The sequence below is a fragment of the Coregonus lavaretus genome, assembly GCF_964263955.1.
Source record: "Coregonus lavaretus genome assembly, chromosome: 30".
Classification (NCBI taxonomy): domain Eukaryota; kingdom Metazoa; phylum Chordata; class Actinopteri; order Salmoniformes; family Salmonidae; genus Coregonus; species Coregonus lavaretus.
In genome coordinates this window covers 8,933,339-8,992,652 of record NC_140017.1, presented here as the reverse complement: position 1 = coordinate 8,992,652, position 59,314 = coordinate 8,933,339, and the positions used below count along the sequence as shown (strand labels likewise).

At 44.7% G+C, this 59,314-nt stretch overlaps 2 protein-coding genes across 2 annotated transcripts; both read right to left on the bottom strand.

Moving 5' to 3' along the window:
- Positions 1-19,431: 19,431 nt before the first annotated feature.
- Positions 19,432-20,445, bottom strand: LOC311105737 (G-protein coupled receptor 4-like; the record flags this gene model as incomplete). The annotated part of the gene is made up of 1 exon (XM_084147948.1): positions 19,432-20,445. The coding sequence occupies one exon, from the start codon at positions 20,443-20,445 to the stop codon at positions 19,432-19,434; it is 1,014 nt and encodes a 337-aa protein (XP_084004074.1).
- Positions 20,446-28,318: 7,873 nt separating this feature from the next.
- LOC311106029 (serine/threonine-protein kinase D2-like) lies at positions 28,319-57,486 on the bottom strand. Its single transcript, XM_084148301.1, has 16 exons — positions 57,360-57,486; positions 56,738-57,039; positions 56,272-56,455; positions 56,015-56,086; positions 55,137-55,299; positions 54,928-55,039; positions 53,361-53,438; positions 52,469-52,790; positions 51,929-51,981; positions 51,707-51,779; positions 51,502-51,608; positions 49,125-49,286; positions 32,851-32,949; positions 30,416-30,683; positions 30,184-30,269; positions 28,319-29,974 (listed from the first exon to the last, which is right to left on the bottom strand). The coding sequence occupies exons 1-16, from the start codon at positions 57,397-57,399 to the stop codon at positions 29,753-29,755; spliced, it is 2,343 nt and encodes a 780-aa protein (XP_084004427.1). The 5' UTR covers positions 57,400-57,486; the 3' UTR covers positions 28,319-29,752.
- Between the last annotated feature and the right edge of the window lie 1,828 nt (positions 57,487-59,314).

Sequence of the window (59,314 nt, the reverse complement as noted above, 5' to 3'; positions counted from 1 at the left end):
TCACATTTACATAAGTTCTCAAGTCTTCTTGGGGATGACGCCATAAGCATGGCACACCTGTATTTGGGGAGTTTCTCCCATTCTTCTCTCCAGATCCTCTCAAGCTCTGTCAGGTTGGATGGGAGCGTCGGTGTACATCTATTTTCAGGTCTCTCCAGAGATGTTCGATCGGGTTCAAGTCCGGGCTCTGGCTGGGCCAATCAAGGACATTCAGAGACTTGTCCTGAAGCCACTCCTGCGTTGTCTTGGCTGTGTGTTTAGGGTCGTTGTCCTGTTGGAAGGTGAACCTTCGCCCCAGTCTGAGGTCCTGAGCGCGCTGGAGCAGGTTTTCGTCAAGGATCTCTCTGTACTTTGCTCCGTTCATCTTTCCCTCGATCCTGACTAGTCTCCCAGTCCCTGAAGCTGAAAAACATCCCCACAGCATGATGCTGCCACCACAATGCTTCACTGTAGGGATGGTGCCAGGTTTCCTCCAGACATGACTCTTGGCATTCAAGCCAAAGAGTTCAATCTTGATTTCATCAGAAAGAGAATCTTGTTTCTCATGGTCTGAGAGTCCATTAGGTGCCTTTTGGCAAACTCCAAAAGGGCTGTCATGCCTTTTACTGAGGAGTGGCTTCCATCTGGCCACTCTTCAATTTATTGTCCCCAGCACAAGGTGCACCTATGTAAAGATCATGCTGTTTAATCAGCTTCTTGATATTCCACACCTGTCAGGTGGATGGATTATCTTGGCAAAGGATAAATGCTCACTAACAAGGATGTAAACAAATTTGTGCACAACATTTTATTTAAAAAAAAGCATTTTGTGCATTTGAACATTTCTGGGATATTTTACCTCAGCTCATGAAACGTGGGACCAACACTTTACATGTTGTGTTTATGTTTTTGCTCAGTATATACACAATATTTACATAAGTATGTGGACACCCCTTCAAATTAGTAGATTCGGCTATTTCAGCCACACCCGTTGCTGACAGGTGTATAAAATTGTGCACACAGCCATGCAATCTCCATAGACAAACATTGGCATTAGTATGGCCTTACTGAAGAGCTCAGTGACTTTCAACGTGGCACTGTCAAAGGATGCCACCTTTCCAACAAGTCAGTTCATCAAATATCTGCCCTGCTAGAGCTGCCCTGGTCAACTGTAAGTGCTGTTATTGAAATCGTCTGTCCTGGGTTGCAACACTCACTTCGAAGTTCCAACTTCAGCACAAGAACTGCTAGTCGGGAGCTTCATGAAATGGGTTTCCATGGCCGAGCAGCCGCACACAAGCCTAAGATCACCATGTGCAATGTCAAGCGTAGGCTGGAGTGGTGTAAAGCTCGCAGCCATTGGACTCTGGAGCAGTGGAAACGTGCTCTCTGGAGGGATGAATCACGCTTCACCATCTGGCAGTCCGACAGACAAATCTTGGTTTGGCGGATGCCAGGATAACGCTACCTGCCCCAATGTATAGTGCCAACCATGGTTCGAGCTAGGCCCCTTAGTTGCAGTGAAGGGAAATCTTAACGTTACAGCATACAATGACATTCTACTCGATTCTGTGCTTCCAACTTTGTGGCAACAGTTTGGGGAAGGTCCTTTCCTGTTTCAGTATGACAATGCCCCTGTGCTCAACGCGAGGTCCATACAGAAATGGTTTGTCAAGATCGGTGTGGAAGAACTTGACTGGCCTGCACAAAGCCCTGAACTCAACCTCATCTAACACCTTTGGGATGAATTGGAACGCCTACTGCGAGCCAGGCCTAATCGGCCAACATCAGTGCCCGACCTCACTAATGCTCTTGTGGCTGAATGGAAGCAAGTCCCAGCAGCAATGTTCCAACATCTAGTGGTAAGCCTTCCCAGAAGAGTGGAGGTTGTTACAGCAGCAAAGGGGAGACCAACTCCCTATTAACGTCCATGATTTTAGAATGAGATGTTCAAAAGTCCACTTACTTTTGGCCATGTAGTGTATGTTCAGGCTCTTGGAATAACATATGGGGCCTCCCTAGATTTTACTCAAAATCCATTATGGGGTCCAAAATCCAATATGGCTGCCACAATAACATTAAATGCTGGTTTAATCACCTGTATATCACCTGTTTTAAACGAGAGACATCTTTCAGATTTCTGTACTGTACTTACGACCTGCACTCAATACTATTTTTGTGTAATTCAACTGTTTTGGGAATCCAGTAGGCCTGCCATAATTACACTCAAACAAAATTGTCTGGATTTAGAAAAGGCAGCAGACTGCTTGGCATGGCAACACCAAGTATTCCAAGTCACAAGCCACTTTGAGGATCAATGAGGCAACTCAGAGGCTCCAATGAAAGGAAAGAGAACCCTGGACGCTCTCTCCCTAGCTCTACAACTTGCGCAATACCAACTGTGTTATAACTTGTACCTCCAGGATTGGGCTTTTAAATCACCTCATTATTTAGAAGTAAGCTTTGATTAATTGCTAGTCCAATATGACTGCCTGAATACAACATGATCTTCCGCTGGCTCACGGCATTTGTGTTACGCATTGGGATGTTCCGGTGCACTTTTATGCTGTTTGAGTTGAGCTGGCTCATTTCTTTTAGCTAAAATGTCCACCAGCCTGTCTGTCTGCCCTGGAGTTGCTGTATATGATGACTTGATTCCCATTTATACCTGGTGCTAACATGCGCCCTTTGTCCTAATGTTGTCTACATTCTGATTTTGCCCACATTTTTAGACAGGTGTAGACCAGTCATCCGGAACAGCTGTTGCTCTCATGCACGGTTCAGTGTTGCTTGCCTCGACGAGACCATAGAAGGCATTTAGCTTGTCTGGTATGCTCGCGTCAATGGGCAGCTCACGGCTGGGTTTCCCGCGGCTCGTGGCCCGTGGCCCGTTAGAGTTACTAGTTACACTGCTTTCGGAAAGTATTCAGACCCCTTCACATGTTATAGCCTTATTCTAAAATGTATTACATAATTGTTTTAACCTTTGCTATGAGACTCGAAATTGAGCTCAGGTGCATCCTGTTCCCATTGCTCATCCTTGAGCTGTTTCTAAAATTTGATTGGAGTCCACCTGTGGTCAATTTAAATGATTGGACATGATTTGGAAAGACACATACCTCTCTATATAAGGTCCAAGACATGAGGTTGAAGGAATTGTCCGTAGAGCTCCGAGACAGGATTGTGTTGAGGCACAGATCTAGGGATGGAACCAAAAACTTTTGGCAGCATTGAACGTCCCCAAGAACGATGTGGCCTCCATCGTTCTTAAATGGAAGAAGTTTGGAACCACCGAGACTCTTCCTACAGCTGGCCGCCCGGCCAAACTGAGCAATCGGGGGATAAGAGCCTTGGTTACTCTGACATAACCTTCCAGAAGGACAACCATCTCTGCAGCACTCCACCAATCAGGCCTTTATGGTAGACGGAAGCCACTACTCAAGACCTCAGACTGGGGTGAAGGTTCACCTTCCAACAGGACAACGACCCTAAGAACGCAGGAGTGGCTTCGGGACAGGTCTCTGAATGTCCTTGAGTGGCCCAGCCAGAGCCCGGACTTGAACCTGATCAAACATCTCTGGAGAGACCTGAAAATAGCTGTGCAGCGACGCTCCCCATCCAACCTAACAGAGCTTGAGAGGATCTGCAGAGAAGAATGGGAGAAACTCCCCAAATACTGGTGTACCAAGCTTGTAGCGTCATACCCAAGAATACTTGAGGCTGTAATCGCTGCCAAAGGTGCTTCAGCAAAGTACTGAGTAAAGGGTCTGAATACTTATGTAAATGTGATATTTCATTTTTTTATTTATAATACATTTGCAAAAATGTCTAAAAACCTGTTTTTGCTTTGTCATTATGGGGTATTATGTGTAGATCGATGAGGGGGGGAAGCAATTTAATGCATTTTAGAATTAGGCTGTAACGTAACAAAAAGTGAAAAAAGTGAAGGGGTCTGTATACTTTCCGAATGCACTGTACCTGTTCAAAATTGGAATCATTAACATAATTTTGGGATTACCGAAACTCAGTAACATAATCTGATTACTTTTAGATTACTTTCCCCTTAAGCGCCATTAGAGGAAGAGACAATTAATTTTACCAATTGAAGACATATATTGCAGGATAAGTCAATGTTAGAGTTTACATAGGTGGCCATAAATGGATGTTGCGTTTTAATTTATGGGTAGGTTATGTAGGCTTCTTCTAACCCATTGCTTTCTACTACGGAGAATAATATGATTCGGTTATATCTTTACATTAAAAACCAAAGTCTGTCAGATTTCCAGTCATTACAATTAATTTAATACCCCTTGATCTTCAAAAACAGGAGTTGGAAATATGATACCCCAGTACCGAGTTTGGGAAACCCTGGGGTTCACCATTGCTGTCATCGTTACCGCCAAGCGTTTATTCAAGTTGGATGATCTTTGGATGCCGCCAACAGTCGCACCATTGGAAGACATACAGTGGCTTGCGAAAGTTTTCACCCCCCTTGGCATTTTTCCTATTTTGTTGCCTTACAACCTGGAATTAAAATGGATTTTTGGGGGGTTTGTCTCATTTGACAACATGCCTACCACTTTGAAAATGCAAAATATGTTTTATTGTGAAACAAACAAGAAATAACTGAAAACTTGAGCGTGCATAACTATTCACCCCACCAAAGTCAATACTTTGTAGAGACACCTTTTGCAGCAATTACAGCTGCAAGTCTCTTGGGGTATGTCTCTATAAGCTTGACACATCTAGCCACTGGGATTTTTGCCCATTCTTCAAGGCAAAACTACTCCAGCTCCTTCAAGTTGGATGGGTTCCACTGGTGTACAGCAATATTTAAGAAATACCACCGATTCTCAATTGAATTGAGGTCTGGGCTTTGACTAGGCCATTCCAAGACATTTAAATGTTAACCCCTTAAACCACTCATGTGTTGCTTTAGCAGTATGCTTAGGGTCATTGTCCTGCTGGAAGGTGAACCTCCGTCCCAGTCTCAAATCTCTGGAAGACTGAAACAGGTTTCCCTCAAGAATTTCCCTGTATTTAGCGCCATCCATCATTCCTTCAATTCTGACCAGTTTCGCAGTCCCTGCTGATGAAAAACATCCCCACAGCATGATGCTGCCACCATGCTTCACTGTGGGGATGGTGTTCTCGGGGTGATGAGAGGTGTTGGGTTTGCGCCAGACATAGCGTTTTCCTTGATGGCCAAAAAGCTCAATTTTAGTCTCATCTGACCAGATTACCTTCTTCCATATGTTTGGGGAGTCTCCCACATGCCATTTGGCAAACAGCAAACGTATTTGCTTATTTTTTTGGCCACTCTTCCGTAAAGCCCAGCTCTGTGGAGTGCACGGCTTAAAGTGGTCCTATGGACAGATACTCCAATCTCCGCTGTGGAGCTTTGTAGCTCATTAAGGGTTGTCTTTGGTCTCTTTGTTGCCTCTCTGATTAATGCCCTCCTTGCCTGGTCTGTGAGTTTTGGTGGATAGCCCTCTCTTGGCAGGTTTGTTGTGGTGCCATATTCTTTCAATTATTTCAATAATGGATTTAATGGTGCTCTGTGGGATGTTCAAAATTTCAGATTTTTTTTAGAACCCAACCCTGATCTGTACTTCTCCACAACTTTGTCCCTGACCAGTTTTGAGAGCTCCTTGTCTTCATGGTGCTGCTTGCTTAGTGGTGTTGCAGACTCTGGGGCCTTTCAGAACAGGTGTATATATACTTGAGATCATTTGACAGATCATGTGATACTTAGATTGCACACAGGTGGACTTTATTTAACTAATTATGTGACTTCTGAACGTAATTGGTTGCACCAGATCTTATTTAGGGGCTTCATAGCAAAGGGGGTAAATACATATGCGTGAACCACTTTTCCGTTATTTATTTTTTTGAATTTTTTGAAACAAGTAATTTTTTTCATTCCACTTCACAAATGTGGACTATTTTGTGTATGTCCATTACATGAAATCCAAATAAAAATCAATTTAAATTGCAGGTTGTAATGCAACAAAATAGGAAAAACGCCAAGGGGGATGAATACTTTTGCAAGTTCAAGTAGCTTGGCCTTTAGCCTATAAAAGCCTATTCCTGCTCTTTTCCCGCAATACATCAAATGCATTTGGTGTGTCATCGTAGTGGTCTCTGACTTGTGGTCAGACTCACTCAGGCGGAACAAACTTAGATTTGCGCCTTTTTTCAATGCTGATTTGAATGTCATTGAGAAAACATCAGTGTCAAAGATTTTCTTCGTAAACATCCATTCTGAAACTCAAAGTAATCATCACATTTTTCAAAAGTATCTGTAATCTGATTACGATATTTTTCCTGGTAACGGATTACAGTTACATTTTTTAAAAATCCATTACTCTCCATCCTGCTCACGCCTGAGTTTCCCTTTGCAATCCGTGATAGTTTGCAAGTCCTGCCACATCCGACGAGCATCAGAGCCGGTGTCGTACGATTAGATCTTAGACCTGTACTGACGCTTTGCCTGTTTAATGGCTCATCGGAGGTTGTAGCGGGATTTCTTATAAGCGTCCTTGAAAACGGCAGCTCTAGCCTTTAGCCTGTAATCCATGGTTTCTGGTTGGGATATATACGTCCGGTCACTGTGGGGACGACGTCGTCGATGCACTTATGAAGCCGGTGACTGATGTGGTAAACTCCTCAATGCCATCAGATGAATCTGACATATTCCAGTCTGTGCTAGCGAAACAGTCCTGTAGCTTGGCATCCGCTTCATCTGACCACTTCCCTATTGGGCGAGTCACTGGTACTTCCTATTTTAGTTTTTGCTTGTAGAGAGCGCTTTGTGTGCATTTCTTTAGGGCTGTATTCAATCCGTATTGCCGAAGTATCGCGGAACATCCGTGTTAAAATGTAAAGGTAATTTCCGATTGAGCCAACATATGCAGCGTTTACCGTGAATGCAGTCTCTGCGACCACGATAACAATGCTTTTAATTGTCAATCCTGTTATAAAGCAGATCTTCAGCGGCACGGATTGAATAGAGACCTTAAAGATGAAATCTGTAGAAGGGGAAAGAGCGCCAATGTTAATCTCAGCACCTTTGTTATTCTTTTTGGTTTTGTTGATGAAATGAAAAGGGGGCATCCAGCATTGCGGTAAAAAAAGTTGCAGTACATATTCTGCTGTTTTATCGTGCTTTGATGTCCAAGGGACAAAAGAGTGTTCGATGTTTGAAGTAAACTTCTTTGTTGTTGCAATATCGAAAACGGACAGTTTCACCAACTACGGATTTTAGTTTCTACTTTATTCTCCTTTTCTTCACACCTATGCTCCAACTTTTCAATTTCCTCCAGTGTTAAAAACACGACTAATTTTCACTATAACATACATTGATTGGAACTCCAACTGTGAGAGTGGTGGCAGGGAATTAGTCAGTTGTTACTGGTATGTTCATCGTAGCTGCTCCATACCACATTTGGCAGTAATGGAAGATGTGGCATTGAGAGACAATAGATTAGCTTTTCACTTGGATCTGAAGTACTTATCTTTTGTGATTTCTGTTTTCTATTTTCAACTCCTGTGAGACAGGATTGGTGTGGGGTACAAAATACCAATGTTTAAGGGAGCTTGTCATTGACAGTACCAACACACACTCTAAGACCATGAAATGAGCGAAAGGGAGGGGTTTGGCCTACAGACTTCACTTCCTTCATTTGCACAAAGGTAATCACAATTGTTAATGGCATTCCCCCCAGAAGTAAAACAGTAAATGACAAACTTTCGCAAGGGAATTTTACTTCTGGATAACCGAGATAAGGTCTGCATCAAAGGGGTAAAGTCACATATGCATTTATTTGCATAATTTTACATCTATCACAGGTTCAAAACTCCATTCATCTAGGCCATTTGTGCTTGAGTGCTAGAGAGCTGCATTCATTGATTATAAAATAACATTATATTGCTACAGTTTATGCATAATTCACAAATGGTACACATAGAAATAAGGGTTTAGGTAATCTAATATTATTCCATAATTTGATGAGAACTATCAAGGACACTTGATTTTCAATGAGGCGCTGCATTTATAAAGATCCTAGAATTACATTTTGTGTTTGCAAACAAACTCACTAATGCATCATACATGATTTATGAGTAGTTTCTTGGATGCAGCTTAACAAACAGAGCAAGCAGAAACCAGACCACACCCGTGGCCTTTTGAGAAATAGGACCTAGTTTACTATCTTGAATTAGTTGTATTTCTGCAGAATTTTCACGGTCTCCAAAACTAACACAGTCTGCATATCTTTCCTTGGCATCATGTCCAACAAGGCTGTGGCACTGAGGCAGCCCAATAGTCATTCAGTGAGGGAAAGAGAGGAAATTACACTGGAAATTACATTTTTGCTATGTGCAAGTACCTTATCGCTATCTCTAAGAGCGACGGGTTTACTTCTTTAAACAGGCTGTCCCCAGCCCTCATGAAACCAATTCAATATGACAGATAAATCTGTGCTTTTCTGTGCATCTCATTTCAAGAGTTTGGTCCCCGTGAGCAGCTCAGAATCAGAGCAAGCATTCCTGTCGTAGCCTACTGTTCCCACCAGTAAAATGCCAACCACTCAGCCTGCTACCGTATCGATGGGCACCGTGGGAGCTTTATTGACAAGCAGCATGCTATCATGTGAATCATTAAACACCATTCCACACATAGCAAGATAACCTGCAATTTCAATGCCGTCCCTCTTTAGCTCTCTCCGCTGTCAGAGCTGAGAAGGTCACAGAAATGATTGCCACTGAGAAGCGATTATTGAACCCGCCGTTTGGTGACAAAGAATGTGGTGGCCGATTGTGTTCCAAAATCATTGGAGTCTGGACTGTGTCTGGACCCCGACCGTTCCTGTCAGATTTAGTTAAAGATCTTCTCTCCTCAGCTCTTATCAGCACTGAGCAGATAGAACAAACTTCACTTCTAATAAATTTGGATAATCTCAATTTCGTTCACGCAAACACTGTTATATTGGGTTGGAGTAAATTATTTGATTTTCAAACTTTCCTTCTCACCACTGGTTATCAGATTTGCCTCATGAGACCTACTGATATTAGCTTATGACCGCTTTCTTCCAAATAATCAAGCAGGACTGAAATGACCTTGTTTAGCAGCGATGTTCAAATAAACGTTTTGAAAGCAGTGGATGATGTCATGTTGCTCATCAATAAGTTGTGAAATACTCAATGTTTCTGATTAGACAGATTGATTCAAAGACATTGGAAACTACAGGAAAGTAAGTACAAAGGCATTGCGGTATGGTGATTGGTGACCTCTGTGGCTTTACAGCTAATCATCCTCAGTCAATGGAGGAATGTGTATTTTTGTGATGTATCAGAAAAGGTGGCGAGCAGCTGCCAGACGGATGACGTCAGTGTTCCTCTGGGAAAAAGGTCATTGTAAGCTCAGAGACACAGTTATGTGGGGGTAAAGAATTAAGGGTTAAGGAAGGAGGTGCAGTCAAAAAGTGTCCAAAGTTTCAGCTCCTCCAGGACCAGCCGTGGGAAGTGTTGATGTTTTGTTTATCAGACAGTTGATGGATATCAGATGGTAAATGTGTCTCTCAATCTCTCTCCGTCTACTTCCTCCCAATTCCTCCTCTTTTACTCTCTCTCTCTCATTCTGTCTCTCCTGTCTTCTTTCGCTGCCCCTCTCTGTCCTTTCTCTCTTTCTGTCTCTCTTTTTCTTTCCTATCTTCCCCTATCCCCCCCCAGGGGCGGTGTGTTCAATAGGGCGATATGGGCGACGCACTGCCAAACGGGAAAAGGAAGGGATTTTTTTTCTAATCAATTATATCACGGCAACAGTAGTTATCAGTGTTGTAATCTAGACGTGTCTGGTCTGATCTGCCACTAAATGTCCAATCAGGCTAAAGTCGTGCTTCAAATGGCCACCCCCCCTTTTGGGGCGATTTCAGTCAGGTTGAAAATCGCCCAGAAGTCTGTCATAGACTCCCATGTAAAATCTATTTTTTTTCAAATTTCAGAGCTTTCAATACAATCTCTATGGGTGTCTGAGGGCTTGCACTTACGCGCTTTCGTCATACGTAACGTAACCATGAACGTAACTAAGAAAAGACCGGGTAGCAGCCTCAATCAATTCACTACTACTGTAAAAATGGCTAGCCTTCAGTGCAACTCGATTGTGTCTTTGAAAGAAGTTCCTTTTTGTCGGCGAACAAATCAAGATAAATTGGCAACGAAACAATTAGGACCTCCTAGACCAAATTTAATAATTCAACAGGTTTCTACTAAAGGCGGAAAGTCCTACACCCGAGGATTTTCCAAAAATTGGTACTAACGAAAAAAGAACATTGCCACTCAACTGGATGAGGGATACAGGCTAGCTGTCCGCCGCCACAACGATGAGGTTAGTGTTGATAATCACAAGTTTACTGGAGAACTGAGACCAAGTAGAGACTTTGGACAGGGTGGATATGGTATAATAAAGGCAGTTTATTCAGAGGTAAAGATATCTGGAATCGCGTGCACGGACCCGTTCGTCAAACTCTTAGGGAGCTATACATTAAGCCCCATTACTTACCATATCAGATAAGAGAAATTGCTGCAGCTACATATATTTTACATCCTGGCCCTACATAGTTCACTATTTGCATCACTTACCAAAATATTACATGTGGTCATATATGCTTGGAAAGTGGATATGCCATAGAACGTCAAAAAAGTAAACATTGCTGGAGACACATTGCCGTTTTGGAGAAGACATCGCGTTTGCTAGCGAAGAGATTTGTTGTGGCAAATGAACTTGGGCTGGGAATTGCCAGGAACCTCACGATAAGATATATGCATTGCGAGTCTCATGATTCTATACGTATTGCGATTCGATACTGTGATTTTATTGCGCACCATATGTCTGTTGCAGAGGGATCAGAAAGCCATGAGAACGAGTTTTGATCAGTCATGGAAATAAAAGTGCTGAAAACAAATTGGCTCCCAATGTGAAAAGATTGAGAACAAGCTATGAAGGAACAATAATGGTGTTTTGGTGCAGGTACAGCCAACTAGCGCTAAAATATTGCGATATTGTCAATACAGTATATCGTAAAGTATCACTATGTAACTCGATTTCTTTCACCCCAATCCCTCAAATTAACGGTAAATAACTGAATTGTTTGCCCCACATTTAGCTAAGATGATTAGCTAGCCAGCTAAAATGTTTTATTTAGTTAGCAGTCGCAACTACAATAGTTTACTGTCAATAACATGTCTCCAAAAATGACGTGGTGTCTCCAATTGTGTTGACATTTTACAATTGCGATGCGCATCCATGAGTATCCACTTTCTGTAGCTCAGCTAGTAGAGCACAGTGCTTGTAACGCCAAGGTAGTGGGTTCGATCCCCGGGACCACCCATACACAAAAATCTATGCACGCATGACTGTAAGTCGCTTTGGATAAAAGCGTCTGCTAAATGGCATATTATTATTATTATTATTATTATTATTATTATTATTATTATTATCTGAAGAGAGCCCCGATGTCACGGTTTCGGCCGAGACTGCTCCTCCTCCTGGTTCGGGCAGGCAAAGGCGTTCGCCGTCCCCGGACTACTAGCTGCCACCGTTGGATGTTTCATGTGCGATTGCTTTTGTCTGTCCGTTGCACCTGTGTCTGGTTTGCGTTGATTACATGTCCTATAAGTTCCCTGTGTTTGTATGGATTAGTTGTGTGTTGTTTTCGCCAGTCGTCTTGTGTTTCGTGTCGTGTTTTGTGCATTTTTTGTAATTACGCGTGTCTGTGCGTAATTGCGCTTAGTCGCCACCTTGTTTGTTTTGTGGCCGAGCACAGTGTTTGTACTTTGTTCATTTTGGACTTTAGTAAACATTTTGGACTATCCTCGGTGTCCTGCGCCTGACTTCAACCCCACCTACACCTCACATTATGACAGAACAACACACCTTTATGGAGTCAGCAGGAGCAGTGGCGGCACCCAGGTTGCTGGAGGAACAATTACGATATCAAGACATTTTATTCCAGCAACTTGAGGCCGCCCTTGACGAGGCGTCCAACAAGCTGAGTCGTTTGGTGACTAGGGAAGTGCCCACGTCATCGCCCACTATCCCATCACCAACGACCAGTCCTCCTCTCTCAGCACCGGGACCCAGTGGCATTCGGCTCTCGCTCCCGAGGGCATATGACGGTTCTGCAGCCGGGTGTCAGGGATTCCTCCTGCAGATAGAACTATACCTGGCTACTATACACCCAGCGCCCTCGGGATACGAGAGCGTCTCCGTCCTCATCTCCTGTCTATCCGGCAAGGCGTTGGAATGGGCCAACGCCGAATGGAGGAGAATAGACGCAGCTACCATCACCTACGCTGAGTTCTCCCGCCGCTTCCGGGCAGTCTTCGATCACCCACCTGAAGGGAAGGCGGCGGGGGAGCGTCTGTTCTACCTCCGACAGGAGAAGAGGAGCGCACAGGAGTTCGCACTGGAGTTCCGGACATTAGCTGCGGATTCGGGATGGAATGAGAGGGCCCTCATCGACCAGTACCGGTGTAGCCTGCGAGAGGACGTCCGTCGTGAGCTGGCCTGCAGGGACAACAATCTATGCTTCGACCAGCTGGTGGACATCTCCATCAGGCTTGACACCCTGCTGGCCACCCGCGGACGTCCCGAGTGGGGGTCGTCCATTCCATCCTCCAGCACCTCTGAGCCAATTCCTATGGAGCTCTGGGGTGCTGGCGCTAGAGAGAGGAGGAGGGAGAACCCGAGGAAAGCCAACCCCTGCACCAACTGTGGCCGTGGAGGACACACCGCGGCCAGGTGCTGGGGAAGGTTTTCTGAGAGAGGGGACAACAGGTCACGCACTGGGGAGTCATTTCAGGTGAGTAGGCGCCCCACTTACCCAGAGCTCTCTGTTGGTCACATGAGCATCCCTGTGCGTTTCCCACAGGTGGCACCTCATTCCCAGCATAAGGCGCTAGTAGATTCAGGCGCAGCTGGGAACTTTATTGATAGGGCATTTTGTGCTAGGTTAGGAATTCCCCTTCGGCCGGTAGAAGTTCCATTCCCTGTCCATGCTTTGGACAGCCGGCCGTTGGGGTCAGGTCTGATCAGGGATGTCACAGCACCACTGACGATGACTACGCAGGGGGGTCATGAGGAAGTCATTCAGTTCTATCTGATTGACTCTCCTGCGTATCCAGTGGTGTTGGGGCTTCCCTGGTTAAGCACCCACGATCCTACCATAGCGTGGCAACAGAGGGCTCTTATGGAGTGGTCTAACCAGTGTGTAGGGAGATGTCTAAGTGTTTCCATAGGGGCGACCTCGGTAGAGAGTCCGAACCAAGTGCCCGCACTGCGCATTCCACCCGAGTATGAGGATTTAGCTCTAGCGTTTAGCAAAGCGAGGGCAGCACGGCTACCTCCTCATAGACAGGGGGACTGTGCGATAAATCTCCAGACCGGAGCAGCTCTTCCCAGGAGTCATGTGTATCCCTTGTCTCAAGAGGAAACTGCGGCTATGGAGACTTACATAGCCGAGTCCTTGGCACAGGGATACATACGGCCCTCTACTTCTCCGGTCTCCTCGAGTTTCTTCTTTGTGAAGAAAAAGGACGGGGGATTGCGCCCGTGTATTGATTACCGTAGTCTCAATCAGATCACCGTAAAATACAGTTACCCACTTCCTCTGATTGCGACGATGACGGAGTCATTACGCGGAGCGCGTTTCTTCACAAAGTTGGATCTCAGGAGCGCGTACAATTTGGTGCGCATTAGGGAGGGGGATGAATGGAAAACAGCATTTAGCACCACCTCGGGTCATTACGAGTATCTCGTCATGCCGTACGGGTTAATGAATGCTCCTTCAGTCTTCCAATCCTTTGTTGATGAGATTTTCCGGGACATGCATGGGCAGGGTGTAGTGGTGTACATTGACGACATTCTAGTGTATTCTTCTACACGAGCCGAGCATGTAGCCCAGGTGCGCCGAGTATTGAGACGACTGTTGGAGCATGACTTGTATGTCAAGGCAGAGAAATGCTTGTTCTTCCAGGAGTCCGTCTCTTTTTTGGGTTATCGGTTGTCCGCGTCTGGCGTGGAGATAGAGGTAGATCGGGTATCGGCTGTGCGTAATTGGCAAACTCCAACCACCGTAAAAGAGGTGCAGCGGTTCTTGGGTTTTGCTAATTACTATCGGAGGTTTATCCGGGGCTTTGGACAGGTTGCAGCTCCCATTACGTCTCTGCTAAAGGGGGGTCCGGTGCGCTTGCAGTGGACAGCTGAGGCGGACAGGGCATTTGTCAAGCTGAAGAACCTGTTCGCCTCGGCCCCGGTGCCGGCGCATCCGGATCCCTCTTTGCCTTTCCAAGTAGAGGTGGACGCGTCCGAGACCGGTATTGGGGCAGTCCTGTCACAACGGTCCGGCACGCCACCTAAGCTCCGCCCCTGTGCGTTCTACTCCAAGAAGCTCAGCTCGGCGGAGCGCAATTATGACGTTGGGGACAGGGAGCTGTTAGCTGTAGTCCAGGCCCTAAAGGTGTGGAGGCATTGGCTTGAGGGGGCTCAACACCCTTTTCTCATTCTGACTGATCACCGTAACCTGGAGTACATCCGGGCAGCTAGGAGATTGAACCCTCGTCAGGCTAGGTGGAACATGTTCCTGACCCGGTTTGTTTTTAAGATCACATACATCCCTGGGTCCCAGAACGGTAAGGCAGACGCACTGTCCCGGCAGTATGACACGGAGGAGAGGTCCATTGATGGCTCCGGTAGTGTGGTGGCTCCGGTAGTGTGGGAGGTCGATGCGGAAATCGAGCGGGCGCTGCGTACCGACCCTACTCCCCCCGAGTGTCCTGTGGGGCGGACGTACGTTCCGCTCGAGGTTCGTGATCGGCTTATTTCTTGGGCTCATACATCACCCTCCTCTGGACATCCTGGTATTGGTCGGACGGTGCACTGCCTTAGCGTGAAATACTGGTGGCCAACGTTAGCCAGGGATGTGAGGGTTTATGTCTCCTCCTGCTCGGTGTGTGCCCAGTGTAAGGCACCTAGACATTTGCCCAGGGGTAAGTTACATCCTCTGCCCGTTCCACAACGACCATGGTCCCACCTATCGGTAGATTTTGTGACCGATCTACCCCCTTCCCAGGGTAATACCACCATTTTGGTCGTTGTGGATCGGTTTTCTAAGGCCTGTCGTCTCCTCCCACTGCCGGGTCTCCCTACTGCCCTACAGACCGCCGAGGCCCTCTTTACCCACGTGTTCCGGCACTATGGGGTCCCCGAGGATATTGTGTCCGACCGAGGTCCCCAGTTCACCTCCAGAGTCTGGGGGGCTTTTATGGAACGCCTGGGGGTCTCGGTTAGCCTTACCTCGGGGTACCACCCAGAGAGCAATGGGCAGGTTGAACGTGTTAACCAGGATGTGGGTAGGTTTTTGAGGTCCTATTGCCGGGACCGGCCGGAGGAGTGGTCGAGGTATATCCCCTGGGCAGAGATGGCCCAGAACTCTCTCCGCCACTCCTCCACCGGATTAACACCTTTCCAGTGTATTTTAGGGTATCAGCCGGTCCTGGCACCGTGGCACGAGAGCCAGACCGAGGCCCCTGCGGTGGACGAGTGGATTCGGCGCTCGGAGGAGACGTGGGACGCTGCCCATGTCCATCTGCAGCGTGCCATCCGTCAACACAAGGCGAGCGCCGATCGCCACCGCAGTGAGGGGCCGGTGTACGCACCGGGAGATCGAGTCTGGCTCTCGACTCGAAACCTGCCCCTCCGCCTGCCCTGCCGGAAGCTGGGTCGGCGGTTTGTGGGGCCCTTCAAAGTCCTGAGAAGATTGAACGAGGTGTGTTACAGATTACAACTGCCTATTGAGTACAAAAATGTTAACCCCTCGTTCCATGTGTCTCTTCTCAGGCCGGTGGTAGCTGGCCCACTCCAAGAAGAGGAGATAGGAGAGACCCCTCCGCCCCCTTTGGACATCGAGGGGGCCCCGGCGTACAGGGTCCGGACCATCTTGGACTCCAGGCGCCGGAGGAGTGGTCTCCAATATCTCGTGGAGTGGGAGGGGTACGGTCCGGAGGAACGGTGCTGGGTGCCCAGGAGGGACATCCTCGATCCATCCCTCCTGACAGAGTTCCACCATGGGCATCCCACGCGCCCGGGTCCGCGTCCTCCTGGCCGTCCCCGAGGTCGGGGTCGGCGCACGGCTGGAGCCGCGCGTCAAGGGGGGGGTACTGTCACGGTTTCGGCCGAGACTGCTCCTCCTCCTGGTTCGGGCAGGCAAAGGCGTTCGCCGTCCCCGGAGTACTAGCTGCCACCGTTGGATGTTTCATGTGCGATTGCTTTTGTCTGTCCGTTGCACCTGTGTCTGGTTTGCGTTGATTACATGTCCTATAAGTTCCCTGTGTTTGTATGGATTAGTTGTGTGTTGTTTTCGCCAGTCGTCTTGTGTTTCGTGTCGTGTTTTGTGCATTTTTTGTAATTACGCGTGTCTGTGCGTAATTGCGCTTAGTCGCCACCTTGTTTGTTTTGTGGCCGAGCACAGTGTTTGTACTTTGTTCATTTTGGACTTTAGTAAACATTTTGGACTATCCTCGGTGTCCTGCGCCTGACTTCAACCCCACCTACACCTCACATTATGACACCCGAAACATTGTGTGCAGACATTTTATGCAATAAATGAAGTAGGTTGAATCTAGTAGTTCTGATCTTCTGATTGGTCCTGATGAGTTGGGCGAGGTCCCCTCCAGGCTACTGTCACTGTTGCATTGGCTCTGAGTCGGGTTCTCTGTCTTCAAATGTTCAGCCTAAGAGAGGGGATTTTTGTGTGTGTGTGTGTGTGTGTGTGTGTGTTTAACAGTGATGATGTGTGTGTGTGTGTGTGTGTGTGTGTGTGTGTGTGTGTGTGTTTAACAGTGATGATGTGTGTGTGTGTGTGTTTGTGTGTGTGTGTGTGTGTGTCCTCAGAGCAAGAACTCGTGAGTTGGAAGAACTGAGAGGCCTATGGCGTGGGTGTTGTCCTTGGCCACCTGCTGACAAGGCTGACAAGATGGGACCCTTTTGTCCATTGTTATTGGATAGGAACAGAACTTATAACCAGCTCCTGACCTAAATAGATCTTAGCACAACATTTTACTCAACATATCATATTCCATATTCACTATAACAAATATATTTACTACGACATTAGCAAGAACCGCCACATCCTCAGCCGGCTAATCCAGTGTTTGAGTTAGCTTTGCGATGCAAAGATGAAACTGTGGGCTCCACCAACCCTGGTAAGCCAACACTTTTGAGATCAGTCAATAAATGCTTCTGGTATTGACTTATATGCTGCCCCTGTCTTCATGTTGTTGCTGGACATATCTTTTTTAAAATGTGTGTAGGTCACCTAAATCATCAGAAAAATTGCCCCCCCTGAGAATTTTTTCAGGAGCCGCCACTGTCCCCCCCTCTATTTTCTTTCTCCCTTTTCCAGTTTTCAGTATCTCTCCCTTCCACCTATTTCTCTTTGTCCCTCACATTCAAACACCACTCATGTCGTCCCTTCACACACAGAAGGATTATCAGAGAGAGACAGCCATGTATGTGACACGCAACACAAGCTCCAAAGAAAATGTCCATCTCTCTCTGTAACTGCAGAAACAGAGATATGACATCGCTGGCCATTTTAATTATGGCGTGTGGGGCAGTCTGTGCTACTGTCTGTAGATTATGGACTGTGTGGCCGTTTTAATTACGGCCCATTTTGCTGTATGTTAGCTGTGAGGCGGATTAGAGCCATGCTCTCCGTGAGCCACAGCGTCTCCAGAGTCTTCTGTTCAGCTTTCCTCATCTGCACCAGAGAGCTCTTATCCAGACCGTAAGGACCATATGGACCACCACTACGATGGAAACCATGAGATCCACAAATACCCCACCCCACCCCCAACCCCCACCCGGGGACAGAGGAACAACAGTAAGTCCCATCCCCACAGCCACAACACACACCTTAATCAAAGCGAGGGTCTACAGTCATCTCTCATGTTCAGATCATGAGTTAAAAAGCTGTATTGACTAAGTGTCTCAATTGATGAGGAAGTTCATTATTTTTTGTTATCCTCTTTTTATATTTCACCTTGAGGGACTGAGAGGGGAACTGATTTGTCCGATAATGGAATTGTACATGTACACGTATGAAGAAATATGCACATTTGGGTAGTTCCTTTTTTGTTTCTTGGATGGACAATTGTACAACATGGCTTCAATGTCCAGTACTGTATTTTCTATGATTTCAACACCAGCACTGTTTATTACATAGATTTAGTTTTGGATAAATATGAAATTGACAAATGTTCTTCTGATTTATGTCGGTCCACAAACAGGCAAATTAGAACATAAAGGTTCATTTGTAAACCAAGCACATATTAATAAAAACCAGTGGCAGACCTGAAGAGATACAAGGGCCCTTCAAGCGGATGGCCTTTGAAAGGATTTTCGATACCAATGAGGACAGGCATTAATATAAAGCTCCAATTAAAGCACATGATGCATATGAATGAATACCCATCCTCATCATCAAGCAGTATTTTAGAAAAACTACACATTTACATTTAGGTAGACGCTCTTATCCATACTGCCCCCCCGTGGGAAACGAACCCACAACCCTGCCGTTGCAAACGCCATGCTCTACCAACATCCCTGGCTGGGCCAATTGTGCGCCGCCCCATGGGTCTCCCGGTCACGGCCGGCTCCGACGACAGAGCCTGGATTCAAACCAGGATCTCTAGTGGCACAGCTAGCACTGCGATGCAGTGCCTTAGACCACTGCGCCACTCGGGAGTACACAAAGGCTTTTCTTTGAACATTATAAAAACAACCTGATTGACTGATTGTCCATGAAAGTGGGTTGATATGAAATAACATGTTACTGAAGTCACACAGACAAACATGCTGTCCTTTTTACAATGTGCACGGAATGGATTTACTGCAATAGATGAAGGGCATATATTTTCAACACACACGCTCAAAGTTACATGTAATCTGATTACCAAAAAAAACTGTCACTTTAATCAGTTACGTTACCAGCAAAGATATTGTAATCAGATTACAGATACTCTTGAAAAACAACATGATTACTTCTTAGATTACTTTTAAATTCAGAAAGGATGTTTGCAAAACAAATACATTATGACACCTTTCTGTTTTCTCAATGACATTCAATTCAGCATTGAAAAAGCATCAGTTTGTTCCACCTGAGCGAGTCAGGGACCACTATGATGACACACCAAATGCATTTGATGGATCCTTTTTGTCTTCTTCTAATGCCTCTTAAAGGGAAGGTAATCCAAAAGTAACTGAAAGTGAGTTTGGGTAATCCAAAAGTTACGTTACTGATTACAATTTTGGACAGGTTACTAGTAACTGTAATGGATTACATTTAGAAAGTAACCTACCCAACACTGCATACAAACACACACAGTATGTAATCAGATCAGGCTTGTATTATCTGTCTTCCATGTTACAGTGGTGAGGGGACTGTCTCTCTCCTTCTGACCCTGTCTGTTCCCACAGCAGCACAGTCTCATGTCCTCCCTCACCCCGTTACTGACCAGCACATACAGCACTGGGTCCACCACACTGTTCAGGCTGGACAGGGCCAGCGTGCACGAGAAGGGGAAGTGCATGTTCTGCTCAAACTCACAGTACCTATGTTCGTCCATGTGGTAGTAGGCCAGGGAGCGGGTCAGCAGGAGGAGGTGGTAGGGGGCGAAACACACAGAGAATATCCCGATCACCCCGATGGACAGCAGCCGTACCTTCCTCTTAGCCTGCTCCCCCAGCCCCTCGCTCTGCTTCACCTGGCCCAGGATCCTCCAGTAACACAGCCCCAGCACCAGAAGGGGCAGCAGGAAGCCGATGCCCACCCGCAGCAGGTTGAACAGGGCCACGGGCTGCGGCATGGGGTAGGTCTCGTAGCAGCGGTCCTGCGTGTCGTCGTGGGCGTCCTGCAGGTTGTCCTTGAACAACACCAGGCCGTGTCCGGACATGACAGTCACGCACACGGCCAGACACAGCACCCAGGCGTAGCGCGCGCTGCGGAAGGCCTTGGTCCTCAGGGGGTAGGTGACGGCCAGGCAGCGGTCCACAGAGATGCAGCACAGCAGGTAGATGCTAAGGTACATGTTGGAGTAGTAAAAGAAGCCGGCCACGCTGCAGGAGAGGCTGCCCAGGCTCCAGTGGTGGTCCCGGTGGTAGTAGTTGATCCAGAGAGGCATGGTGAGGATATAGAGCAGGTCAGACATGGACAGGTTGAGCAGGAATACCCCCAGGACGTTCTGGCTGCGGACCTGCTGGACGATGGGGCCAAGGGTCAAGAGGTTAAAGGCCAAGCCCAGGATGAAGGCCAGGATGTAGATGCCCATCAGGAAGTCACTGATAGGGCTCTTAGAGATTGTCACGCAAGTCAAGTTCAAGTTTGTTTTATTAATCTGTTTCTCCATCTTTGTTCAGGTTCAAACTGTAGTAGTTCCTGAAAAGACAAACAAGTATATTTTGTACGTAATTAGTGCAAAATAAAAAACAGTTTAAATCGCTCATGATGTATGAACCCTGATCAGAAAAGCTCTTCGCAATTTTTTTAACCTTTATTTAACCAGGAAAGTCTCTTTTACAAGGCCATGAGTCATAAACGAGACAGTCTCTTATTCATAGAACTTCCTGTAGTCTAATTTAGCAGAAGGTTACTCACATAGGGCACTATTCAATCCACATCGCGGAAGTTCAGCTTTACAATGTGATTGAAATGTAAAGGCAATGTTCCCACTTTAGCGGAGACTGCATTCACGGTAAATGCTGCATATGTCGGCTCATTCGGAAATTACATTTACATTTATATCGCGGAATCTGTAACGCTTCAGTTTTAATACATTTGAAAACATTTCTAAAAACCTGTTTTCGCATTGTCATTATGGGGTATTGTGTGTAGATGGATGAGGAAAAAATGTATTTAATCAATTTTAGAATAAGGCTGTAATGTAACAAAATGTGGAAAAAGTGAAGGGGTCTGAATACTTCCAAATGCACTGTATAAATACACCCAACAATACTGTATAACTCATATCAGTTGAACACAGTTGAACTCATCCCTCAAAAGATGACATCCTCTTACTCACAATCATTACTTACAATCTTTTTTTTTTTTTATCACAGTATCCAGCTCATCACACTTTGCTCCAACCCCATTTCATTGACAAAATCGTTTATTTGTCAAAAAGATAAAACCCTTTGGCTATCCACTCTGATACAGTCAAAAATGTAACATACTATTTGAGCTTGATAATGGGCTCTGGATGGAAAATATGAGTCTTCCCTTCAAGAGTGGGTCTCTGAGGTTTAGTCACGGTCTCACAGATATCGATTTGAGCCTTATTGCAGTGGAACTGCCTAACTCCAAATTGCCTGTGAAACTATCTCCCCACTTTTAACCCCTTTGTGTGAAAAGTTTAACCAATTTCAGGCTTTGTGACCTTCTATTTTTCCGGACCCCCTCAGCGTATGATAGCAGTTACTGTCATTGGGTTAAGGATCTTATGATTTGACAAAAATGTGTCATGGAAATATTGTCTCTCACCTCCTAACAGGTTTATATTACCTTATGTTAATGCCGCTGTCCAGTAATTGCATCTAAATGTTCCATGGTTATTGCTCTGCATGATTTCAAACTGGCTGACAATCTGCCACAACAGAGGTTGTGATTCGTGGGAGAGCATTTGCACTTCATTGTCACGTTCGATGTGCCAGAGCCAGACCATGTGATTGGATTAACTAGATATTTGGAGGCAATAAGATCCATTGACAGCAGGACAGTTCGTAGGTTTAATGCTTATTTAAATAATTTACTGAAATGTAAGGACGGCCATAGTTATATAGAGTTTATAGGGGTGTCATGATCATAATGGGAAGAAATGTCCTGAGGCAGTAACTTGATCAATCATTGGTGATGACATTCGGACTGATACTAGATACTGATAATCAAATCTAAGTTTCTGTTCTAGCTTGCTCCTGAAATAGACAGGCAAGTCTGACTATCACATGAAACAAACGTCATAATTAAAATCTAAATCCCAATTAGATTCTGGGAAACATTTAATGTGATGGATATCTATGTTCCTTTCAATACCACATACACCAAAATGTGTTTTTAGATTATTAGTAGCACAATCACATAATTACCTTTTCAGCTCTCTGGTGGAGTAATAGAAAGTCTTATTTTTTTGAGGAGTAGTTTGGTTCGAGCTCAAATTTGAGAAAGACAGGAAATCATTTATTTCTATTTAATCTTTATGTGGCTGAGAAGATGATGTTTCCATATTCCTCCCATTCAGGCTTTGTTGTTGTCAGGCGGAAACAGAAGGCCCATAATGGTATAAGTGGATGATAATAAATTGGCATAAATTGTCATGTGATGTAAATGTAAATGTACTCTACAGTATATAATTAGTATGTTATCTAGACTGATAAAGCACTCAATCGTATTCCCTTGTTTAATGCTCATGATATTGATCTAAAAGGTAATTCTATGGGTGATCCACAGATGTGTCATTAATCTAAGCTATCACCATGTGGATGACTGGGACATAACATGCAAAAGAAAATAGCCAACCAGACCAATGGTCTATGAGGTGAGACGAAAATGATCAGTAGTTAATTTAGCACCCAATAAGAATGCGCATTAACCACGTGACGATCTAGACGTTTTCCTTTTCATTCTTACCACAGTAGTGTAAAACCATGAATACGGCAACCTGAACACTATACTTTGGTTTATTGAAAGACTACAGACCATAACATGTGTAAATCAATCATCAGAACATTATGCTATGCTGGTGCAATCTACTGACTAGTCAGGCCATTTGGCCTACAGTAATCACTGTGGAATCTATAAACATCTTTTTGTTTCAGAGACATTGATGGGATAATCATTGCGTTAGTTGAACATTTTGAGCCCAGTGACGTTCATCAGAAAAACTGAAAAGGCTGAATGTAGGGGTTGGTGGCATGCCAACAGCTTGAGGTGTGAGTAACTGTGTTATTCCCCTCTAGGAAACAACTGACAGGCTAGCCTAGATCACTAATGTTCCGTTGACTCCTATCCAAAAATAAATGCGAAGACACATTTCAGTTGAATGCATTCAGTTGTACAATTTACTTTCTTTCTATGCATGATCCTGTGACCACTGTGCGTGTGTTCTTGATAACTGTGGTTACCCTTTGCTCTAACACAGTACCATTTCCTCTTTCTTTCAAAAAACCCAAATATGTTTATACTTAAAGAAGCTAATGTGCTTGCAGAATGCCTGTCCAAACATGTACATTCCAGTACATTACTGGAGAACACTGGGGTCTACTTTCTCAGGCAAGCTTTGGTTATATCTCATGTTTGACCTGAAGAATGCACTTTTTTAAGCTATCTGTCCTGTCTCATGAATAAAGCTTTATGAATATTAGTGTAGCAGGCTACCCTTCATAAGGAGTCTGCAACTCTACATGCTACCTGCCTTGCGTTCTCTCCCATAGGATTCTCTGTCTGCTGCATGTCAGATTTATACACCTTGGTTAACTCCCTGAGATTATGGGTGTACTTTACTCCTTGTATTGTCCGTATTCTCTTATTAATGTCAAAAGAACCTTGCTTAGCACCTATAAGAGTACATTTGACAGATACTACATGTAATATCGACCCACTTTAGCCACCCTTACTAGCCCTCTGCTTCTAATGTGAATTTAACTCAATTACGTCTGTCCAGCAGTATGTTAATGTTCTCTTAACCAAACACACAGGCATGAACTCTCCGATGTCCAGTGACAGCTAGACAAAAGATCTCCCAGGTCACAGTCTCGTGTCCCAACGGTCTCAAATCCCAACGTTCCCAACGGTCTCAAATCATAACTCGTTAACATCCTCGTGGTCCTCTGTAGCTCAATTGGTAGAGCATGGCGCTTGTAACGCCAGGGTAGTGGGTTCGATCCCCGGGACCACCCATACGTAAAAATGTATGCACACATGACTGTAAGTCGCTTTGGATAAAAGCATCTGCTAAATGGCATATTATATTATTATAAATGTCCACTTCTTTCTCAATCAGCAGACAGTCCTCCTCCACATTTCCACAGTTCTCTTAATCAACCCTCTGTTTTGCCCTTTAAGCACCTGTGGGAGCAATTTGCATGTTTCGAACGTTGAATCAGTCACTGGCTACATTCCCAGACCTCTTTAGTCTAATCATTTAATAAGACTGACTCACACTGCTACAGGCTAGTCATCCTTCCTTTTACCACTATCATCCTGGGGCCAGAGCAACAGGGAAAATTGTGTGTTGGGGGGAAGGGAAGTTATTTTAGGACGGAATTCAAATTAATCTTGTCAGCGCAATGTTTAGGTAGAATATTTAGGAAGCACACACATGCATCTGTGAGGAGATTGAACTGAGACCTAAAGGACTCTCCGATCAATTTGAGAGAATATTTGTACAGTGAGGGAAAAAAGTATTTGATCCCCTGCTGATTTTGTACGTTTGCCCACTGACAAAGACATGATCAGTCTATAATTTTAATGGTAGGTTTCTTTGTACAGTGAGAGACAGAATAACAACAACAAAATCCAGAAAAACCCATGTCAAAAATGTTATAAATTGATTTGCATTTTAATGAGGGAAATAAGTATTTGACCCCTCTGCAAAACATGACTTAGTACTTGGTGGCAAAACCCTTGTTGGCAATCACAGAGGTCAGACGTTTCTTGTAGTTGGCCACCAGGTTTGCACACATCTCAGGAGGGATTTTGTCCCACTCCTCTTTGCAGATCTTCTCCAAGTCATTAAAGTTTCGAGGCTGACGTTTGGCAACTCGAACCTTCAGCTCCCTCGACAGATTTTCTATGGGATTAAGGTCTGGAGACTGGCTAGGCCACTCCAGGACCTTAATGTGCTTCTTCTTGAGCCACTCCTTTGTTGCCTTGGCCGTGTGTTTTGGGTCATTGTCATGCTGGAATACCCATCCACGACCCATTTTCAATGCCCTGGCTGAGGGAAGGAGGTTCTCACCCAAGATTTGACGGTACATGGCCCTGTCCATCGTCCCTTTGATGCGGTGAAGTTGTCCTGTCCCTTTAGCAGAAAAGCACCCCCAAACCATAATGTTTCCACCTCCATGTTTGACGGTGGGGATGGTGTTCTTGGGGTCATAGGCAGCATTCCTCCTCCTCCAAACACGGCGAGTTGAGTTGATGCCAAAGAGCTCGATTTTGGTCTCATCTGACCACAACACTTTCACCCAGTTCTCCTCTGAATCATTCAGATGTTCATTGGCAAACTTCAGACGGCTCTGTATATGTGCTTTCTTGAGCAGGGGGACCTTGCGTGTGCTGCAGGATTTCAGTCCTTCACGGTGTAGTGTGTTACCAATTGTTGTCTTGGTGACTATGGTCCCAGCTGCCTTGAGATCATTGACAAGATCCTCCCGTGTAGTTCTGGGCTGATTCCTCACCATTCTCATGATAATTGCAACTCCACGAGGTGAGAACTTGCATGGAGCCCCAGGCCGAGGGAGATTGACAGTTATTTTGTGTTTCTTCCATTTGCGAATAATCGCACCAACTGTTGTCACCTTCTCACCAAGCTGCTTGGCGATAGTCTTGTAGCCCATTCCAGCCTTGTGTAGGTCTACAATCTTGTCCCTGACATCCTTGGAGAGCTCTTTGGTCTTGGCCATGGTGGAGAGTTTGGAATCTGATTGATTGATTGCTTCTGTGGACAGGTGTCTTTTATACAGGTAACAAACTGAGATTAGGAACACTCCCTTTAAGAGTATGCTCCTAATTTCAGCTCGTTACCTGTATAAAAGACACCTGGGAGCCAGAAATCTTTCTGATTGAGAGGGGGTCAAATAATTATTTCCCTCATTAAAATGCAAATCAATTTATAACATTTTTGACATGCGTTTTTCTGGATTTTTTGTTGTTGTTATTCTGTCTCTCACTGTTCAAATAAACCTGCCATTAAAATTTGAGCCTATCATTTCTTTGTCAGTGGGCAAATTTACAAAATCAGCAGGGGATCAAATACTTTTTTCCCTCACTGTATGTCTTATCTTCTAAAACATACAGTGATACTCTGTGTACTAACTTTCAGTGAATGTCCTAACTCCATCAGAAAGGAAAAAGTTGACAAAAGCTTTTATCATTCTTTCATCTACACTTTCTATCACTTCTGAGTCCTGACCACCGTTTTAGAAGTCCTCACCTGTCAGTTGTTGTCGACAATGGTTCTTCAAAGTGGGTCAAGAACTTCTGTCTCCTTCAGTAACCCTCAGGCACAGGAGATTTCCATTCAGACAGCCTGATGGGAGGCTTCAGAACCTTTGAGTTACCGCCAGATCATTAGAGTCCCACACGATGACAAGAAGAGCGCTGCGAGCACTCCAGTTAGAAATACTCTGATGAGAGAAGACAACCGACAGACTGATGTTTTCAACCCAGTACACTTCCTCTGTGATGGGAAATACCAACCATGAGCAGTCAGTCCACCCACTGAAGTCAAGATGTCAGACAGACAGCCATGCACGAGAGAGACAGAGAGAGAATAAGCCAGACACAAGAGGGGAAGAGAACAGTGATGTTTAGGGGAGGAGGGAGGGAGTTTTCTTCAGCATACACGTGCATCTGAGAAGTAATTACTTTAGGGTGGGTGGTAGCGACTAAGTTAGACACCTCTCACACACTAACTCCCCAGCACCCCCAGATGGATCGTTCAAATTGAAACGTACAACTTGACTGGCAGTCAGACTACCCACAATGGTGGTTTCCTCCACAAGTGAAAAAAAAGAGACTAACAAGAGAGAGCTAACCGCAGCAACAGATACTCTAGACACACAGGCAATGTGAGTCAATAACACAATAGAAGAAAATGATCTTTAGATGTGTCTAATGGGCTTTTCCTGTGGCGTAGAAATCTGATACAAATCTCAACCGGACTGGAACGTCAGTGAAATTTCTAAAATGATTCATCACAGGTCAGGTCGTCCCTAACGTCATCCCCTTACCAGAAGTAAACCACATCTGGAGATCACATGACTTGGACAGCATCTGTCTATTAGTACAGGAGGGAAATGTGTTTATCACAGTCAAAATGTATCTGCGAATGGGAAGCGAATATCCTGTATAAATTGAATATCCCAACACTCTGTGTAAACATTTATCATTCCATCGTTGAAATTTGGCTTGTAATACTCTCTCAATATGCACAGCTTCACAGTTGTTTCCAAAGTGATTTTTTTAAATGAACGTTGCTGCATGGAGATGTACAGGAATGAATGAAGGTATGTGGGTAAATGAGCAGATACACAGTATATATGGAAAGTATTCAGACTCCTTCACTTTTTCCACATTTTGTTACGTTACAGCCTTATTCTAAAATTGATTAAATAGTTTTGTTCCCCTCATCAATCTACACACGATACCCCATAATGACAAAGTAAAAACAGTTTTTTAGGAATTTTAGCAAATGTATAAAATAAAAAAAAACAGAAATATCACATTTACATAAGTATTCAGACCCTTTACTCAATACTTTGTTGAAGCACCTTTGGCAGCGATGACAGCCTTGAGTCTTCTTGGGTATGACGCTACAAGCTTGGTACACCTGTATTTGGGGAGTTTCTCCCATTCTTCTCTGCAAATCCTCTCAAGCTCTGTCAGGTTGGATGGGGAGCGTCGCTGCACAGCTATTTTCAGGTCTCTCCAGAGATGTTTGATCGGGACTAGTCTCCCAGTCTCTGCTGCTAAAAAACATCCCCACAGCATGATGCTGCCACCACCATGCTTCACCGTAGGGATGGTGCCAGGTTTCCTAAAGACGTGACGCTTGCCATTCAAGCCAGAGAGTTCAATCTTGGCTTCATCAGACCAGAGAATCTTGTTTCTCATGGTCTGAGAGTCCTTTAGGTGCCTTTTGGGAAACTCCAAGCGGGCTGTCATGTGCCTTTTACTGAGGAGTGGCTTCCATCTGGCCACTCTACCATAAAGGCCTGAGTCCTATCATGCTCTCTCTGTATATTTCTCACTCAATCTGTCATTCAATCCACATAGTGTATATGTTCCAGTGTGAATTCTGAGCAGGTAATGCCTGATGAGCATGACTGATGCATGTCATGAAAATGTATGCGCTAGGATGCGATTTTATATAGATATGAGTGGTATGGATAATCACCATAGTTATTTCCTCCTATACTTCTCCCTAGTCTTCCATATTTCCCCCTAATCTTCCATCTCAATGTTCACGAGGCAACGCGCTGAATAAATGACACAGATGAAATATTGTATGTCAAGGTTTGTACTGATGTTATATATAAATGCTGGGATCTTCCATAGGTTTACATTCTCCAAGCATACATTGATTACACTACATAAAGATATGGTTATACATGTACATAATATTCCTTCATAACTATGCTTTTCTTCTAGACAAATCTACTTCACATGGACATCCAACATGTTGACATGCTAGGTTCATAGTCAGTAATCAATATCATAGCCCTCCTCCCATACATTAAAATTGACTCCAGAGATGGGCAGTTCATTGTCTTTCTACTATAACTAAAAGAGCAATAGCATTTTCCCCACTGTCCATTGGTGTTTAATGGTGTCCATGACAAACTATTCAGAAAATGTCCACATTGCCTTCATTGTAACAGTGTATGTCTACAGGTCTAGGACACCCTCGAATCACCATCACCAATTCACAATTAGCACTTCCGATGATGAGCAGTCTTCAGTCTTAACTAATAAGTAATTATCAATAATGGTGTTGCACCAACTAGGACAGTATCAGAGGACAGATTAAAGGTGCAATCTTTGATTGCTACATCTATCTCTGGCTTTGTTTTCTTTGTTGTCGTTTGAACAGCAGATTTCCTCTGAAACGATGACAGCCCACTAGCACTGGTCTGTTGCCTACAGTTATAAGCCCTTTATCTACCACTTACAGGTACTAAATGACTCCTTTGTCTCCATTAAACTCTTTCCGGTCTGCAGCAAACAGGTCTGCCAGTACAGGCAGGGCGCTTCCAGTCATCACATTCAATGAAAATAAAATAAAAAGGAACGGTTCATAAGGTTTTGTTTATGGGTGGATGTAAGTCATGCATAAGTGGATTGATCGAGGCCTTAATGTTCTCTCTCTCTCTCTCTCTCTCTCTCTCTCTCTCTCTCTCTCTCTCTCTCTCTCTCTCTCTCTCTCTCTCTCTCTCTCTCTCTCTCTCTCTCTCTCTCTCTCTCTCTCTCTCTCTCTCTCTCTCTCTCTCTCTCTCTCTCTCTCTCTCTCTCTCTCTCTCTGTGACAATAAGCATGGGATTCCTGTGCTTCCCCGGGTTTCTGAGATACACATCCCCTGACACCACTGGATACAGTACAGCATGTCCGTGTGGGATACAGAAGAGCAGTCTCTTACACTCAAAGAGTTCATGGGTTGAAGAGCTAAGCTGGACCGATGAGAGAGGGGTCAAGGATGGGGTCTGGAGATTGGACAGGCTTGGGCCAGAGTGGACACCATTAGTAGACGGATAGGAGCGGGATCATCGCTATAGAAGGCGCTGTTCTACAGCTAAACCTCCAAGCCTCACCCTCCCCACTCTCCAGACCTCCATCCATCCAGCCAGCCCCTCTCTCTCTCTACTCGCTCCCCACACTCCCCTCCTCTTCCCTGGGTCAGTCTGAGTCCCTTGGGCCCTCGTGGGTCCTGGTTCTGCTGGTTCTCAGAGTATGCTGACCCTCTCGGTGAGCCCCTGCATGTCTGCGTCCTCCCTGGCCTCATCGTCAGACCCGAGCGCAGGCAAAGGGGGCACCAGGTGGGCCGGATAGGGAAGTGTGTGTTCGCGGGCAAACATCTGCCAGCGGCAGTCGTCACTCTCATGGGTGATGTAGCGCTCACCCAGCTTGGTCTCCAGCTCCCTCAGATCCAACCATGTCTGGTAGTCCTGGAGAGGAGAGGAGGGAGGGAGGGAGGGTTGATGGGAGGAGGGGGAAGAAGAGAAGAGCATGGAAGGAGGGAAGAGGATGAGATGAGAGGTTTGAGGATGGAGAGAAACATGAGAAATAAGTCAGTTAGGGGGCCTTGTGTCTCTGGTGTCTCCACTGTAGGTAATGGACTTTTGTATAGCTGCCGTGCTTCTGTTGACTAGCGTACCTGTAGATAGGAGTGACTGAGGCTCTTGTCCACGCTGTAGCGTTTCCTCATCTTCACCTGGAGCAGGTTGTTGATCAGGTCAGTGGCTGAAGAGGAACACAGGCACACAGGTGAGAACAGTATGTGAACTGTACGTGTATGTCATAATAATATGGACATTTAGATATACTTACCCATGATTGAGTAAGACACTTGCATTTGTCATGCATGAGTACAAGTGTGTGTGTCTTACCGTCAGGTGAAATCTGTTTCCAGGGGTTAGGTGGGTACATGAAGGCAGCGTTGTGGATCTGGTCGTTGATGTCCTCGTCCTCGTTGAAGGGGAAGGTGCCACTGAGGCTGACGTACATGATGACTCCTACAGACCACATGTCCAGGGAGCGGTTATAACCCTGGTTGAGCAGCACCTCTGGGGCAAGGTAGGCTGGGGTGCCCACCACCGAACGCCTGAACGACTTCTCACCAATTATACGGGCAAAGCCAAAGTCACACAGCTTCACCTAGAGAGAGAGAGAGAGAGAGAGAGAGAGAGAGAGAGAGAGAGAGAGAGAGAGAGAGAGAGAGAGAGAGAGAGAGAGAGAGAGAGAGAGAGAGAGAGAGACTACGTCATAGGGCCTGCTTCCTCTTGACCAGCTCCAGTGTTCTGATGTTAGCTATGACATGTTACAGTATGTAAGTTCCAGCATCATGGCCTACTCTCCTCTCTTCTACTAAATGAGTAACACTATCCCATAACCCCATCATCACTTTGACATGCCTAGTAAATAAGTTGAACATACCTCTGCCACGCCCTGTATGGGAGAGGTCACCACCTGGCTTTTATAGATGACCCAGATATACCAACTCCCTTACTAACATTACCAGCATGCTGCATTGGATGCCACCATCAAGCCATCCTATTTCATAGGACTACATACTGTATATGCCAACTGTTTTATACATGATCCTGGGTCTTGTTGTGGTGCTGGGTGAAGAGATCATGTCCCAGGTCTGTTGACCCGTGCCCTGTAACATGTATAGTGCTGCTGACCTGAACCAGACTATATTAACTATTCAGGATCCCAGGGCTGTCCAAACAACCACTAGCTTCTCTTAGGTGACTTTGACTGACGCTATCATAACTGCCAGAGCACTTTCTTGGAAGCAGTGTGTGTGTGTGTGACAGGGGTATAGTGTTACCCCTGTGTCTTTTTCAATGTGGTCTGTCTGTATGTAACAGGGCATCACTGGTCACTGGCCATGTCCGTAACTCTCAGATCTGGTGTGTTAATCCAGGATAGCAAATGGGCACAGTGTGTGTGTGTTGTGCCAGACTATTTTGAGTTGTTCCCATCAGCAGGCTTGGCTGTGCTGTTGTTATGCCTGATTCGGTATGAGATGGAGTTGTCTATTATCTATCCTGTTGCCTAGTCACTTTACTCCTACCTATAGTATATGTACATAGCTACCTCAATTACCTCGTACCCCTGCAAATCAACTCAGTTCTGGTACTCTCTATATTATATTGTATTATATACAGTGGGGTCTGAAATGATTGATTTCTCCAAGACATGCTAACCTCTCACCATTACCAATAACAGGGGAGGTTAGCATGTCTTAGAGGTATGATCTTTGACCCTCAAACTTTCTCACCCATCATTATTCACGATTAATTCAGGATTATCTGCAATTATGGTAGCATCCACATGAATGTAGAAGTGTTTAGAAACATATTCTATTCTTATTTACCATTAATTTATATTGGGCACAAAATAATCTGAAAACACAACCAAAAAACAAACTGCAAATGCATCCAGAAAGTTCGTAGAGTCACAAGCTTGATGTATTCATTGTATGCCAGGAACATGAGACCTAATACTAAACGTTTGATTACTTTATTTATAAGAATCTTTAGGGGTGTCAATAATTTTTACCCCTACCTTTCTCAGAAAAAAAGTATTACTTGTTAAACAAAATCTATTTCTCTAAGCAATTGTATTAGTATAAAATAATGTACTTTACCCATTTTGTTGAGTATACAATAAATATAGCACAGTATTTGAATTATTTATTTAATATAGTCATTATTGTTCATCTTTATCAATGGTGTCAATCATTTCGGAGCCCACTGTATGTGTGTGTATGTTTACCATGTGACCACCATGGTTTTCTCAGAATAATGAGTGTGTGTGTGTGAGAGCCACACACACAACAGGAAACGGTTAATTCCCCCCCTTACCCCTAACTATAGAGAGAGAGATATAAAGATATATATAGAGAGATATATATAGAGAGAGAGATAGAGAGATATTTAGAGAGAGATATAGAGAAAGATATATATATATATATATATATATATAGAGAGAGAGAGAGAGAGAGAGAGAGAGAGAGAGAGAGAGAGATATAGAGAGAGAGATATAAAGATATATATAGAGAGAGATATAGATATATAGATATAGAGAGATATAGAGATATATATAGAGAGATATATATATATAGAGAGATATAGATATATATATATATAGAGAGAGGGAGAGAGAGGGGGAGAGAGGGAGAGAGAGAGAGAGAGAGAGAGAGAGAGAGAGAGAGAGAGAGAGAGAGAGAGAGAGAGAGAGAGAGAGATCTCTACATTAGCTTTGACGTGGAGAGTCATGGTGTGTGTGATAGTGTCATAACAGTTGTATGTACCTGGGGGAAGGGCTCGGCAGAGGCCAGCAGGACATTCTCAGGCTTCAGGTCACAGTGGACGATGTTCTTAAAGTGTAGGTGCCTCAGGGCTGCCAGAATCTACACACACAAACAGGATATGGCTTAGACTCTCTGGGCTGTAACAGGAAACCAAACCCCAGAAAAACAAACGCTTCGGAGGTACATTGTATGTGTTATGTAGTGAGTGAGAAACAACAGAACATGAAACGGGAACCGCCAAACCCTCAAGCAAATATGACATTTCAATGATTTGTGTGTAGGTTTATTTTCATGACGTGAGAACACACAGCGGTTATCAAACAGATCTGTTGTCTGATAAACTTTATAACTGTAGGAAACACACACAAACACACCCAGCTAAGTTTATCAAAAGGTGGCGTAAAAAATCCAAAACATTATCAAACACATACAGATTACTTTTTCTTTCAATATATTTCAAATGCATTTCAAATTTGCGTGTTTGCTTAAATGCATGTAATGCCTGACAATATTCCAGAAATACAGTTGAAGTCGGAGGTTTCCATACACCTTAGCCAAATACATTTAAACCGTTTTTCACAATTCCTGACATTTAATCCTAGTAAAAATTCCCTCTCTTAGGTCAGTTAGGATCACCACTTTATTTTAAGAATGTGAAATGTCAGAATAATAGTAGAGAGAATCATTTATTTCAGCTTTTATTTATTTCATCACATTTCCAGTGAGTCAGAAGTTACTCAATTAGTATGGTACCATTGCCTTTCAATTTTTTAACTTGGGTCAAACGTTTCGGGTAGCCTTCCACAAGCTTCCCACAATAAGTTGGGTGAATTTTGGCCCATTCCACCTGACAGAGCTGGTGTAACTGAGTCAGGTTCGTAGGCCTCCTTGCTCGCACACGCTTTTTCAGTTTTGCACACAAATGTTATATATAGGACTGAGGTCAGGGCTTTGGGTTGGCCACTCCAATACCTTGACTTTGTTGTCCTTAAGCCATTTTGCCACAACTTTGGACGTATGCTTGGGGTCATTGTCCATTTGGAAGACCCATTTGTGACCAAAGCTTTAACTTCCTGACTGATGTATTGCTTCAATATATCCACATAATTTTCCTTCCTCATGATGCCATCTATTTTGTGAAGTGCACCAGTCCCTCCTGCAGCAAAGCACCCCCACAGCATGATGCTGCCACCCCCGTGCTTCACTGTTGGGATGATGTTCTTCGGCTTGCAAGCGCCCCCCTTTTTCCTCCAAACATAACGATGGTCATTATGGCCAAACAGTTCTATTTTTGTTTCATCAGACCAGAGGACATTTCTCCAAAAAGTATGATCTTTGTCCCCATGTGCAGTTGCAAACCGTAGTCTGGCTTTTTTATGGCTGTTTTGGAGCAGTGGCTTCTTCCTTGCTGAGCGGCCTTTCAGGTTATGTCGATATAGGACTCGTTTTACTGTGGATATAGATACTTTTGTACCTGTTTCCTCCAGCATCTTCACAAGGTCCTTTGCTGTTGTTCTGGGATTGATTTGTACTTTTCGCACCAAATTACGTTCATCTCTAGGAGACAGAACGTGTCTCCTTCCTGAGCGGTATGACGGCTGCATGGTCCCATGGTGTTTATACTTGCATACTATTGTTTGTACAGATGAACGTGGTACCTTCAGGCATTTGGAAATTGCTCCCAATGATGAACCAGACTTGTCAAGGTCTACAATTGTTTTCTGAGGTCTTGGCTGATTTCTTTTGATTTTCCCATGATGTCAAGCAAAGAGGCACTGAGTTTGAAGGTAGACCTTGAAATACATCCACAGGTACACCTCCAATTGACTCAAATGATGTCAATTAGCCTTTCAGAAGCTTCTAAAGCCATGACATCATTTTCTGGAATTTTCCAAGCAGTTTAAAGTCACAGTCAACTTAGTGTATTTAAACTTCTGACCCACTGGAATTGTGATCCAGTGAATTATAAGTAAAATAATCTGTCTGTAAACAATTGTTGGAAAAATTACTTGTGTCATGCACAAAGTAGATGTCCTAACCGACTTGCCAAAACTATAGTTTGTTAACAAGACATTTGTGGAGTGGTTGAAAAACGAGTTTTAATGACTCCAACCTAAGTGTATGTAAACTTCCGACTTCAACTGTACACATGGACTTTGTGTTGTTGATATGTGGTAGTGGAGTAGGGGCCTGAGGGCACACAGTGTGTTGTGAAATCTGTTATGAACGTGTTGTAATGTTTTTAAAATTGTATAACTGCCTTAATATTGCCGGACCCAAAGAAGAGTAGCTGATGCCTTGGCAGCAGCTAATGGGGATCCATAATAAATACAAATACAAATACAATGGAGTGATTTCTGACGAGAATTCCTCATATAATCTAACATTGTGCATAAGTCCCTTTTCAAAGACTCAAAGGCTTCCTTTGCGATGTCACACTATGTATATGGCTCTAGTCTACAGGGTGGCTAGAGGGGTTACTAATTCAGCTTCTTATATTACTCTTTACGTATCAGTAGTTAGGTAAGCATTTCACGGTAATGTCTACACCTGTTGTATTCGGTGCATGTGGCAAATCAAATTTGATTTGATTTGATTTGATTCCATCCAATTGGTGACAGATTTCATGTGAATATTCTAAAACCCGCATTTTCCTACCAGAGATTTGTTTCCATCAAATTGACTTGTTGCAGATAAAAGGCTGTCTGTGATGACGTAGTGCACATACAAATACATTTTGTGGTTAAATTCCCATGTACCGAATAAAAATAAATAAAGTTTTAAAAAATAACAAAATTAAGTTAAATGGTTTTCTCACAAAAATATTGCGTTATATATCGTTATATAGCGTTATATAGCGAGTCTGCCCACTCTGGTATTGGCACATGCGCTCTAGCCAACAGCGCTATCTGCTGTTGGCTAGAGAGCACGTACATTGAGTATACCAAACATTAGGAACGCCTTCCTAATATCGAGCTGCCAAAGTGAGTTGCCAAAGTGGCCAAACTAAGTTGATCTTATTCGGGCAATGGGCGCAGCCATCTCTGACTTTTTTATTGATTTAATATTTAAAACATACAATATACTTGCAGTGAAGACGCTCAACAACTACATCACATTAGTAATCTAACAGACTCCCATCCAGAGCGACACACAGAAGCAACCAGGGTTAACTTTGACTTTGCTTATTTGCGTCTTATAATTAATGGCATTCTGGGATTAGGGAGTTTTCGCTTGTCAAACATAAACAAACATGGCTCCATCATAAAGAATTTAGCCGCTGTTAGCTTAGCTGACACGCATCTCTTTTCTAAACAATATTACATTTCTCCCTTGTGCTCACCAGAGATGAGGTACATTGTAAACAAGTCTAGCTGTTAGGTCGCTAACTAATGTTTCGTTTTTTTGTCAGCGCAAACTGTTATTTAGACTGGTTTATGGAATGAGTTTGGCTGTGGATGTGTTCCGTGTGATGCTTGGATGATGAAGTTTGCATTTATCTTTTACGATGAAGTTTGCATTTATCTTTTACAATAAAAGGTGAAATTGAGGAATAGAGTTATTGATATGAGGTTTTCATAGTGTTGTGGACCAGGTTAGAGTTAGTAGATAAGTGGCTTGGTGCCACAGAGTCTACATTCCAGTATGTCATAGGAGATTACTGATGTTTATGGTAGCATGATTGATGGATAGGATATACTGACTTTGGGTAAAGGGTAATAACATCAAAGAAGGGAGTGCCCACTGAGGGTTACCAGATGTTCGTGAAGAAACGTGTAACAGAGTGTATATAAGCTGAGAGGATGTCTTTGTTCTGGAGTTTGAAATGGCAAGAGGCAGAGCCATGTCTTTTGTTATAACGAACCATGGTACCTATTAAATACTTATATGAACTCCCCATCAAAAGTGTCTAAGTATATCCTTACATCCTACCCTCTGTAGCTCAGCTGGTAGAGCACAGCGCTTGTAACGCCAAGGTAGTGGGTTCGATCCCCGGGACCACCCATACACAAAAAAATTAAATAAAAAATGTATGCACGCATGACTGTAAGTCATTTTGGATAAAAGCGTCTGCTAAATGGCATATTATTATTATTATTATTATATACTTGATACCCGAGAAACTCATCATAACAGTTGTGAAGACCTTTATTTTCCATCAGTACCAAACATTGTTTAGATGCTTTTCAGACAACAATGCTGTTTAGAAGCGTTTGTTGCATCATACATTCTGTTGCTACTGTTCCAATCACATATTTGCGATGGTACGCTGCAGGGACAAATATGTGATCATATGCGTCAAAAGGTTGAGCGTGAAAACCCAGCAGCGTTGCAGTTCTTGACACAAACCGGTGTGCCTGGCACTTACTACCATACCCCGTTCAAAGGCAATTAAATATTTTGTCTTGCCCCTTCACCCTCTGAATGGCACACATACACAAGCCATGTTTCAATTGTGTCAAGGCTTAAAAATCCTTCTTTAACCTGTGTCCTCCCCTTCATCTACACTGACTGAAGTGGATTTAACAAGTGAAATAAATAAGGGATCATAGCTTTCACCTGGATTCACCTGGTCAGAGTATATGTCATGGAAAGAGCAGGTGTTCTTAATGTACTCAGTGTATAGACTACAATAATGATGAGATTATTATGGACGAAAGAGCATGATTTTGTTTTATTTTTCAAACGGCTGCCAAGCATCGATTATTTTGTCAACAGAATAAGACAATATGTAACTTTTTGGGTGACCCGAACCAAATTCACATAGAAATGTGAGATCTGTCATTCTCATTGAAAGCAAGTTTAAGAAGTAGTAGATCTGTTCTATGTGTGCTATGTCTATGCTTCTCGTTCTTAAGTTTCGTTTTTGCATCTTTTACTTTCAGTTTTGTACACCAACTTCAAACAGCTGAAAATACAATATTTTGTGTTATGGAAAATATATTTCACAGCGGTTTAGATGGTACAATGATTCTCTACACTAGACTACTTGTTTTGTCACATAAACTGAAATTAGGCAAACTATTAGAATTTTAGCAACCAGATTTCTGCATAGTGCACCTTTAACATTCTGTCATAAAGAGCACATGTTCAACTTAATAAAAAACCTGTTTTTCCATCTGAAGAGATAAAAAAAATTACTAAAGTAAGTATTTATTTTATTTTATTAATCAGTTAAATAATAGATCTCGGGCACTTTATTTATTCTTTAAATTTGTTTTTATCGAGTCAAACAAAATCTATACATTGTACAACCAGTGGCAACTGGTTGAGCACCACCTGTTTAGAAATAATATATATATATATATATATATAATTTTTGTATGTTCTCTATAGTTATGTACTTCAAAATGTATCAATTGACCAATTCGGCACATTTGGGCAGACTTGATACAAAATAGTCCAGTATTGCAATGCTTCACTGGATCAATCTGAAACTTTGCACACACACTGCTGCCATCTATTGGCCAACATCTAAATTGCGCCTAAACTTCAATATTATATTGTGGCCTTTCTCTTGCATTTCAAAGATGATGAAAAAATAAAAAAAATATAAATCATGTTTTTTTGTTTGTATTATCTTTTACCAGATCTAATGTGTTATATTCTCCTACATTAATTTCACATTTCCACAAACTTCAAAGTGTTTCCTTTCAAATGGTATCAATAATATGCATATCCTTGCTTCAGGTCCTGAGCTACAGGCAGTTAGATTTGGGTATGTCATTTTAGGCAAAAATTGAAAGAAAGGGTCCGATCCTTAAGAGTTTAACTCAAGGATTTTTGTAAAAAATTTTTTTACATTGTTTGCAAACTGATATGTGACACAAATTAATGCCAAAATAACATGCAAAACAGGCACAAAAAAAGTATATATACATACATATATATGTATATATATATACTTTTTAGTTTCGCCTAAAATGACATATCCAAATCTAACTGCCTGTAGCTCAGGACCTGAAGCAAGGATATGTATATTCTTGATACCATTTGAAAGGAAACACTTTGAAGTTTGTGGAAATGTGAAATTAATGTAGGAGAATATAACACATTAGATCTGGTAAAAGATAATACTAACAAAAAAAACATGTGTTTTCTTTTTTTTCATCATCTTTGAAATGCAAGAGAAAGGCCACAATATAATATTGCAATTTAGGCGCAATTTAGATTTTGGCCAATAGATGGCAGCAGTGTGTGTGCAAAGTTTCAGATTGATCCAGTGAAGCATTGCAATATATACCGGACTATTTTGTATCAAGTCTGCCGAAATGTGTCGAATTGGTCAATTGATACATTTTGAAGTACATACCTATAGAGAACATACAAAACTGATATGGTAATACAAAATGTAAGTTTACACACTCCCAGGAATGTCATATATGATGGTTCATTAGCTTATACACTAACTTTCACACATCTAGATGGCGGGGTGGGTGTGAAGCCAGAGACAGCAAGGGTTCAAACTGTAGAACCCAGTTCCTACATTTGAATATACAAATATTTTAATAAACAAAACTATGCTACATTTTATCTCTGGGACCCTCAGGATGACAAATCAGGGCAAGATTACTGAATGTAAGTACATTATTTACCTTCAGAGGTGAATGTATCAAACCAGTTGCCTTAACAAGTTTTTTTTTGTTGTGCACTCTCCTCAAACAATAGCATGGTATTTTTTCACTGTAATAGCTATTGTAAATTGGACAGTGCAGTTAGATTAACAAGAATGTAAGCTTTCTGCCAATATAAGACATGTCTATGTCCTGGAAAGTTTGCTGTTACTTACAACAGTCATGCTAATCACATTAGCGCACGTTAGCCGATCCCATAGAGGTTAATAAAGCCGCATACGAACACGGTCTCCTTCTTGAGTAAGGCAGCTACAAAATGCAGGTGTTTCAGCCTAGCTCAGTGCTTTCTGTGGTGGAGGGGCAGCCAGCAAAAATACAGAGCGTAGGCATTGGTAATCTTCTCTAGTTGCGCCGTGATTGACTCAGTGTTCTGTCACTCATGGGGACCCTAGGTCACTGCCGAATCTACAGGGAGAGCTAGGCAGTTCAAGACCCCTTGGGTGTTGCCATAGATTTACATTAGAAATGCCCGTCCAAGAAGGCTCGAGGTCATTAACCACAAATAAAATAATGTCAAATTACAGCTAGCTTTGATTGGACTGATCATGTCAACATAATACTTTCACAATCTTAGCTTGCAAGCTAGACAAGCAGTCATCATCATGAATCACATCGACAATATACTGGCAAAACCTTTTCAATCCTTGTCGTATGAAGAGAAACTATGGATAAAACGTATCGGTGCTCATCGGCCATTGGACATAAACATTACACAACAAGTTGGAAATCGCAATTTCAACAATAAGTGGTTTGGAAGGAATCAATGGCTAACTGCAAGCATTGCAAAGCTTCCCCTGCCTCCTATTCGGTGGAGAGGGTGTGTGATCCAAGTCTGGGTTTAAGGATTTAAAACATGTGTGTGAAAGGGTATTTTTTCCAAGCTTAAAAGGATAAACATTCACACGCAACAGCAAAGGTTGAATACATTGGCCATGCTGTCAATCCAGCATGACTTCTGCCGCGTTCAAAACAACTGGAAACTCGGAACTGGGAAATCTCAGACTTCAGTGCATTCAACTCGGAAAAAGACTATCGGACTGGGAAAATACGTTATGAAAGGTCATCCAACTCAGAATTCCAAGTCGGGAACTCAAGCCTCTTTCTAGAGCTCCAACCTGAAGATCACTGACGTCATTGGTTCATTTCTAGCTTGTTAGCTAGCTAGCTAATGTTAAGTTAGCTGGCTAGCCAGTTCAAATAATGACCATATCATATAGCTGACAACGTCTTAACATTAGCTAATTTGAATTCATTATTACAGAAAAGAACTCACAACAAGATCCTTATTTACAAGTTAATGACAAGCTGATTACAGAAAATAGCTTACGGTTGTGAGTGTGACGAAGTAAAAGCAGGGCATTCTATCTGATAATTTTAGAACTCGGACACTGTCTCTTTGGCCTAACATTATATCCTAATTGGATTTTGGTGCAGGTCATGTTGATCTTCACATTGCCGTCTCTGGTAAACACACACTATATCAAATAAAATCTAAGGGTATTTGTCACATGCACAGGATACAGAAGGTGTAAACAGTACAGTGAAATGGTTACTTGCATGGTGGAGTCTTTTGTTTAGCTAGCTAGCTAGCTAAACAATTAACCATAATCCCAACTCATAATGTTACTACACTGCATGAATCTGCAGGTAGCTAAAGTTAACCAACTAGGTTCTATGTTAGCTAGCTAGCTAACATTAGGCTATAACTAGCAATGCAAATGGCTCTGAGATATGAATAATATTACTACAGAGATCATACACGTAACGTTAGCTAGCGAGCCCACCAGCAATGTTAGCTAGCGAGCCCAAGCGTGCTACAAGGCAGACCAATCCGAACTAATCTCTTGGCATGTTCAGCCCATCCATTATTTCAGCCAATCATGCCTAGTGGGAAGGTTCCTGACTTTTTCCGTGGCTAAACCAACTAGGCTGGTAATAAAACAAAAATTGTATTTACAGATGGCATACACGTTTGTTATTAAGGCACATGAAAGTTGACATGTTCCAGAAGGCATTTCTGCCCAAAAATTCATTTTGATAAAAAATAAATGTTTACGTTCAATTGCCTCTCCTGTGAAGTAATGACGTGCGACATACGCCTAGTTTCCTGAAACGAGTCACATATTGTCTATAAAAGTGGATTGTATTTTCATTCCTTTTTAGACCACATAGGCCTAATAAATTAATAACATGTTGTGTAGTGGCTTTACTGGCATGCATCTAAAAAAAAAAAATTGTGAGTTTGCCCCACCAAGATTTAAATGCTAAAATCGCCACTGCGTAAAACTCCAATATGTCAAAGTGTAGGTCTAGGTCTTGTGCTTCCAATGAGTGTATTATTCGGTTCTACAGTGGATGGTTAGCGGTGTTATGGTGTGTTCGTAACCAAGTGGGTAGTGGGGATTTACCACATCTGGGAAAGATCCACTTGAATGGCCCTCCAACTGGTAATTACTAGTTAAATCAGCCATGAATCCCCTTGTGACAAGGGGGAATGGAAGCTTGTTGTTTGCAACAGGGAAGGGCAATTAAATGCAAAATGAAATTGTTAAAACATTTCTAGCCTGTCTATCTATGGGTAACAAGGTTGACGTGTTATGCTCGACCCACTCAGTTTTTCACCACAAAACACCAGAAAATTGCCAAAAAGAGTAGAACCAGCTCAGCTGCTTTTACACTATGATTTGACTATTAGATGTTCAATGTTTCTTTTGAAATAAATATTTAAAAAGGAATAGATTCACCATATTAAAACGAGAGTTCAGTTCACATCACAGGGTTGACCTTAAAATTAGTGACAGTAAATGAATCACTAATCACATTAAATAAATAATAATCTTCAGAAATATCTTTGTCAAAACCACAAAATAACTAAGGCTTTACAAGTAAAGCTATGCAAGTAAAGTCATTCCGTATTTTAAAAAAACATCACGACAGCTGCAATGGAAACAGGAAGTTCCGATACAATTTTATAAATGCTTACAGATAATTTGTTTGTTCGACATTGTGGGATCTTTTCGTATCTGTAAAATTAATTATGCAAGAAATCATATCAAAGTCAACTTGGAGTCACGCAATGATATGGTGTGTGATCCTCCCACTACGACTCGGGAAACCATACAGTTTATTAGGCTCCAGATTAAATACATTTTGAGGGGGTGGTGAAAGTGCTCGGTGATGCGCTTGATGCTCCTTTCCAATAAATATTGAGGGCCTTATTCTGGTGACATGATGATCGCTCTTATCCATAATAATCTCATCATGTAGAATAGCCTACATGCACAGCCTACCCGCTATGTACAGTGGGGAAAAAAGTATTTAGTCAGCCACTAATTGTGCAAGTTCTCCCACTTAAAAAGATGAGAGAGGCCTGTAATTTTCATCATAGGTACACGTCAACTGTGACAGACAAATTGAGAAAAAAAAATCAGAAAATCACATTGTAGGATTTTTAATGAATTTATTTGCAAATTATGGTGGAAAATAAGTATTTGGTCAATAACAAAAGTTTCTCAATACTTTGTTATATACCCTTTGTTGGCAATGACACAGGTCAAAGGTTTTCTGTAAGTCTTCACAAGGTTTTCACACACTGTTGCTGGTATTTTGGCCCATTCCTCCATGCAGATCTCCTCTAGAGCAGTGATGTTTTGGGGCTGTCGCTGGGCAACACGGACTTTCAACTCCCTCCAAAGATTTTCTATGGGGTTGAGATCTGGAGACTGGCTAGGCCACTCCAGGACCTTGAAATGCTTCTTACGAAGCCACTCCTTCGTTGCCCGGGCGGTGTGTTTGGGATCATTGTCATGCTGAAAGACCCAGCCACGTTTCATCTTCAAAGCCCTTGCTGATGGAAGGAGGTTTTCACTCAAAATCTCACGATACATGGCCCCATTCATTCTTTCCTTTACACGGATCAGTCGTCCTGGTCCCTTTGCAGAAAAACAGCCCCAAAGCATGATGTTTCCACCCCCATGCTTCACAGTAGGTATGGTGTTCTTTGGATGAAACTCAGCATTCTTTGTCCTCCAAACACGATGAGTTGAGTTTTTTTATTTTTTTTTTAAGTTATATTTTGGTTTCATCTGACCATATGACATTCTCCAAATCCTGGATCATCCAAATGCACTCTAGCAAACTTCAGACGGGCCTGGACATGTACTGGCTTAAGCAGGGGGACACATCTGGCACTGCAGGATTTGAGTCCCTGGCGGCGTAGTGTGTTACTGATGGTAGGCTTTGTTATTTTGGTCCCAGCTCTCTGCAGGTCATTCACTAGGTCCCCCCGTGTGGTTCTGGGATTTTTGCTCACCGTTCTTGTGATCATTTTGACCCCACGGGGTGAGATATTGCGTGGAGCCCCAGATCGAGGGAGATTATCAGTGGTCTTGTATGTCTTCCATTTCCTAATAATTGCTCCCACAGTTGATTTCATCAAACCAAGCTGCTTACCTATTGCAGATTCAGTCTTCCCAGCCTGGTGCAGGTCTACAATTTTGTTTCTGGTGTCCTTTGACAGCTCTTTGGTCTTGGCCATAGTGGAGTTTGGAGTGTGACTGTTTGAGGTTGTGGACAGGTGTCTTTTATACTGATAACAAGTTCAAACAGGTGCCATTAATACAGGTAACGAGTGGAGGACAGAGGAGCCTCTTAAAGAAGAAGTTACAGGTCTGTGAGAGCCAGAAATCTTGCTTGTTTGTAGGTGACCAAATACTTATTTTCCACCATAATTTGCAAATAAATTCATTAAAATCCTACAATGTGATTTTCTGGATTTTTTTTCCACAATTTGTCTGTCATAGTTGATGTGTACCTATGATGAAAATTACAGGCCTCTCTCATCTTTTTAAGTGGGAGACCTTGCACAATTGGTGGCTGACTAAATACTTTTTTCCCCCACTGTACAGTGAGATCCCCTGCTGATTTTGTACGTTTGCCTACTGACAAACACATGATCAGTCTATAATTTTTTTCCCCCACTGTATTTTATTTACGCTGATTTTTGAATATTCGAATGAAAATCTGTCGTCAATTGGATGGAAACCTAGCTAATGATGGTGAAAACCTGGTGTATTTAGTGGGTTAAAATCTTCCTAGAAATCACAGAGGGTGCAAAGAGGGACATGTCAAAATGCTAAATTCTGGCACTTTAGCAAGTCTTTATTGATATTGAAATTCTTATTTATTGAATTCTCCATGTGCTCTATATCAAAGGGCACTTCATTTCATATAACAGGCATTTAAAAATGCAATATTGGTGCATAATTGCTACTTAACTTATCAAAGGGATGCAAAAGGCACTCCTTACTGTCACGCCCTGGCTCTGGGGACACTGTTATGTTGAGCCAGGGTGTGTAATTCTATGTTTGTATTTCTATGTTGGCCTGAGTGACTCCCAATCAGAGGCAACGAGTGTCAGCTGGTTGTCTCTGATTGGGAGCCATATTTAACTGTCTGTCTTTCACTTTGTGTTTGTGGTTTCTTGTTCGTATTTGGTTTGTGTTAAACCGTAGACATCACGTTATCGTCCGTTGTTTTGATCGTGTGATCATTCTATTAATAAATATGTACGCATTCAACGCTGCGCCTTGGTCTCTCCCTGACGATCGTGACAGAAGAAACCACCAAAACCAGACCAAGCAGCGTGTCCAGGAGCCATCGCTAGCAGATCTCCGTGGCAACCTCGACTGGGTCAAGCCTAGTGAGGAGCTGAATGGCGGGAGTTGGAGACAGAGGAGCGAGAGTTGGGCGAGAACGATGGAGGCCTGGCCCACGGGGAGGAGAGACCCCCAGAACATTTTTAGGGGGGGGCTCACGACGTCGGGGCAGCAGGGGGCCGCGATAGAGCGGTCCAGCGGGTTGGCAGAGGAGGCCGCCAGGTTACGGGAGTCACTGGTCACCAGGGGGAAGGAGGTTGTAGAGGCACGGCGAGAGGTACTGGCGTGTGTTGCCAGTCCGGTCCGGCCTGTTCCTGATCCCCACATAGGGCCAGTGGTGTGTGTTCCCAGTACAGTCCGGCCTGTTCCTGCCACTCCCACCAAGTCAGTGGTGCGGTTCGTCAGCCCTGTCCGGCCCGTTCCTGCTCTCCGCACCAAGTCTGTGGTGCGCGTCGCCAGCCCAGTCCGGCCCATTCCTGCTCCCCGCACCAAGTCTGTGGTGCGTTTCGTCAGCCCTGTCCGGCCCGTTCCTGCTCTCCGCACCAAGTCTGTGGTGCGCGTCGCCAGCCCAGTCCGGCCCATTCCTGCTCCCCGCACCAAGTCTGTGGTGCGTTTCGTCAGCCCTGTCCGGCCCGTTCCTGCTCTCCGCACCAAGTCTGTGGTGCGCGTCGCCAGCCCAGTCCGGCCCATCCAAGCTCCCCGCACCAAGTCAGTGGTGCGCTTCGTCAGCCCGGTCCGGCCCGCTCCTGCTCCCCACACCAAGCCAGTGGTGTGCGTCGTCGGTCCGGCACGGCCCGTGCCTGTTCCACTGGTGCCTGGTCCGGCACCGGTCAGATGCGTTACGCCGGAGCTAGAGCAATCCGCTCCATCAGTGTGCAGTCCAGCTCCGGCCAGCAGGGCCAGACCGGACCAGGGGTACTTTGGGGGGTTGGAGAGGGAGTGGGGATCAGGCCCGGAGCCGGATCCGCCGCCAAGGCGGAGTGCCCACCCGGTCCCTCCCCTGTGGTATTTAGTTGGCGCGGTCGGAGTCCGCGCCTTTAGGGGGGGGTACTGTCACGCCCTGGCTCTGGGGACACTGTTATGTTGAGCCAGGGTGTGTAATTCTATGTTTGTATTTCTATGTTGGCCTGAGTGACTCCCAATCAGAGGCAACGAGTGTCAGCTGGTTGTCTCTGATTGGGAGCCATATTTAACTGTCTGTCTTTCACTTTGTGTTTGTGGTTTCTTGTTCGTATTTGGTTTGTGTTAAACCGTAGACATCACGTTATCGTCCGTTGTTTTGATCGTGTGATCATTCTATTAATAAATATGTACGCATTCAACGCTGCGCCTTGGTCTCTCCCTGACGATCGTGACAGAAGAAACCACCAAAACCAGACCAAGCAGCGTGTCCAGGAGCCATCGCTAGCAGATCTCCGTGGCAACCTCGACTGGGTCAAGCCTAGTGAGGAGCTGAATGGCGGGAGTTGGAGACAGAGGAGCGAGAGTTGGGCGAGAACGATGGAGGCCTGGCCCACGGGGAGGAGAGACCCCCAGAACATTTTTAGGGGGGGGCTCACGACGTCGGGGCAGCAGGGGGCCGCGATAGAGCGGTCCAGCGGGTTGGCAGAGGAGGCCGCCAGGTTACGGGAGTCACTGGTCACCAGGGGGAAGGAGGTTGTAGAGGCACGGCGAGAGGTACTGGCGTGTGTTGCCAGTCCGGTCCGGCCTGTTCCTGATCCCCACATAGGGCCAGTGGTGTGTGTTCCCAGTACGGTCCGGCCTGTTCCTGCCACTCCCACCAAGTCAGTGGTGCGGTTCGTCAGCCCTGTCCGGCCCGTTCCTGCTCTCCGCACCAAGTCTGTGGTGCGCGTCGTCGGTCCGGCACGGCCCGTGCCTGTTCCACTGGTGCTTGGTCCGGCACCGGTCAGATGCGTTACGCCGGAGCTAGAGCAATCCGCTCCATCAGTGTGCAGTCCAGCTCCGGCCAGCGGGGCCAGACCGGACCAGGGGTACTTTGGGGGGTTGGAGAGGGAGTGGGGATCAGGCCCGGAGCCGGATCCGCCGCCAAGGCGGAGTGCCCACCCGGTCCCTCCCCTGTGGTATTTAGTTGGCGCGGTCGGAGTCCGCGCCTTTAGGGGGGGGTACTGTCACGCCCTGGCTCTGGGGACACTGTTATGTTGAGCCAGGGTGTGTAATTCTATGTTTGTATTTCTATGTTGGCCTGAGTGACTCCCAATCAGAGGCAACGAGTGTCAGCTGGTTGTCTCTGATTGGGAGCCATATTTAACTGTCTGTCTTTCACTTTGTGTTTGTGGTTTCTTGTTCGTATTTGGTTTGTGTTAAACCGTAGACATCACGTTATCGTCCGTTGTTTTGATCGTGTGATCATTCTATTAATAAATATGTACGCATTCAACGCTGCGCCTTGGTCTCTCCCTGACGATCGTGACAGAAGAAACCACCAAAACCAGACCAAGCAGCGTGTCCAGGAGCCATCGCTAGCAGATCTCCGTGGCAACCTCGACTGGGTCAAGCCTAGTGAGGAGCTGAATGGCGGGAGTTGGAGACAGAGGAGCGAGAGTTGGGCGAGAACGATGGAGGCCTGGCCCACGGGGAGGAGAGACCCCCAGAACATTTTTAGGGGGGGGCTCACGACGTCGGGGCAGCAGGGGGCCGCGATAGAGCGGTCCAGCGGGTTGGCAGAGGAGGCCGCCAGGTTACGGGAGTCACTGGTCACCAGGGGGAAGGAGGTTGTAGAGGCACGGCGAGAGGTACTGGCGTGTGTTGCCAGTCCGGTCCGGCCTGTTCCTGATCCCCACATAGGGCCAGTGGTGTGTGTTCCCAGTACGGTCCGGCCTGTTCCTGCCACTCCCACCAAGTCAGTGGTGCGGTTCGTCAGCCCTGTCCGGCCCGTTCCTGCTCTCCGCACCAAGTCTGTGGTGCGCGTCGCCAGCCCAGTCCGGCCCATTCCTGCTCCCCGCACCAAGTCTGTGGTGCGTTTCGTCAGCCCTGTCCGGCCCGTTCCTGCTCTCCGCACCAAGTCTGTGGTGCGCGTCGCCAGCCCAGTCCGGCCCATTCCTGCTCCCCGCACCAAGTCTGTGGTGCGTTTCGTCAGCCCTGTCCGGCCCGTTCCTGCTCTCCGCACCAAGTCTGTGGTGCGCGTCGCCAGCCCAGTCCGGCCCATCCAAGCTCCCCGCACCAAGTCAGTGGTGCGCTTCGTCAGCCCGGTCCGGCCCGCTCCTGCTCCCCACACCAAGCCAGTGGTGTGCGTCGTCGGTCCGGCACGGCCCGTGCCTGTTCCACTGGTGCCTGGTCCGGCACCGGTCAGATGCGTTACGCCGGAGCTAGAGCAATCCGCTCCATCAGTGTGCAGTCCAGCTCCGGCCAGCGGGGCCAGACCGGACCAGGGGTACTTTGGGGGGTTGGAGAGGGAGTGGGGATCAGGCCCGGAGCCGGATCCGCCGCCAAGGCGGAGTGCCCACCCGGTCCCTCCCCTGTGGTATTTAGTTGGCGCGGTCGGAGTCCGCGCCTTTAGGGGGGGGTACTGTCACGCCCTGGCTCTGGGGACACTGTTATGTTGAGCCAGGGTGTGTAATTCTATGTTTGTATTTCTATGTTGGCCTGAGTGACTCCCAATCAGAGGCAACGAGTGTCAGCTGGTTGTCTCTGATTGGGAGCCATATTTAACTGTCTGTCTTTCACTTTGTGTTTGTGGTTTCTTGTTCGTATTTGGTTTGTGTTAAACCGTAGACATCACGTTATCGTCCGTTGTTTTGATCGTGTGATCATTCTATTAATAAATATGTACGCATTCAACGCTGCGCCTTGGTCTCTCCCTGACGATCGTGACACTTTCGTGGAACGTTACAATTGGACAAATACATTATTTGTCCAATTCTACATATTTCACATGTATCCTAAAACAATTATTTAAAACAATATTTTTTATGTATTTTCTTTCTGTATGGGAGTACACACACACACACACACACATACTGACCTGTGTGATGAGGAACTTGGTGAGCCTCTCTGGGAGCCTGCCTTTCTCACTGGACAGGATCATCTCTAACATGTCTCCATGGAGCTTCTCCATCACCACAAACACCTTCTCTGGAGTCTCAAACATACACTCCAGATTCACTATGCCCAGGTGACGTAGACTCTGAGAGATGGAGAGAGGGAGGGAGAAAGGGAAAGGGAAAAAGAGCAAGAGACAGTGAGAGAGACAGAGAAGAAAAGAGAGAAAGAGGGCAGAAGAAGAGGGGAAATGACACACAGGGAGGGAAAGAAACAGAGAGAGGTAGAGTGGATGGGATGGAAGAGTGAGAGAGAATTAGACTGAGTATCAGTTAGTTAGAGTATAGTGCGATGGCAGTGTTTATTTGTCACTTGACCTTTATCTAAGTACACCCCAAAGAGATGATGATTCTGCTGTAAAATCTGCTTATGTAATTGAATGCAGTTGGTATGACAACCTCATGATGTAAAAATGGACACTTGTGGCCTGTACAGACATAGGATCTTAATTTGATAACTCTTTTGTTGCTAAGAATTTTCCTGCACAGCAAGAAATACAAACGTGTAGTGTATTCAAGATTTAAAAAGGCTTCTCAAGTTTGTAATTTCCACTTTAAAACTTTCAGACTTGATTTGTCCTAATCGAAAATGTATCAACCCCTACAAAGAAAGTCCATGAATTATAATCCACACAATAATTCAAATGTCCTGTTGCTGCAGGATTATTTTCCTGCTGTAGCAAACTGGCTCAAACTAAGATCCTACATCTGTAGTTGGGAGTCTAACAGTCTACGTCCCAAATTACATCTTATTCCCTACATATTGTAGTCTCCTGAGTGGCGCAGTGGTCTAAGGCACTGCATCGCAGTGCTAACTGTGCCACTAGAGATCCTGGTTCGAATCCAGGCTCTGTCGCAGCCGGCCGCGACCGGGAGACTCATGGGCGGCGCACAATTGGCCCAGCGTCGTCCAGGGTAGGGGAGGGAATGGCCGGCAGGGATGTAGCTCAGTTGATAGAGCATGGCGTTTGCAACGCCAGGGTTGTGGGTTCGATTCCCACGGGGGGCCAGTATAAAAAAATATGTATTCACTAACTGTAAGTCGCTCTGGATAAGAGCGTCTGCTAAATGACTAAAAATGTAAATGTAGAATATTGCACTACTTTGGACCAGGGTAGTGCAATATGTAGGGAATACGGAGCCAATTTGTGGAATCGGCTATTTGAGCCACACTCGTTGCTGACAGGTGTATAAAATCGAGCACACAGCCATGCACTCTCCATAGACAAACGTTGGCAGTAGAATGGCTCGTACTGCAAAGCTCAGTGACTTTCAACGTGGCACCGTCATAGGATGCCACCTTTCCAACAAGTCAGTTCTTCAAATTTCTGCACTGCTAGAGCTGCCCCGGTCAACTGTAAGTGCTGTTATTGTGAAGTGGAAACGTCTAGGAGCAACAGCCGCGAAGTGGTAGGCCACACAAGCTCACAGAACGGGACCACTGAAGTGCGTAGCACGTAAAAATTGTCTGTCCTTGGTTGCAACACTCACTAGCCTAAAATCACCATGCGCAATGCCAAATGTCGGCTGGAGTGGTGTAAGCTCGCCTCCATTGGACTCTGGAGCAGTGGAAACACGTTCTCTGGAGTGATGAATCAAGCTTCACCATCTGGCCGTCCGACGGACGAATCTTGGTTTGGCGGATGCTAGGAGAACGCTACCTGCCCCAATGCATAGTGCCAACTGTAAAGTTTGGTGGAGGAGGAATAATGGTCTCTGGCTATTTTTCATGGTTCGTGCTAGGCCCCTTTAGTTCCAGTGAAGGAAAATCTTAACGCTACAGCATAAAATGACATTCTAGACGATTCTGTGCTTCCCACTTTGTGGCAACAGTTTGGGGAAGGCCTTTTCCTGTTTCAGCATGACAATGCCCCCGTGCACAAAGTGAGGTCCATACAGAAATGGTTTGACGAGATTGGTGTGGAAGAAATTGACTGGCCTGAACAGAGCCCTGACCTCAACCCCATCGAACACCTTTGGGATGAATTGAAACACAGACTGAGAGCCAGGCCAAATCTCCCAACATCAGTGCCCGACCTTACTAATGCTCTTGTGGCTTACCGGAAGCAAGTCCCCGCAGCAATGTTCCAACATCTAGTGGAAAGCCTTATCAGAAGAATGGAGGCTGTTATAGCAGCAAAGGGGGGACCATCTCCATATTAATGCCCAGGATTTTGGAATGAGATGTTCGATGAGCACGTGTCCACATACTTTTGGTCATGTAGTGTTGTAGGTGATGAACTAGACTAGTAGTGGGAGACCCATTGAAAATGTGTATCTGTGTCTCCCCCTGGTGGTTACCTGCAGTATGGCCACCTCATTCCTCAGCTGGCTCTCCTGCTTGGTGGGGAAGCGTAGCTTGTCAATCACCTTCACCGCCACATCACGTCCTGTCTTCCTGTGCTTCCCTGATGGCAGGAAGAAGAGAGGAAGAGAGGGAATTAAAGGAGATTCATTGAGATTCAACGACTCAAAATGGCCAGTGTAGAAGATTGGAGACACTCACCGCCATACACCACACCAAACTGCCCAGAACCAAGGATTTCATCTGCAAATATCTGGTACACCATACCAATGTCCTGGAGGAGAAATTGACAAAAGCATCAGCAACTTAATCATCATCATCATAATTATCGTACATTTCAACATCATCATCATCCTCCCCACCATCATCATCACCATAAAGTCCTTGGTATTGATTGTGAATGTGTGTCAAGAGACTACTCACCACATTCTCCTGGATCACACTGTTGGACACTGAGATGCTGACAGAAGCCTGTCCTGCGGATCAAAGTAAAAAATGCTATCCATCCACACTAAGATATACAGGACTTCCATCTGAGCTCATGTGGGGTCACTACAGAGAGAGCGTGTGTGTGTGTGTGTATGTGTGTGTGTGTGTGTGTGTGTGTGTGTGTGTGTGTGTGTGTGTGTGTGTGTGTGTGTGTGTGTGTGTGTGTGTGTGTGTGTGTGTGTGTGTGTGTGTGTGTGGAAAGAGCTCTGAAAACGAGCTTCTGTTCCTCGACCTTTGGACTGCACACCACTCATAAGCCTTTCACTGTAAATCTCCCACAACACCAGCCCCCTTTCCCCAGATCACAAACAGCAGGGCTGTAAATCCAGGCTAAGAGCTAGACTGAGATCAGATCCAGACCCCATGATTCTGTTCTTTAGATGGCTAACTTGGTTGGAACGTTAGAACTAAGACACTTGGGAATTAAAGTTTCGCTAAATGACCATATTATTATTGTGATGTTATATATCTTACTGTGGGGAGTGTGTCCCTCCACCGGTGGTGCATCCTGGAAGATGACTGGCATGAGGGCCTGGCGAATGGCGCCCTCCCACGCCTTGGCCACCTCCCGCCCCATGCCACTATTGGGAACCACGTTGCTGGGGGAGGGGGGTGTGGGGGGGAAGGCCTGGGTGGTGATGGGGGGCAGGGCGGGGACGTGGACGTTGGGGTCCTCCCCTACAAAGTAGCGCATGGCTCCCATGACAAGCTCGAAGCAGTGGGGGCTGGTGCCCGGAGGAACCAGGGTGAATTCACCTGCGGGGCGCACCTCCAGAATCTCAGACAGAGGGATCTCCTACAGGACAGGGGGAAGGACGTGAGGCAGGGGGATGTACGCAATCAAATGAATATGTGATGACAAACACAATGAAGACATCTTTGTGGAATAGGTTGTGTAGATCAATAGGAAAAAATCTAATTCAATCCCTTTTGAAAATGTGTAAACTCTTCAAGGGGTGTGTTGACTTTCACTATGGGATTGCAATAACCAGGTCAATTTATCAAATCAAATTGTATTTGTCAAATGCGCCGAATACAACAGGTGTAGACCTTACAATGAAATGCTTACTTACAAGCCCTTAACCAACAATGCGGTTTTAAGAAAATAGAGTTAAGAACATTTTTACTAAATAAACTACAGTAAAACAATAAAATAATAATAATGTGATAGACCATCTGCATCGCTTGCTCTTTGGGGTTTTAGGCTGGGTATCTATATAAGCACTTTGTGACCACTACTGGTGTAAAAAGGGCTCTATAAAATAAAGTTGATTGATTGATTGATTGATTGAGACCCGACTCATATAGTACCTGTGAAGTTTTTTGTGTTGCTAATCACGTTGAGTGGTGCTGGAGAATACAGTACCTTATAGTATTTGTTGGTGGTGTTGTTCTGGAACAAGATGATACACTTGCAGTCCAGACGCCAGTAGTGCCGCTTTCTCTGTGGGGGTGCCGGAGGAGTGGTAGGGGACAGGGGGTAAAGGGTTCATGGGTCAAACAAGGTTCACTGAGGGGTCAAAGGTGAAGCTGTGGTCCAGGAAGAGTGGACAAGGATGGCAGGCTGAGAGGTGGAGGAGAGGAAAAAGCAAAGGGAACGGTAGGAAGAAAAGAGACAGTAACAGTGAAAAGCAGGACAGGTTAGCTTTGAGAAGGCAGGAAGTGTCTCAGGTCTGAGTTCAGGTAAACAGCAACACTTTCTAAGAGGAAGGAGCGAGAAAAAAGAGGCTGTGAATTCGACACACGTCTCTTGAGTGCTTTAGTGCAGTAGGGAGCAGGTATACACCATCTGTCACACTCAGCCGGGAGATACACAAACACACTTTCACACAGATGAAAAGGAAGAGCATTAACGGCGAAGGAGGTAGAAGTTATAGGGGTAAGATAAACTCCAACCGAAAACATTGTGAAGAAGAGATGGAGGATAGGAGAGGTAGAGGGAATGATAAACAGAGTGTGTCAATGTCATGGAGAACAAACATGGAGAAGAAAACTTATCTGAAAGTTTTAGAAAATAAGTAGAAAAAAGTGGTAACACTACTTTAAGGCTACCTAATAAACCATTTATAAGGCATTTATATATTGTGTGCTCACCATTTACTACAACATGTATTATTCCTCCAACATTTATAACCCAAGTACTAAGTCTTTTTGCGGTCCTCTGTAGCTCAATTGGTAGAGCATTGCGCTTGTAACGCCAGGGTAGTGGGTTTGATCCCCGGGACCACCCATACGTAAAAATGTATGCACACATGACTGTAAGTCGCTTTGGATAAAAGCGTCTGCTAAATGGCATATATTAAATATTAAATAAACTATTTTTGCAGTCCCTAATCTAAAGTGAGTGCTATGTATATTTTATAAATACTATTTTTTGTGACCAGTATAATTGCTCACAAAAAGATGGGCATGCCATTGGTTAGCCAACTAAACTCAACTCCACGATTTACGATGGAGTTGTGCGGCGACTATTGTGGGCGGACTGGAGCTCTGACTTCACGTAAAATGAAGTCCGCCCACACTAGTCGTCTCTCATCTCCATTGTAAATCGTTGAGATGAGTTTAATCGGCTAGCCATTGGTAGACATTCCAGCAGTACCTGGTGAAAGAATAAGCACACAAAAAAGGATGTTTAAGGAAATATATATAAATGTGTGAATAACTAGCTTACTAACATTTACAAATGTGGGAGTAATGATTATTAAACGGTGAACACACAATTTATTAAATGTTAATTAGGCACCCTTAAAATAGAGTAGAATTTTATTTAAAAAACTTAACGTTTTAGAAAATAAGTAGAAAAAGTAACATTTGGTGTGATAGAGAAAATGTCTCTGAAATAAAAAATAAATAAAATTAAATAGAGAAAAAATGTAATCTGGTGTGGTAGAGAACATGTTTCACATTGTCAGGAAGCCGGTCAGTAGTATTACCAGGGTGTCCTTGTTGCTGTAGTGCACCATCCAGCCCTCTTTGATGGATGTGCTGGAGCGACGGGTGGTCTGCCTCATAGACTGAACCACCCTCATCAACGGGATGTTAGCACTGAGGAACAGAGGGACAGGGTTAGGTGTAGGTGTGTGTGTGTGCATGTGTGTGTGCGTGCGTGTGTGTGTTATTGTGCGTATGTGTACGTGTGTACCTCTGGTCCCCACTGACCCCATCCTGGCTGCTCTCGGGGGAGAAAGAACCAGGGATGCTGCAGGCCTCGTCTGAATCGTCCATCAGAGAAGACTTGTCTGAGTCGGCATACTCACTACTGTAGTCCATAGGCACCTCGTGGTCCACACTGGGACTTAACATGTCTGGAGGAGAGAGAAGGACAGAGCCAGACACACATGACTACAAAGAGATCTAGAGAATAGACAGCGGAAATAGAGATCTAGAGAATAGACAGACCACCTTCCATTACAAAGCCCCATTATACAAGTATGTAAGTAGGCAGTACTTACAACTTCTGTTGTCTGAGAAAAAAATGTATATGTGAGAAGTAAGTACTATATAATATTAGTACTTTATATAAGTACTAATATTGCATATAATATTGGGGGGTATGGATGTGGGTACGCAGACCCACAAGCCACTGTGGCCCCTCATGATGAGTTAAATTTTTTGTGGCCCCCACCCCCATCAAAGTTGCCCATCCCTGCTGTAGAGAATGTTATCTAAAGTGTGGCTGAAAAAATAATGGCCACACTTCTAACAACATGACACAACATGACACAACATGACACAACATGACACAACATGACAGAACATGACAGAACATGATACAACATGACAGAACATGATACAACATGACAGAACATGATACAACATGACAGAACATGATACAACATGACACAACATGACACAACATGACAGAACATGATACAACATGACACAACATGATACAACATGACAGAACATGATACAACATGACACAACATGATACAACATGACAGAACATGATACAACATGACACAACATGATACAACATGACAGAACATGATACAACAAAGATGTGTTTGTCTTCTTTACCTCCTATTGTCTCCCCCAGGCAGTCATTGGGAACTTTGTACGCACAGCGCTTGTGGCAGTTGAACTTGCAGTCTACGACACAACACAAACAATCAACGTCATTGTTAGACAGTTTATCTTCTTCCAATATGCACTCCAAATAAGTTATCCCCCTCTTGATAAACCTCTGGGGCCCCCACACTAACCTTTGACCCCACACTAACCTTTGACCCCACTCTAACCTTTGACCCCATACTAATCTTTGACCCTATACTAACCTTTGCATTGCAGCCCTTGTCTGAAGAGGCCCCGGAGCAATCTCTTGCAGTACTGGCACACGGTGGGGCGTGTGTAGGAGTGCACGGCGAACGTATGCGGCACCTTCACTTTGCTCATCAGGATCTTGTCTAGGTGCACCGGCCGGCCCGTGTAGAACCGCCGCGCCTCGCTGGGGGTTCGCGGCTGGGGACGGAAGGGGACGGGAGGAGACAAACAATTTCCACGTATGTAAATCAGAGTGTTGGCTTTCCATAACTATCACACAGAGCCAGGGTTAGGGGTCAGTCCCATTTCAACTCAGTCAATTCAGGGAAGTAAACTGACACCACTCCAATTTTCCTGAAAAGCAATGAGTCAATTAACTTGCTGAATTGATTGAATTTAAATGGAAGTAACCTCAACTCTGCACAGAGCAGTGTGCTAACAAAGACAGACACTCTAGGTGGAGTAGAGTGGATGAAGTACCATCTGAGTGTTAGCGCGGGCCATGGCTCTAGTGATGGAGGGGCTGGTGGACAGGCCCAGGGATGCTGATGCGGTACAGGTGGAGTTCGGGAGCATCTGGGTGGTGTGAGAGCGGATCAGGCTGGCATCCTCCATGCAGGTGTTGACTGAGCTGGTCCCCACGCTGCTCAGGGACTCGCTGGTGGACAGACGCAGCGACTGGCTACTGTTCAGAGACGTGGTGGACAGGCGCCGCTTGCGCGCGCCACTGCAGTTGTTGGGGATGCTGAAGGCACAGCGCTTGTGGTAGTTTAGTCCACAGCCTGCAGGGGGGGACAGAGAGAGAGAGAGAGAGAAAGAGAGAGAGAGAGAGAGAGAGAATATTCCTTTGTTGATAGCTACTTTATTGAGGAAAAATGTACTTACTATCACTGAGATATGTGGTTGTCCCACCTAGCTATCTTAAGATGAATGCACTAACTGTAAGTCGCTCTGGATAAGATCGTCTGCTAAATGACTAAAATGTCAATGTAAACCACCACAAACCCATGCCCTTCTTCAGACAAAATGTTTATCAGGCAGGCAGAACAGCCCCCCCCCCCCCCCCCCCCCCCCCCTCTCTCTCGATCTGTCTCTCTCATACCGTCACATTTGAGGCCCTGTCTGACCAGTCCAAACAGCATCTCTCCACAGTGGTCACAGAAGGCTGGGGCGCGGTACGAGTGGACGTTCAGGGCATGAGGCCGGATCTGGAAGTCCTCAAAGGTGGCAGCAGCTGCAGACAGACAACACACAGAGAAACACAACAGTCATTCTGGGTATCAACCAGAGTATCAACCTGTCAATCACTTTAGCAATGATATACTGTCTGTGAATATGCTCTACACTCCAGCATTTTGGAGTTGAGATCCAATGTTTCATATGAGGCAGTACTACAGAATGTCACTTTTTATTTTATGGTATTTTCATACATATTTGTTTTTCCGGTTAGAAATGAAAGTGCTGTTTGTCTATAGTCCCCCATTTGCAGAAGTCATCAGTATTTGGACAAATTCATTTATAGTGTAGACAAACATTTCAAAAGTAGTCAGAAGTTTAGTATTTGGTCCTATATTCCCAGCACACAATGACTACATGAAGCTTGTGACTCTACAAACTTATTGGATGCATTTGCAGCTTGTTTTGGTTGTGTTTCAGATTATGCTTGGCCCAAATCCAAAATTCTGGAGTATAGAGCCAAATTTAAAATTGTAGCTTCGCTGTCCAAATACATATGGTGTTGAGTGCATGGTGTTATGCATGTTTCCTGTGTCTCTATTTAGTGTTCTATAACATAAGGATGCAAGGGATAGGAACAGAGAGGGTTAGGAGGAATAAGAGGATGAGAGGACCAGAGAGAAAAAGAGGAGGGGAGCAGGAAGACGAGGATGAGTGGATGAAAGGATGAGTAAGGAAGACGAGGATGAGTGGATGAAAGGATGAGTAAGAAAGAAGAGGATGGGTGGATGAAAGGATGAGTAAGAGAGAAGAGGATGGGTGGATGAAAGGATGAGTAAGAGAGAAGAGGATGGGTGGATGAAAGGATGAGTAAGGGAGACGAGGATGAGTGGATGAAAGGATGAGTAAGAGAGAAGAGGATGGGTGGATGAAAGGATGAGTAAGAGAGAAGAGGATGGGTGGATGAAAGGATGAGTAAGGAAGACGAGGATGAGTGGATGAAAGGATGAGTAAGGAAGACGAGGATGAGTGGATGAAAGGATGAGTAAGAGAGAAGAGGATGGGTGGATGAAAGGATGAGTAAGAGAGAAGAGGATGGGTGGATGAAAGGATGAGTAAGGGAGACGAGGATGAGTGGATGAAAGGATGAGTAAGGGAGACGAGGATGAGTGGATGAAAGGATGAGTAAGGGAGACGAGGATGAGTGAATGAAAGGATGAGTAAGGGAGACGAGGATGGGTGGATGAAAGGATGAGTAAGGGAGACGAGGATGAGTGGATGAAAGGATGAGTAAGGAAGACGAGGATGAGTGGATGAAAGGATGAGTAAGAGAGAAGAGGATGGGTGGATGAAAGGATGAGTAAGGGAGACGAGGATGAGTGGATGAAAGGATGAGTAAGGGAGACGAGGATGGGTGGATGAAAGGATGAGTAAGAGAGAAGAGGATGGGTGGATGAAAGGATGAGTAAGGAAGAAGAGGATGGGTGGGTGAAAGGATGAGTAAGAGAGAAGAGGATGGGTGGATGAAAGGATGAGTAAGAGAGAAGAGGATGGGTGGATGAAAGGATGAGTAAGGGAGACGAGGATGAGTGGATGAAAGGATGAGTAAGAGAGAAGAGGATGGGTGGATGAAAGGATGAGTAAGAGAGAAGAGGATGGGTGGATGAAAGGATGAGTAAGGGAGACGAGGATGAGTGGATGAAAGGATGAGTAAGGGAGACGAGGATGAGTGGATGAAAGGATGAGTAAGAGAGAAGAGGATGGGTGGATGAAAGGATGAGTAAGAGAGAAGAGGATGGGTGGATGAAAGGATGAGTAAGGGAGACAAGGATGGGTGGATGAAAGGATGAGTAAGGGAGACGAGGATGAGTGGATGAAAGG

Bases quoted from the DNA above. Each gene is read 5' to 3' on its own strand.
- LOC311106029 (XM_084148301.1), bottom strand. From the start codon at position 57,399: ATGCTGTTTGGACTGGTCAGACAGGGCCTCAAATGTGACG. The intron at 51,982-52,468 runs GTAAGATATATA...TTTGATCCGCAG, and splicing joins GGAGGGACACACTCCCCACA to GACAGGCTTCTGTCAGCATC. The intron at 51,609-51,706 runs GTGAGTGTCTCC...TCCTGCCATCAG, and splicing joins GTTTGGTGTGGTGTATGGCG to GGAAGCACAGGAAGACAGGA.